This window comes from Glycine soja, chromosome 11, assembly GCF_004193775.1.
Source record: "Glycine soja cultivar W05 chromosome 11, ASM419377v2, whole genome shotgun sequence".
NCBI classification, from domain to species: Eukaryota; Viridiplantae; Streptophyta; class Magnoliopsida; order Fabales; family Fabaceae; genus Glycine; species Glycine soja.
This window is the reverse complement of record NC_041012.1, coordinates 10,034,419-10,106,507: the sequence shown is the minus strand read 5'-3', so window position 1 is coordinate 10,106,507 and position 72,089 is coordinate 10,034,419. Positions and strand designations below refer to the sequence as shown.

Genomic DNA, 72,089 nt, shown 5'->3' with positions numbered 1-72,089 from the left:
TTCAATACGACATCAAAGATTTGTGAGATATATCCAAGATTTATAGGCATTACAATAATAGATTCATCAATCCAGGAAGATTTACTCGTGATTACCACTAATTGTTAAGAAAAATATGCATCGCAAATAGATTGAGAAGCTGATATATAAATGATAATAGGCAGTACGTAATGGATAAGTAATTAGTTATTATTTAGTTTTCAGTATGTATATTGGTTAATCCAATTCATTGTATTTGTGTCACAAATATAATTAACTCATAAAAAGATTCATTTAGAAAATGAGATCTAGAAAATCATGTAACCAGAGAATATGTGAAAATTAAGAAAACCTGTAATATATAAAAGAAAAATAATTGAAGCTATATGGTCTTGTGTATAGGCATGGAATAGGCCGGCGGGGACGGTATTATTGTCCCGATTCTGGATCTCGACTCCCGACTCCTCACATGTCCTCATATTCATATCTAATACTTATGGGTTAAAATTTATTATTTTATTCCTGTACTCGTCAGGTATCGGGTATTCTTGGTCTCGTCCGGTACCTGATTCAAATTAAAAATATATATTTTTAAAGAAAATATTAAAAATTTGATTTTAGAAAAAATAAATTGATTGTTAAATATTTATTTTTAACTATTTATATGTCAATAAATTTATTATAGCGCATGTGTCTACAAAAATCGTTAAGAAAATAATATTAAATTATATAAAAATTTTAAAATAAGGTTAACAAGTAATAAAAATTTTAGGCTTTTGATTAAATTATGCAAAAATTCTAAAAAAATTAAGTGGCGTGACGGGTTCAGGTTCCGGGTCGTGACAGATATAGTAATCCCATACCCGTAACCGATTTTTGGTTATCGGGAAAAATTCGAACCCGAACTCATACTCAATCAACTCGGATATTATCCGTCGAAGTCAAAACGAATTCAGACATGTATCCACGAGTTTTTTACCATTTCTACTTGTGTACCTTTTGTTTTCACGGTATATATTTGACTGATTTCAAAATCACGTTAATAAAAACTAATTAACATAATTTTAAGCAATATTCAAGAGTTTAATGTCTATATTCTGAGAGATTTTATACGATTATTTAATTATAAATTACTATTTAAATTATTTTAAGATAATTATTTTAAAAATTAATAAATATTTTATATTGTCAGCATATTTTTTTTTCAATATTTAATATTTAACTATATATGTTGATATGCTGAGAAGTTTATTTTAGATTAATAATTAATTTGAGTTGAACTGAATTTTATTTTGTCATCAGTATATTTTCACATTGAATATTAAAATCACATCAATTGAATAAAATATTGTTTATAATATTCTAGAAAAAAACTTTTAAATGAAACGCAAAACTAAACGTGCTAAATATTAAATAAGGTTTTCATTATTTTAATAAAAATATTTAAACATAAATCTCATCACTCCAAAATTAATGTTATATAAAACAAATTTCATTCTAGATCAATTTTACGAATATATGTTCACCTAAATATACTTAGAGTACGTTTGAATAGAGGATTTTGACTCAGGAAATTAATTTATCAGAGAACTTAAATTTCTGTTATCTAAAATTCATTGTTTGGATATTTTTTTTGGAAGAATTTAAATTTTTATAAATTTTAAAACAGAATTTTAAAAAACTAAAAATGTGAAATTTCAATTTTTTTTAAAAGGTAAGAAATTGAAATTCTCTTCTTGACAGAAGAATTTTCCAAAATGTTTCGTGTATTTCCTTTATAACCTTCATCCTCTCTTCCACCTAAAGGTTTCCAAAATTTCATTCTCGAACTCGTATCTCTTCCCTCACGCCGATGATTCTCTTCTTCAAGAAACACCATGTAAGCTCGCGGAGAATCGATCGGGTGTGAGCATAGAGGGACACGTACCCGCCAGTCAAGGGAGCAGTCGTCGCTACCTATCACATGGCGGAGGTGCTCGCCGACGCGAAGGGCCTAGGCCATGTCTTGTTCCATTGACTGAATATTGCGACTCCCCATGCAACATTAGTATTTTTCTCTTTGGAAGCACGCCAATCATATATTCTTTTCTCTTTGTAATCATTCTCTTTCACCCTCACAGTTTTAATTTTTTTTATTCAAACACAAAATTTTGAAAATAAAAGAATTTAAATTGAAGTATTTGAAATTCTTAAAATTTAAAGTTTCTCAAAATTTTAAATTCTTCCATCCAAACACACTCTCCCACAAAAAATGTTGTCCAGTTTCCCAAAAAGCTAAGAAATGGGAAAACTGGAAATTGGGGCTTCAATAAAGCTCTACTGAGAGCTTTTGGCTTTTCCAAATTAAGGCTGGAAAAAATATACATTCAAAAACCTTTAAATTGTAAAGGGCTCCAAAGAGACCCTTACTCATGTTGCGTTCTGTATGTTAATGTGTAATCAATGCTTCAGGGCATCCGTGTCCATGTAGCCAGTAATGCAAAGATCCAAAAATGATCCCACAATCTTAAATATATTATTGCAAATTAAAATTGATTTTGGACATACTCCTATCGACGGACCCAGTGACGGGTAGCTTTGCCACAAGATTAAGGACAGGGGACAATTACGGTTTAAGTCGTTTTGAAGGGAGTACCATGGCAATAAGTAGGCCGGGCCACACTACAGAAACACATGCGTGTGAGTTGCTGGCATCAAACACTGTGCTATTTTATGGTCCAAGCATTAATTCAATAACCCCAACATTAATGCACCATCCATGCATCTTCACTGTATGTCTGTACCTGTTTAATTTAATTTTTTAATTTTTTATTTTAGGGTGCCTTCGTGTTTATTTTGTCTTTTCTAAATGATATTTATCTGCAAATTTTAATTTAATTAAAATGTGTATGGACACTAAGGATCGGTGCACCATTTTTGCTTATTGATTCTTATTATTATTGATAAGTTTTCTCAATAACTAATTTTTATTAAAAAAAATTGATGAATCATATTTAATAAAATCTCACTTTCAATTACATTTTTTCATTCATAAAATTAATTTAAACTTGAGACCTTATTAACGGAATATAAATCTAATTTCACTCAAACACCAATATAATGTTGATTTGTGTTTTCTCTTTTTTAATCTTAATTAAAATATAAACAAAAATTAATCAATTGTACACCATTATTTGTTCATTGTAGTTGATTGATTATACAATTGTTAAACCTCACTCTTTGTCAAAATAATACTCTAGTTACTCCTTTATGATTCATATGACTAGTATATCTATTACGTATTCAACAACAATGATATTAGTATACACAATTGATTAATATTTTATATATTTAAATATGAAAATGAGTCAAGTCAAGTCTAATTAAATTTGGCTCAATCATATTCGATAAGAATTTATTTAACTCACAAACAATTCACTTCAATTCATTAGCTTGATTCAATACAATATTTTGACTGTGTTATATATTTTATTTATAAATTTATTTTATACAAAAAAACAATTTAAAAAACTAATAATATGATGAATTTGATTATATATACATAACTAGTTCATAGGCCAAATTATACATAAATCAAATTCAATTCATTTATTTAATGAACTTAAATGTTTGTTTCACTTGATTTATAAATCAAGTTCAATAAATTAATTATCAAATTGAGAATCTTGAACTAATTTTGAGTTGTTCATTCTCAAACCTTAGATATACTAATGGTGTATTGAATTTATAATGGATTTGACCAATTTTTTGAAATCCCTTTGTTTCTCTTTTTATTTTTTATTTTGTAGGATAACCTTAAACCAATCCAACTTGACCCGAATCTAATAAAGTCTAATCAATTCATGTCAAAACTAAGAAAAAAGAACTCAAATTGATCTAAAAGAACTCAAATTGATCTAATTGGATATGTTCTACCTAAATTGGATTTTATTTAACCCACCTAATAATTTGACCCACCCTGCCCCGACTTACATTTACCCCTAATAATTTAAAATTAAGAGAGAAAAACTATATTTTTGGATTCAACCTTTACATTGGAATAAAGTAAGCGCTAATTAAACATTTTGTTAACTTAATTTAATTTTTATTTTTTTCTTTTCTCTTTTCTCTTTTTTATATATTTTTTACTTTATTTGGAAAACAATCAAATGTTGATAATTAATTATTTTTCAAGTTAGTGTTTTTTTAAAGCCACAATTTGAATTGGAAAATTTGCTAACGAAATGCTTTTCAATTCATGTGTCAAAGGAGGCATAATGATTCTGTCCTCCACTTGTCTACGATATTAAATTCTCTTTTATTAGCCATAGCTTAATTCTAATTTACTATCTTTTATGTTGGCATAAAGCCCATACTTTTGACAAAAGCCATCACTAATTCACAACCCACCTAATAAATAATCAGCATGGCGATGGCAAATCCAGATTATTTTGTGGCTTTTCATACTAAAAGGATTACCAAATTGAAATTGTCACCGTGGAAGTGGCATACCAATTGGAACGTAAATTCCAACTATCGAATATGTGAAACTCCATTGATATAGTGATGTCTTTTGTTGCCACTCAGTTTGACGTTTAATTTGCGTGGTTTGATTATAGTATTTAACATTATTTACAAAAAAAAAATGAGTTGTGTTGGGAGTGTTCAAATATTATTTTTAATACAACAATTTGAAATTCCTTTATATATAAGATTCTCCTTGTTAAAGGGGATAACTAATGATTAATATCAACAATATAAAATAGATTAAAAGATATGTAAAAGAAGAAGTAATCGAAAGATATATTAGTTAATTCAATATTTATAATGAAAAGGATTATCTGTGATTAGTAAGGGATGTGATCCAAAAGAAGAATGAACCCAAAATAAATGAATTCAAATAGTGAGATCGAGAGTTAGCCAAATATTGAAGAGAGATTGAATGAGAAGGAACGGATTAAAAAATATTCAACCCTAAAATATTTTATTTTCAATTTTATCGTAATAGCTGAGTAGCTAATTAGCATTCCAAGATATATACATTTCGTACTAGGTTAATCGATCAAAATTACTCAAATCGAAAACAAAGTATATATTAAGTGTATGTGAATTATTATATGATAGTAAGATATAAAAACGGCGACTATAACGACAAAATTAAACAATGAATTCCTAGCCGTTTTGCTGCATTAACAATTACTATAAGAAGCGGAAGCTGATATATAGATCCTGCTACCTAGTGTATTTTATAACTAACTATATATATTACACGGAGGCCGGAGCAAAAGCCTTAAACGATTGCAGCAAATTAAAAAGTATGTGTCTGTATTTCATCAAACTGATTGATTGAATTAGTAGATTATTACAAAAAACAGGACAAATTTATTTGTTACTTTAATAAATGCAATACACATGGAGATTCGAATAATTGAAATTTATAATTTCTTAAGCCAATTAAATAGGAGGTGTTTTATTATAAAGAAACAAGCTCAAAGAAGTAGTAGTGAAATGATATTGGATGCACGTCCACGTTCCACTTAGATTAGGGGAGCCCCATGTGATAATCGCAACACCAATCTGTTTTGTCATTTTGTTTGGCTCTATGCGTCCTTTTCTTTTTGTCTTGCACGTGTGTCCTTCATTCAATTGATTTCTACAAATGAAGCTGCATCCTCTATTCCTGCTTTATCTAACTTCTCATTCTTCATATACTTATACTTGTTTTTTTGAGAGAAAAAAGAGGACGAACAAAGGTAGCAAGTCACCAACCACATGCCACAAATCGCTCACCCCGAATATATTGCATCCTCCATTCTTGCTTTATCTAACTCCCCATTCTCCACATACTTATACTTATTTTGTTTTTTTAAGGAAAAAAGAGAGCAAGCAAAGTTAATAAAAGGATTGAGGTCATCTCAACTAAGTCCACACCACCCCAATCAGATGCCACAAGCTGCTCGCCCCTAAATATATTAAGAGAAAAATTAACAAAAAGACATACTTATACTTGTCAATTTTTGTTCAAGTTCTTGGTTGGTTTATTCATTTATTTGTCATTACCACTAACAATAAAAACTCTTATTCACAAATTTTTAAAAAATTTAAATGATAAAAAATGCATCTTTTGTTATTTATTTGATTTTATTCTCTTTATCGTTAAGGTCTTATTAAAATTAAACAATATGATTGGACAATTCAAGAGTCCAAACTATAGTATTTACACCTATGCAATGTATACGCTATAAATATATTTTTCATTTATAATTTATTTATATTTATCTACATTCTTATATAGTGAGGATCGATATGATCAGTTCAGTCAGGGTTTTGATTTTACCAACGCTACGCTTTTGTTTTTATATTTTTTAGTAGTTAGATTATTTAATAGTTATTATTAGTTTTCTAACCCGTCGCAATCAACTTTATAATTGGCTCAACTTTCATTTAGAAATTAGTAGATTATAATTGAAATCAAGTCCTTCTTGGAAACGATCATCCTATTTTGTATCTTTGTTACTGGTTGTATTAAATCAATTCCATTGTGATTCATTTCAATTTAATTCACACACACATACTTGGTTTGAATAACCATCAAGTTATCACCACTATATTATATATTGGTTTTTATTTTTTTTACTTGACTTTCATGAACTTGTTAAAAACACATATGTCAAAAATAGAAGGTTTATAACAACTAAAGAGACAACAAATGTGACGAAAGGGAGAGAGAGAAAAAAGTTGCGCTGAACAGAACCGTTTTACAAAAGAGACTAGAAGTAAAGGTTAAATCCCACCAAATAAAGAAGTAAAAGGTTAAAAATAGAATATATTTTTGTTCAGAATAAAGTTAAACTCAAGTAAAGGTTAAATCCCACCAAATAAAGAAGTAAAAGGTTAAAAATAGAATATATTTTTGTTCAGAATAAAGTTAAACTCAATGTCGAACATGAAATAATATTAATTTTGGTGAGATAATGTAATGTAATGCAGTAAGAGTGTAACCAAACGCAGATAAAACACGGGAATTAAAAATAAAAATAAAAAACCCAAACGCAAAAACAGCTATCGATCTATAAAACGCCACAGCCCAATTCCTAACCTCCAAAAACCATATCCTCGCAAATGGATTCAGCAACAACAGCTCCTCCCCCATCGCAGGAGCTGGACTTGGACAACCTCAAACTCCTCAAAGTCCTAGGAAAAGGCGCCATGGGAACTGTCTTCCTCGTACAAGACACAACCAACACCCCCTTCGCCCTCAAAGTGGTGGACAAAACGTGCGTCCACGCGAAGCTCGACGCGGAACGGCGCGCGCGTTGGGAAATCCAAGTCCTCTCAACGCTCTCCCACCCTTTCCTCCCTTCCCTCATGGGAACGTTGGAGTCCCCACAGTTCCTGGCGTGGGCCCTACCCTACTGCCCCGGCGGCGACCTCAACTTCCTCCGCTACCGCCAAACCGACCGCTCCTTCTCCCCCGCCGTCATCCGCTTCTACGTCGCCGAAATTCTCTGCGCTCTCGACCACCTCCATTCCATGGGCATCGCCTACCGCGACCTAAAACCCGAAAATGTCCTCGTCCAAAACACCGGCCACGTCACCCTCACCGATTTCGACCTCTCCCGAAAGCTCAATCCCAAACCTAAACCTAATCCTAACCCTGTCATCGTTCCTTCAATCCCCTTGCCAAATTCCAACGTTCCCCAACCTCGCCGCAAGCACCGCCGGAATTTATCCCGGTGGATCTCCTTCTTCCCGCCGGACGGGACTAACAACAACAACAAAAACGGTCTCAAGAAGGCCAAGTCCGCGCAAGTCAGCCCGGTGAGTCGGAGAAAACCGAGTTTCTCCAGCGGCGAACGATCCAACTCGTTCGTCGGCACTGAAGAATACGTCTCGCCAGAGGTCGTCCGAGGCGACGGACATGAGTTCGCCGTCGATTGGTGGGCGCTTGGAATACTAATCTACGAAATGCTCTACGGTAAGACGCCGTTCAAGGGAAGGAATCGTAAGGAAACGTTTCGGAACGTTATCATGAAGCCGCCGGAGTTCGTCGGAAAACGAACGGCGTTAACCAACCTTATTGAAAGGTTGTTGGAGAAGGATCCGACGAAGCGTTTGGGTTACACGCGCGGTGCCGCGGAGATCAAGGAGCACGAGTTTTTCCGAGGGGTTCAGTGGGAGCTTTTGACGGAGGTGGTGCGGCCGCCGTTCATACCGTCGGGGGACGACGGCGCCGGAGAGATGACGGAGAGGTTCTCCGATCGAAATTGTGGCGTCAATATTAGGGATTACTTTCAGAATCTTAAATCGTCGCCGTCGGGCAGGTTTGAGAAGAATGTTTCGCTAAGGGAATTCTAACGCACGTGCATGTGATTATTGCGCGTGCGAGAGTTAGTTAGTTTTTTCTTTTTTCTTAGTAATATTGTAATTTTGTGCATATAGAATAGTGAAAAACTACGATCGAATTGTAAGTGTTAGAAAACAATTGATTATAACAGCTTTCAGCTTTTTAAGTTACCTCAATAGTAAAAGGGTACGAAAATAATGGCAGGTAAAATAAGAACTTTTTTTTTCAAAAGGAAAAGGTGATTATGCACTTATAATTTTTTATTTAAAATTAGAGGAAGACGTGTTAGTAATATCTGTTTATAATTATTTTTTTGTTTCTTAATTGGGCTCTCTAAAGATGCCGGTTTATGAACTATAGGCTAACTCGTTTCTTTATTGCACGTACATAATGAATGCTGTGACTGTTGGGTTTGTAGCATAATCAATGAATCAATCTTGTTCAAAAATTGACATCATTATCCTGATTTTGGACGGCAAGAAAGTGGTCAAAAATTAAAGAGTTTAACTGTAATCTTCAAGATGCATTGAGTGCGAATTTTTCGAAATCATGTCTGTTAACAAGTTTGAACAAGTTTGCCCGTGTAAAGTTTATGTTAGCTTTATTAAATTACTTATAATGTTTGCAATTTTTTTTTTCGTTTTGATATATATCAGGTTGGATTGAGGAGTCATTTGATGCCTAGCTAATTGGCTTATCAGTACATTGTTACAACTTTCAACTATAAAAGCACTAAACGGCATCTCTCTTCCCGTAAGAAAGAATTTGCATCATGACAATAATTAACACAGTTAATTAGGTGAGTAGCCCAGTAATTTCTAAATAGTTTAAGTATTACATGTGGGATTCTCTTTAGATAAATTTTTGAATTTGAATGTTGTGAATAAAAAAAAACTTCCATTCAAAGAGTTTTATCATTCGGTAAACGTTCATAACTAATTAATAAATAGAATTGTCTTTTATATAAACAAATGCTCGTGGTTCTAGATTATTATTTTTTTTAAAAAAAAACCTTCTTACAGGATAATGTGATGATAATTAAAAGTGTACAATTTTTCCTTATCAGCAGTTTATGTTGGAATCGTTGCAATTTTAACAGAAAAGAAGATGATGAAATGCTTTTATTATTTTATAAATAATATACATTTACATATGTAAAGATATAATAATGATGTAGGCAAAGGTTGTGATTCTCTCTTTTAAGGTAAATTAGAAGGGAAAGCGCAATCATGATTGTGGGGCAAATTGTTCCGAAACTACGCAGTATGGTAACAGATATTTGCTCCAAAATCATTTTATTGTAAGCTTTAATCTTTATTCTTATATTATTAATTATAGTAATTAGTGTTGTTGCAGTTGATTCAGATGAATATCTAAAACTTTGACACTTAGAATAGTCGTCTCACTATTACAAAAACTGTATTTTATATCGATTATATTGATTATTCTATATCGGTTATGGATTGATATGGTAGAAGATGTCGTTAAAAGGGGCAGATGTTCTATAACGGTCGCCGCAACGGATGTAAATTGTCCGTTGTTCTACTGCGGTGACAATTTTGTTGTGGGAAAAGCATATATAGTGTCGGTATTCCAATGAGACACAGCATAGATAACTTAATAATATTAGGTAATTGATTGGTTTAGTAGCTCGCCAACTTAGAGAACTTAGCCATGTTGTAAATAGAATGTTTAATAAAATTTAACGGCAAAGAAAATGAGGTCTACCATGTATTGTACGCAAATGCACTCCCATAAACAATAGTTTTAATTAGCTTGTATAAAAAAAGGAACACTGTTTTAACTTCTTAAAAAAAACAAACAAAGAATAGAGTTGCTTGAATCGTGTTCTAGATTATGTGGATAATCTGATCCTTACAGATTGTGTGTGACTCAAAGCAAGAATGGGTTCCCTGACTAGCAGTAACACATGAACGTGTATTGTCGGAATTGATTGTTTGTGTCTTTGTGAAGTTGATTGTAGAAGACGAATGATATGAGGACCCACGGCTATTGCAATCAAACGTGTCCTTTTTGCATTGTATGGCTATCTGGCACGTGCTCATACTCCAGGTACTAAAATGATTAAAGTTTTAACCTTTTAAAAAAAAATTCTAAATTACTAATATTTTTATTTTTGAATGAGATATTTAAATATTTATAATTTATTTTAATTTTTTCCTATGATAAATATCGTTATTCTAAAAGATTTAATAATATATTTATTGAAAGTAAAAAAGTTATTTTAGTTAAATTATTTTCTAATAAGTATTAATTCTCTTAGAATATTTATTTTTTTAATCTGAAAAAAATCTAAAAATATCAGTTATTTTGAGAGGAAGAAAGTATCATTATTCATAGGTCTTGCAAATAGCACTTTCATATTTATTGACTATAGGTTATGGTCCTTCCCAACACTGGGTCTGCATTTGGATAGCACAAGTAACAATTTGTAAGTAAGGGCCATGACTTATAAGAGATTTTTGGCCCCTTATGGCTTTGGATTGGATTTCCCTCACCAAACAACAAAAGCTAGCTAGGTGAATATCTGTTTTGTTTGCATCTCCTATCACTAAAATAAATAAAATATTTGTACCCAAAAAGTGAAATAAAATATTCTCATGCATTGTGTTTGTCTCTGACATGACTCATAATTTGTCTCTTTACCTCTCATCTTGTCGTGATTCGTAGACTAGGAAACTGTACATATAAATACAACTCCTAGCTTGTATTGTAGCAAGGAGAAATGCATAATCAAATTGCTAATCTGCCGAAAGTTATAGATATGATTTTTTTTTTAGAGTTATAGATATGATTAAAACTAGGAAAAATCTAGTTCAAGATTTTGCAAGAACTGAAGAAAGATTATATTAAATGGAGATAAATAATTTGAATTTTGTTATGATTATTCAAACATAGTAATTCATTCAATATTTGATCAACTTCATTTACATCACTCAAAAAAAAAATATTTAATTTAATTTAAACTTATTTACAATAACGAGTTAAAGCAATTTCTATATATTTTGGCATAAAAAGTTATGAAAAAGTTGTCAAAGTATGTTTCCACGCGTGTGCATGTGAGAAGAAAAAAGACATGGACAATAATTTTTTAAACTTTAATTTTATTTAAAGATTATAATTAATTAATTTTTGTTAAAAAATTGTTCTCTTTTTCTTTCTTATTTTTAGTTTATTTTATAACATAAAATATTTCCTAAATATTAGGAAATAATAAAATGAAAAGGGAGAGTTTAAGTTTATATTTTTAAATAAATTAAGCTTAATTTTTAAATTTAATGAATTAAGTTAAGTAAAAAAATTAAAGTTAAACTTCAAGTATTTATATGAACTCGATTTATCTACATACTGCTTTTAATATTTGATATGAAAGTGATAGGAAATGTTTTGTTTTTTAATTGAAAAATATTAGTGATTAATTATTAAATTTTCATCAATAGAGGGATTCAAACTCACATCTTTTTTCTCTTTCCTTTTTCCTTCATCACCAAATTAACCTTATAATCCCCAAAGTAATCAACAATGAGTCGAAACTTAAAAAAAAAAAAAGTTGAAAAAGTAATTAGGAAAAGTTCCTTTCTCTCGTCTATAGGAATTAAGAAGATAGCTAATAAGTCGCAATTGATCAGATTAACAATTCTTCTTCTCCTTGCAGTAAAACCATTAATCCTTCAGCCATCATGGCTAAGATATCTAATGCGTTAGTGGGATGGTCGTCATAGATCTGGCTCTCGTAAGTTGATAGCCATGCCCATGTACCATTTTTTTGTGTGTGAATATGTACCATGTTTTGTAAGGGAGCTTCAAAACCTATTATTTTTTCTCAATAAGTTACAGGGAAAAAATAATCAAAATGTTAGGGTCCATGTATTAACGAAACATAACTAGTCTAGACTGAATGATACCCAATAACCAGTTAAAAATCTGTTGAAGAAGACCCATATGCAACCCACTAGACCAGAAACATAAAAATTCAAAGGTATGATTATTCCACTAGACCCATATGCAACCCACTAATCAAAGAGATTTTTTTTTCTTCCAGAGTTCAATCCAAAATGCAATTTGAACTTTATGAAATACAATGGGACACAACAAGAAACAATAGTAGAAATACAGAAAACAACATTTATAAAATAATTTGTATTATTATTCCATGCTCTCTTTTATCATTATATAATTCTCCTATTGTCCCTAATCATAAGACCATTTTCAAAAAGAAGAATACAATGAAGTCCAAAAATAAGAATCAGAATTGGGCCCAATATGTGTAACGTAAATGATAAGGAAATTATTTAATTGATTAGTTTGTCATAGCCAGAGTAATTCGCAAAACATTAACTTTAATTCGAATATATAGGAAGGATTTTACGAATAGAAGTAAGCTTCCTTGTTTTTTTTAGAAGTAAGCTTCGTTGTTAAAAGTTAGAAATTTAAGAAATGTTTCGATAAGATAAATTTCTCCAAAAGTATGTACAGGAGAAGAAAATAATAAATAAATAAATAAATAAAATATTTTCTAAAATTTAAAATTAATTTGTATAAATTAATTAGTAAAAACTCTCATATCAACTTCTTCAAAATTGATTATAAATTATACATAAATTAATTTTAGCTTTGAAGAAACGTATTTAATTTTTCCTCAAATTTTTCTTATAGCTTCTTCAAGATATACTAAATATGCATTTTTAATAGTATTTTTTTAAGAATGTGAGTTGGGTTGAAATTGAATCATGTGATAGGAGACCTATAGGCTATAGCCTCACACAAACAATCTTAGGGAATGTTTGGATAAGTTTATGGAAAATCTCAATTTATTTTTTTAAGATGAGCTTTTGCAATTTGGAACACTTTTAAAATTTAGTATTGAGGTTAATTTTTTTATTTAAATTATTAAGAAGCTAATACCAGAGAACTTTCAATATAAGAAAACTAATTAAAATCTAACAATATGGAGAGTGGATCCTCTTATGTGAGATTCTCACTCATATCTTGTCATGTTAAAATTTCAACCATCAAAACTTCATGTCTATTTTTTTATTATTGTTTAAATTTTCTATCTCTTACTTTTAATTAAAGACAATGATTTCACATGAGCATAATGTGACATGAAGAGATCCATTGTGGCAAGAAAAGCTCAAATTTTAATCCACTTAAAATTACATTTCGATTACTATCAACCAAAGTTCGCTCAAAATCAACAATCTCATCTCCAACACATTGTTGACGTTTTCAATAGAAATAATTCTGAATACATAAAACATCTATATTTCTTCACAGTTCACATCCATGGAACATTTGGACCTCATAGTCATACATGTAACATATCATTTTTCGTAAATAAATTAAAAGGTTTTTTTAATTAAAAAAATAGAATTTTAAAAAATGATGAAATTTTTATAATTTAATAAATAAGGAGAAATAACTGTATTAAAATAATAATTTGAAGAAAAAAATATTAAATTTATTCATTTGATAGGAAATAAAATAGAGTTTCTTTTTATAAAATAACATGTTAGGTCAATTTTCAGACTGATGATATCTCCTCTTCCTCTTAAATTCATTTTTTTCTCCTCCTAAAACCTTATTTTTTCCCCACATACACTCAAACTTGTCTTAGTAAAACAACGATCTCAGAATCATTAACTGTTGGATTGTCAAGATATTTCAGAACCAAGTTCCAACTCATTTCTAAGCATTATCATCGTTGGAAATTGCAAAAAAATGTCAGAGATAGGAGAAATGTCCTTTGCATTGTAATTTTCTCTTTTCCCGCAGAGACTCAAAACCTGTTCAGTAAAACTACGATTTCGGACTCGTTAACCGTTGGATCGTCGTGAAATTTAGACACCTGGTTAGCAGTTTAATTACGCACACCTTCACCGTTGGAATTTGCTAAATAATACTCATAGAGAGAGAAAAGTGAATTGCAAGAAGACAGTACACAATGAAGATTTTAATCTCTTCTCCTCTCTAACATTGGGAAACCCTATTAGAGCAAATCAGAGGAAAAGTTCGAGAAATCTCAAGAAATTGATAGTGATGTCGCTATCACTATCAGAATACATATGTGAGCCTGCTTAGAGGTAAAGGATGAGTTTATCACAATTCGGGTTAGAATGAACATGTGTAGGAATCATTAGAGGATCAAATTGTGGTTTATTTTGAGATGTTTATTGAATTATAATTTTCCTTTACAATTATAAATACGATATTGTTGTGTTGATGGACCAATTGATGTCCTAATGCGAATTGGTTGATAAACTTGAGTGCTCTTGGTGTTTTCATATTTTTGACCTATGATTTGATTCATTGATTTTAATATGATTGTGTGGAATTGTTTGGGGGGTTTTACTCCACATGTTGTGAGAAACATTTTGTATAAACTGTTACATTGAGATTATAAAATTGTGATTCAAATTGTGAGTAAGTGACAAATTGAATCTGTGATGAATGGTGAAATACATATATATTGAGATGTGTGTATTGAGTTGTGAACTATAAATTGTGCAACCATACAATTGTAAACCCTTTAAGGGCAACGAGTTTTTGCGTGACGAGTATTGTGATGGGATCCACTGTGAGACCCGACTAGTTTAATCACAAACACAACGAGATAAAATTATTTTAAAAACAATTGAGGAGTCGTGTGTTTTGTACAATTCATAGATAGAGTCTGTATGCTAAAATATTTTCTAGGTTGGACCTGAATCAGGAGGGAGAGGCCCTGACGGACTCTTCGGAGTGTAGGCCTTGGGGGTAAATACACTCAGTTTGAATGCTCCTTTAAGCTTGTGTCGATCCCACATGGTTGGAGTATTCTCGCAAAACAACGTAACTCCAATTGGTCTCCCTATGATTCTACCTAGTGAGAGTGACCTGATTTACTAGTGCGTGATTTGTCTTATCATGTACTCCTAGGCGCCCGACAAAATTTTTCACTGACATGGTATCACATTACATATAGGATTGAGTCTTAGTGTATCTATTGTATAACGCTTGTGTATTGATCGATATTGATTGATTTAGTGATATTGTGTTTTGATTCTTGAGTACATGAATGATGTGAAAATGAATGAGACATGTTGTGTTGTAATGTGATGTTACGCGACAAAGTGATGGAATGACGTGAACTATGTTTAAGTAAATTATATTTTGTTCATATGATATGTATATCTATATGTTGTCTTGTTTCTCTCTATTAGCTAGGAATGTAATAACACACTCTCTGTGTGTTATTTGTGTTTAGATTTTGTGATGATCTCGAATCTTGTGTTCGTGAGAACAGATGATTAGGTGGATGACTATGAAGAACCTCATGCTAGAGAACACAAGAACACATCGAATGTGACATTGGAGTATAGGTTTCTATATTAATTGTATGAAGTCTTGGACGACCTTGTTTTGAGCCGAGATGATTTATTATTTATTTGAGCAAGTTTTATTATGATGTTAGAAAAGTGAATGTGAATCTTTTACCTTTTTGAAAGATTTTTATTTAAATGTGTTTTAAAAACTTTTAATTAATTCTAATTTCTTATTCCTTTTATGAGTACATATATGTGAAAGGTAGAGGACGTCACAATACTGAGTACTGAATACCATTAAGAATATTCTAAGAATGTACCACGCCTTATTTTCACTCAACAACATTTTGAATCAGTTCATGAGTCTGATAACAGTTAGTTATGATTCGGAGTCTCTTTCATCAAATTCTGAAAGAGTGATGGAAAGACAAAGAAAGTCAAGAAGAAAATGATGTAATTTATGCCATTAAGCCAATGGGGCGTCGATCATGCCTCCACAAAGTAGTGGTTCAGAATATTTGTTTGCGCCACAATTTTATATACATTTTAATCAATTAACCCTCTTGTCACTTGAGAAAGATAAAAAAGTGGGGAGAGCAAATTAAGTGATGGAGTGTTTTGGTGGTTCTATTCCTGCTCTATATGCCCCCTCTGTTTGGATTTGTTTGATTCTGTCCATAAAATAATTTGTCTTATTATCCCTTGCTCGTTTTAAGAAGGATGTTTAAGCTGTCAAAAAAAAAATAAAGAAGGATGTTTATTTTGCTTCATATATGAAGTTTTTGGAAAAAAGCTTTATATATGAAGTTGATAATAAGCTAAATTTTATTGTTAGACTAAGTGCATCATGATTAGGAGATTGAAATTGTTAGACTATGCTTTGATCATGGACCATAAGGGACTGGGTTTGACTCCGGTACAAAAAAAAAAAGCTTTGATCATGGTAATAATTTGAATTTGATCGAATTAATTACTTTCAAATTTGTGATAGACGTTACCGCTCTGGCAATGTGAGTTCTGTTCCTCCTGTGGATTACAATGGGAATGTTTGGTCAGCGTGCAATCATCTATTGCTAGAGAGTGGCTGAAATTTGTTGACCAAGAGAGTGGTTCCAATTATTGTACTGTAATGTAATACTGAATTCACAGTTAAATTAATTGGACACTCCAATACGATCAACATGAGGGAATTCATGAAAATATCATCAGGACACGATTTTTTTTCTCCCAAGAAAATAGTATAACTCACAAGCTGATTTTTTTAAAATATATTTGTGAATGCTGAATGAAGTTGCGCACACTACATCCTTTTCTAGCATAGTTCATATCTACAACATAGGCATGATGTCTTGGACTCATTAAATACGAAGATGATGACAATGTAGATAATGACTTTTGTGGTGCAGCAGGAATTAGATAGCTTTTTAGTCTTTTATAATCTCCATACCTGGTTTCTGTAATAATCTCCTAATAAATGGATTGCGTATTTATCTTAGATGTTACTCTGTGTCTGTCTGTAATCTCCTTAATAAATGGATTGTATAATATCTCAAGTGTCTGTATATTTTTTAACTATATGATTAGGGAATAATACAAATTATACTTAATCATATTTTTTGTCCTATATATAAATTTGCGATCTTAGTATTAGTCCTTTTATAATTTGTTATTCAAATTCAATTTCTCAAACTCTTAATTGTTATAATAGAATCTTCTCATATTTTTTAACTGTTCTGCTCAGGCCATGAGCTAAAGCAATACAACACTTGTATGCAGACAAAAGGTTGAGTAATCAAGTAAGACTAGGACTCTCAAAGTAATTAGAACTAGGAAATGACAAAGTTTGTATTGGTTATGGACTGGTGTAGTGTCAGGAGAATTTGCTAAATGGTAGATAGTGTAAGGTTAATTAATTAATTAATTAATGATGTAGGGTATTTGCTCACAAACCATCAACACATTATGACTCAGTACTAACCCACTTGCATATCAATGTCAAGATATTAATTATGTGAAAGCAATACAAAGAGTCCTACCCGTGATTTATTTTTGTTCTCTAATTTCAATAGATATATGGGTTTGGGATAAGGCTTCTACGTAGTTGTACCCCATTGCTTCCATCAAACACCTGGCTGAAGCCAAGGCTCCTAAGCCTCTGATCTCATTTTTCTTAACAAGGAATCGTGTCCGTTTGAAATTGAAAAAGTGATTCTGGCTAAATGTGATACAATCCGCGAATGAGTTAAGCAATTTGTTTTGCTTATGACTTAGTAAATGAGCATTTTATTGCTAATTTGCATATGATGATTATAATTGAACCATATTTGGAGGTCTTTCTTAAAACTTGAATTTGATGGTTGTGAGGTTTGTTCTGCCAAAAGTGACCATAGTGATAGTTCATGCACGGATCATCATGGGCAAACTTTATTAATAATAATTGAAGTTCCAAAGCTTATAGTTGTACTGCTAGAGATTCAGACTGACTAGTGATTATTACTAAATCAATCACTATACTTATACTAAAACAATCGATCACTATATCATTATTTGCTGATTAAAAAAAATGATCACTATGTCAGTTTCTAAATTCAATTGATAAATCAGTCACTAATATCAGTTGCTAAACTGGTCACTAAAAATATTGGCTAAATCGGTCTAAAAACTAATTGTTGAATTGATAGCTGAAAAATCGAACACATATCGTATGTTAAATATTAGCAAACTATTTTAAATCAGTCTCTAATTTACTAATTGATTCAATAACCAACTTTCTTACTTTATCAATTGAATTTTCCATTTTTGAAGAGTGATAAAAGGACCAACCATTTAGTTCAAGATAAGAAATTGCACAATTAAACGTCTGTTTTTTGTAGTATGAAAGGAATGAAAGGAGGTTAATTTATGGAGGCAATTCCTTATTTGGCCTCACGCAAAAGGTATGTATGTCCTTGTTAGGGATGTGTAAAAAAATTGGTTTAAATTGAATTAAATTGTAACCGAATCTAAACCGAATTGTTTATACAAAAATCACTTCGATTAATTGAATTGGTTTTCATTTAAATATTTTTTTATTTGGAAAAAGTAGTTTAAAAACTAATTCAAGACAGGTTTGGTTCTTAGAATCAAATTAAAATTGATTATAGTTCAAAATAAGTTTTTAAAATTAGTTTAATTTTGAATCAGTTTTTAAATTAATTTAACTATTTAAATATAAAATTGAACCGATTAAAACACTTCGTAACCGGTTCAATTTGATTTTTTTATTGAATTAGTTTTTACACACCTTTAATCCTTGTACGTTAGGTCTGAGTCAAGCATTCCATCAGTTTTCCGGTGTCTTAGCAAGAAACCAAAGTCTTAAGTCATATTCCCTTAGTTTCATCATTTTCTTGGAAATTTATTTACGAACAAGAAAAGGTTGCTTTGCACCAAATACTCCATTTACTTACTATGAGTTGTAGCGTACATTATTTCGGAGTTCTTGCGTAGGAGTACGTATTAGTTAATAAGAAATACCTACCCCAGAAGTCCTAAGTAATGAACCATAATTGAAATTTAACCTCATTAGCTGTACGTAGCCCAATTTAGCCAAAATAGCTTCGACCCTATCTGACAAACAAACAAAAATAAATTTTATAACTTGAGCTCTCTAAATTATGATCTTACTAATAATTTAATACATATTTGATTTACAGTTAAAAATAATACAATACATATTCAAGTACAAATCTAATAAATAAAAGTAAAATAAATATAAAAACTAAAAAATTAATCCGTTGATAAAATTATTTTTACCTCAAAAGAAATTTTATAACAAATAACCAAACATACACTGAATTCTGAGTGGATGGAATACAAAAAACAAGTCCAACTTTTTGAAGGACTAAAAATTTATGTGGGAAAGGTCTTTTTCCTTTTTGCTTTTGTGTGGACCTCACTGAATTGGGCACTCTTGGGTTAATTTTCCAATTTATTCTCCACATGAGAAATGCTCCCCTAGCACAGGCCAGCTTGTGGTTGGTGATGTAACTCTAGAATCAAACGCGCATTAAGTACGTGTTCAGTTTCCGGTCGAGGAACTCCACTTGTACTGGGATCAATAGCTTAATGATAAATGTTTATATATTTGGTCTCACTTTAGAAATTTTATTTTAGTTCTTGAATTGATTTTAATGGTTGCTTGTTTGTGTTTTTTTTATGCACTTAATCGAACCAACGGAAGCAGATTATTGCTTCTGTCTTTTTGACGAATTTATTTTTTTTAAAAAAATTAAAATATTTTTCCGTTGGCATTTTTTTCATTTTTGTAGTTGTATTTTTTTTATAGTCCTTACAAAAAAAAAATATTTTTTATTTTTCATCTTAAAACGCTTTAAATACCACTTTAAATATTAAAAAATGTTTTGAACGGTAAAAGATATTATCTAAAATGTTTTAAAGACGAAAAATTAAAAAATACATTTTATAATGACTAATGAAAAAAATTACAATAATTTTTAAAAAAAAACACTAAATTTCATGAAAAAAAAATTAAACCTAAAAAACTATTAAGATATGCATTCTTGAAGGAAACCAGATGCGCACTCCTCATACACTAAGTTGAAATAAGTTTAGATGATGAAAATGTAATAATAAATTTTATATAACGAACTTACTTTCAAAATAAAAATATCTACATTTAAATCCTATTATTTCCGACTTAAATTATATTAAAATTATTTTTTAATCAAGAATTAAAACTAATTTTGTAAAATTAATTTACAATATTTTAATAATGTGACAGAGACAAACACTCATGTGTAAGATTGAATTTATTATATTCTTTATTTTAGTTTCAAGAGAGATTTTGACAACATGATAACAACAACAATTATATTAATGATGACATGATAACAATAACAATTATATTAATGATGATAGAGACAATAATAATTATGATAATAATGAGTTAATAATTATTCTAAAGAAAAGTGATAATTCAATTTTATTATTAATAGTTAAAATTAAAACATGAAATCATAAAATACCAAAGTTATGTTTATTTTTACGATTAAATACTATTTTTTAGTGTTTGTGATTTAGTATTTTTTATTTATTTTCATTCTAACAAAATTAAATAAAAAACAAGAATATACACATCCTAAAACACAATGATATATATGTTAGCAAATACTTTTAAATAATTATTATATTTGATGTTTAACATAAGGAGCTCCAACCTTGCATTTAATAACAGTTTTTACTACTAAAATTTAGACCTTACAAATAAAAATTATATAAGATTTTATCATTAAAAAAATATATTCCTCCATGAATATTTGGTTGGAATTTAATCACAGAAAAAATATTTATTTATATATTTTAATAAAAAATTATTTTATGACATTTATTCATGAAAAATATTTAATGAGTTATTATAAAATAATTATTCAAAAAATTTAAATAACATTTTTTACCGTACTAAATTTAGATCTTGCAAATAAAAATTATATAAGATTTTATCATTGATAAAATATATCCCTCAATATTTGGTTGAAATTTAATCTTGGAAAAATATGTATTTATTTATTTACTTTAATAAAGTTTTATTTGTTAGGTCACTTATTCACAAAAAATATTTAATGAATTATTATAGAAAACTATTTAATAACATTTTTTTACCATACTAAAATTTAAACCTTACAAATGAAAATTATACAAATTTTATCATTGAAAAAAACATATCCCTACATTAATATTTGGTTGAAATTTAGTCATGGAAAAAATATTTATTTATTTATTTTTAATAAAATTTCATTTCTTATGAAATTTATTCAGGAAAAGGTAATTAATAAATTAATATAAAATAATTATACAAAAATATTTAATAATTTTTTTTCATACCAAATTTACACCTAACAAATGAAAACTATACAAGATTTTCTCACTTATGAAAATATAATCCTCAATAAATATTTGATTGAAATTTAATCACAAAATGAATAATTATTTATGTATTTTAATAAAGTTTCATTTCTTATGAAATTTATTCATGAAAAAATATTTAATGAACAACTTTTTTTTGTAACTAATTTAATTTAAAATAGAATTAAACATAATAAATCTAAAAATGAAATTTATGTAGGTAAATGACTTAATAAAATTTTGGAAATAATTCAAGTTAGAAAGGAAAGATATCATGATGCAAATATACTTGGAATTAAAATTTGAAAATAATTTAATATGAAATTAATCAAATTATAAGTATCAATTTAAATCATTAACATTACCTGAGACAACATCTTAATAATAACAATTTTTTGGAATATATATAACAATTTTTAGTCTATTTTTCAACCTCACAAAATTGAATCATTTTTTTATCCAAACGTAGGTTTGAGTAAAACTGAACCTAAGATGATAATTTTTTATACGAATTATACATATAACTGATGTAAATGTGATGTTTTTGTTTAAATCAGTGTGCATGTAACCAATATAAAAAATCTTACATGTAGGTTCGTGTGTTCGAACCTTTTTTGGATAAAAAATTTTGTAAAAAAAAATATATACTAAAAATTTTAGAGGAATGAAACATGTTCATATTTACGGAAAAAAACATATTTTAGCTTAACTAAATTAATCAACCTTATTAGGAGATGTGAATTAGTTAAATTAAAATAATCTTATATTGAATTACAGAGTTAACATAAAGTTTGTTAACTTTTCCCTCTCAAAAAAAAGTTCCTGAGCTTTTTTTAAAAATTGTACTACTAACCAACAATTTTTTATTTATCACTTTTTATTGCTTTTACAATTTAAAATTATGGAAAACATGGTATCGGTTCCATCCATTTTAATGGTTTATCTCTTTCATAAACAGGGTCGACCGTTTCTGTCACTGTTTACTCATGGTACTGGCGGTTGTGTGATGGAATGGGAAAGCTAATAGGTTGAAGGAAGAAGGACCATACATACTATAAATTCAGATAAACTCATCGGTTTATTTTCACTGCATCTTTGGTCACGGGATGCAATGTAAAGTCTCCACATATAACAATAGTATAAAAAAAAGATAACTGCACTGCACACAAGGAACTACGAACAACACCAAATCGTGACTTATCAACTAACTCCGCCTTCAACCTTTTCAGGACAACAACACTCATTCCCATACTCCCATGTCCATTTTTGCAACTTCGATGCCCGTGTTGTCCATTGTTCATCCGTGAGTCACTCACTATTTATTATGTGCTGTGTTCTCTCTTTCTCTCTCTTTCTATGTTTGTCCCTAGTTGCTGGTTAAGACAAACATGTTTTTGTAGTACTAGTGTTCATTATTCATTCCAACCTTTCTCTCTCTCTCTCTCTTCCGCTTGAACTCCGGATAGTGTTTATGAATTGAGATAACTTTCACTGTTTCCAAATCCAAGCCTTACCTTTCACGAGATGAGTTTCAGCATGACTTTGTTGCACTGCACTCCAACCTGCTTTGTTTTGTAGTGCCTATATATATATTCTCACTCACACGTCTATGCTGTCTTAACTATTTCCCTTCTTTGTCTTCCTCTGCCTCTCTCTTTCTCTTTCTCTCTCTATTTATGTTCCCCCACTCTCTTACTTACTGAATTTATAGTCTTCACTCTTCAGTTTCTCTTCATTTAAGAAATCCAATGTAACTCCCCTCTTTATTTGTTTTCTTAATTCAATTTGTTCAACTTATTAATTGTTAACTTCTGGGCTATTTCCAAGTCCTACTATTGGTTTTAGACTTTTTAGCATGAATTGAGGTTCTCTGCTGGTAATTTTTTTATTCTTTTTGCTTGGTTTAATGTTCTTTAATTTTGTTGGTTTGACTTTGAATTTCTCAGGAGGAGGATGGAGGCTTTTGTATTTGTGTTTGTGGCCATTCTGTTGTGTGGTTGTGTTGCTGCTAAAGAGTGCACAAACATTCCAACACAATCTCATACATTCAGGTATGAGCTGTTGATGTCCAAGAATGCAACATGGAAGGCAGAGGTGATGGATCACTACCATTTGACACCAACGGATGAAACGGTTTGGGCGGATTTGCTGCCTCGGAAGTTCTTGTCGGAACAGAACCAACATGACTGGGGGGTGATGTATAGGAAGATTAAGAACATGGGTGTGTTCAAGTCTGGTGAAGGATTTCTCAAAGAAGTGCCTCTTCAGGATGTGAGGTTGCATAAGGATTCAATCCATGCTAGAGCACAGCAAACAAATTTGGAGTATCTGTTGATGTTGGATGTGGACAGCTTGATTTGGAGCTTCAGGAAGACAGCTGGTCTATCCACACCTGGGACTCCTTATGGAGGGTGGGAAGGTCCAGAAGTTGAACTCAGGGGTCATTTTGTTGGTTAGTTTATTTTTATTAATCATCTTACCTTTTTTTTTCTTTGCCATATCTAAATTGTGTCCCTAGTTAATGGTATTTGTTTATACTCACCTCTAAGTTGCTAATGAATTCTTATAAGGAGGAGGATCCAGATTCTCTATATTCTCTTTTCTATGCATTCAAACATTCAACAACTCAAAACCATTGGATAAGGATCTGATGACTCATGTTTTATCTTGGTAAATCAGACTTAAAACACAAATTCAATATTTGAGCCATCTGATTTTCATCCAACAGTTAAGAATGCACTGACTGTGTGAAGTGCGTGAAAAAACTGACTACTGAATCAAATTCCTAAAGAGGAAGGGCCTAAAATGCAATTAAAGAGTAATAAGTAATAACTTTGTAATTGGTTGTTTTCATTCAAACATTCAAAAGGGTATAATTCTAGTCTCTTTTTCTTGTAAAGCCTTTTCCACTTTTTTGCTTGTTATTTTTTTTATCACCATGACATTGGTGCAGAGTATCCACCAGTTTTACTGACAACTAATCTCTGTCGGGGAACCTGAATAGTTACCTTTAGTGGGTTTTTGCTTGCTATTTTAATACTCAGAGCTGAGAGAAGATTGAACTATTTGTTTGAATAAAAATTGCAATAGTATGCAGACAATATTTCATAGTTAATGTTTTGCTATCTTCAAATAGCAACACACATTTTATTGTAAAGGTTGCCTTTCTATATGTAATGTTTACTCTAAAGGTTGTATTTTCAAATACTGATTGTATTTACTTTGTTTGAGGTTTGTTTCTAACTTTAGAAATACCCATCAACACTGATATGTTGACACACAAATGCAATGTTTGGTGGTCTTGTATCTTACCAAGCACACTACCCCTGCCTGCAAATTTGAGCCCTTGCAATTCACTTTTCAAAGTTAATTTATGATTTTTTGTTTTTGACACCGTGAAGGGCATTACTTGAGTGCATCAGCTCTAATGTGGGCCAGCACACAGAATGATACCCTGAAGCAGAAAATGTCATCTCTTGTTGCTGGTCTGTCTGCCTGTCAGGAGAAAATTGGAACCGGGTATCTATCTGCATTTCCGTCTGAGTTTTTTGATCGATTTGAAACTGTCCAACCTGTTTGGGCCCCCTATTATACCATTCACAAGGTACAATCAAAAAGTGGATTTTGATTACGCAAGTGCTTTCGACCTTATGTTGTGGAATTTCAACTATTCAGCTTTGACAGATCTTGGCTGGCCTCTTGGATCAACATACTTTTGCTGGAAACCCTCAAGCTCTAAAAATGGTAACATGGATGGTTGATTACTTCTACAACAGAGTGCAGAATGTAATAACAAAGTACACTGTAAATAGGCATTATGAATCACTGAATGAGGAAACTGGAGGGATGAATGATGTCCTTTACAGATTATACAGCATAACGGTAAGTTAACTAGTTTGTGTAATTTCTTTTACTCTTATTGCTTTGTTTGCTTGTATGATGTTCTTGAATTGTAGACTTGTTTATTTAAGCATAATGGTTAACATAAATGGATTATAGTCCATAGTTTAGATATTTTACAAGAATTGGCTTACCTGTAATAGTTTTCATTATTATAGCACACTTCACTTTGGAATCAAAGTTGTTATGTTTTTCTATGCAGGGAGATTCTAAGCACCTAGTGTTGGCTCACCTTTTTGACAAGCCATGCTTTTTAGGGTTGCTTGCAATGCAGGTAATGATAACAGTATTCTATATGACATAATTGTGATTTAGTCCTCAAGTCCGCATAGTACTATACAGTCATGACCTCTGTAAAAGTGCATACAGTATATACCTCGAAAGTTTCCATGTAAAGTTTAATTCTTTTCCTTCTTTCAATTTTAATTTTTTTGAGGGCAAGCCCTAGTGAAACAGTAAGGTTGCTGCTTTGTAAATCCTCAAGTTTTTTTTATGAAAAACATATCATGTAATGAGGAAAATATATCAATTTTCCTCTTTTTATGCACTAAAAAACGAGTTTATTCTTCTCGAATGTTATTTATAATGTTGTGCTGACCTCCAAATGAAACAATCAGATATTTGAATGTTGAACTTAGGGTCTTTTATTCTATTGTAGAAATCTTATCTAATTTTAAGTCAAGGTCCAAGAGTTAATTTTAAAATTCTCTTTTCTCATGTAGGCTAATGACATAGCTAATTTTCATGCCAATACACATATCCCAGTTGTTGTTGGATCTCAAATGCGGTATGAAATCACAGGCGATCCACTGTATAAGGTAAGTTGCTTCCCTCACATTGTACATTACTGATGTATGTTTCATTAAGTTTGAATGGAATTGTATTTATTTTCTATTTATTGGACTAATATGCAGTATATCCGTCATTCAAGCTTCAAATTACATGTCTACTCATAATATTTGTTTTGTATATTTGTATTGGAAGTAATCATTAAGCCCAGCACAACTTAATATTTGTCATGCCTTTCAAATTTCTGAGATTTGTTCGTGTTTATTGGTGTTTTAGCAAATTGGGACATTCTTTATGGACCTCGTAAACTCTTCTCACAGCTATGCAACTGGAGGGACATCAGTCAGCGAGTTCTGGTATTAAGATTTTGCATTTTTAGTTTTAGTTTTTTCATTTGCATTTGAAATTATCTGTTGAATAATTGTTTGCTACAAGGGACATCAAATAGAAATGTTCTGTTCCTTTATTAGTTGATAACCAATTCTAAATTTCTTTCTTAACTCTTTTTCTTCAATTTTTGCATAGGAGTGATCCAAAGAGAATAGCAGACAACTTAAGAACGACAGAGAATGAAGAATCATGCACAACTTATAATATGTTGAAGGTACAACCAGTTATTCGTCATTTTATTAGCTCGTCATGTAATGCTTAGGAAGTTAAAAATGTGTATATGAAGTTTTTTCATAAATATTTTAACTGTCAGAAGAGAGAAAACTGATTATCACACAGTAATTCATCGCTGCATGTTCTTCATTTACATCTGTATGTGTTTGTGATTGTTTCCATTATCTTAGCACACAAAAATAAAATGATTTCAGGTTTCGCGCCACCTGTTTAGATGGACCAAAGAAGTCTCTTATGCAGACTATTACGAGCGCGCCTTAACCAATGGTGTGCTCAGCATTCAAAGAGGAACAGATCCTGGAGTGATGATTTATATGCTTCCACTAGGCTTTGCGGTTTCAAAGGCTAGAACTGGACATAGTTGGGGAACACAATTTGACTCTTTCTGGTGTTGCTATGGAACAGGTATACAATTGTTTTGTTATATACTTCCGAAACTGCATTCTTTTTCAACTACACCATACTTTTATCAATCATTTAGTCTCAATTTCTTTTTCTGTTTATTAGGAATTGAATCATTCTCAAAGCTGGGGGATTCTATCTATTTTGAGGAGGAAGGAAAAGATCCCACACTTTACATCATTCAGTACATACCAAGCTCATTTAATTGGAAATCAGGCAAAATTTTGCTCAATCAGACAGTTGTTCCAGTTGCTTCATCGGATCCTTACCTACGTGTGACATTTACGTTTTCTCCTGTTGAGGTAACTGTGACATTGTTATGGGCAATGGCATCTCATTTAGCTAAATATTCATCTTAGATACCTTTTAGAGTAAGCATCCTCATAATCTGGGCAAGAGTTGGTCTGTTTTTGTTCTAAACCCTTCTGCACTAATGGCTTGGATTTGTTTTTAACTTTGAATTGCGACAAATCAGCTAAAGGATAATGGATAGGGTACAATATTTTCTAATGAAGTGTGATGAATCTGCGTGACTTACAATGCCAAATTTTAAACCTTATTTGAGTAGAAACCAACAGGATATGAAATGTAAGATCCTCTGCATTTTTCTTCTACATCCTAAGTTTTCAAATCTTTACTTCTGCAGAATACTTTGTCTACATTGAACTTTCGACTACCAAGTTGGACTCTTCTGGATGGCGCCAAGGGGATATTAAATGGTCAAACTTTATCCCTGCCAAATCCAGGTGTCAATCTAACTTTACTTCATTTTTTATCATCCAAAAGGTCTGCCATTTATCTGGTTAGCCACCAAAAAATAAAGACACTCTTTTCAGCAAATAATATATATTTGTTTATTTTTTAACAAAAAACATTAACACTTTCAACATTGAAGTAATGCTTTATTTTGTGACCTCTAGGAAAGTATTTGTCAGTCACAAGGCAATGGAGTGGTAGTGACAAGCTGACCCTTCAGCTGCCCCTTACCGTAAGGACAGAGGCCATAAAAGGTAGCTTCACAAGATAATCCACAAGTATTGATTACTATTTACTAGTATTCTTCTGTCAGAGCATTTATTTCTAACAAAAAAATTGTTTGTTACTGATAGTTTTTTTTAACTAAATTCAGATGACAGGCCTGAATATGCATCTGTTCAAGCAATTCTTTATGGTCCTTATCTTCTTGCTGGTCATACAACCGGTGGTGATTGGGACCTTAAAGCTGGGGCTAACAATGCAGACTGGATTACTCCTATTCCTGCCAGTTACAATAGTCAACTAGTTTCTTTTTTCCGAGACTTTGAAGGATCAACTTTTGTCTTGACAAATTCAAACAAATCAGTTTCAATGCAAAAATTGCCTGAATATGGCACTGATTTGACTCTTCAGGCAACCTTTAGGATTGTCCTAAAAGATTCTTCCTCAAAATTTTCAACATTAGCAGATGCTAATGATAGATCAGTGATGTTAGAACCATTTGATTTTCCTGGAATGAATGTGATTCACCAAGGAGCAGGCAAACCTCTTCTCATTGCAGATTCTTCTCATGGCGGGCCATCTTCTGTTTTCCTTTTGGTACCAGGATTGGATGGACGAAATGAAACTGTATCTTTAGAATCCCAGAGCAACAAAGGCTGTTATGTGTACAGTGGTATGAGCCCTAGTTCAGGAGTCAAGCTCAGTTGCAAATCTGATTCTGATGCTACTTTTAACAAAGCAACAAGCTTTGTTGCTCTGCAAGGATTGAGCCAATACAATCCTATCAGTTTTGTGGCTAAAGGCACGAACAGGAATTTTCTTTTGCAGCCATTACTCTCATTCAGAGATGAGCATTACACAGTTTATTTCAATATTCAAGATTGATACATTTTTTTCCTTTTAAAATAAACAGTACAATATAATATGCTTCGTCTTATACTCTTATAAAGGTTCAAGTAATAGATATTCAAATGTAGAAAGAATAGTTGATGAATATCTTTCAAGTCTTCGGTGTTGTGTCATTAAATGATACTCAGTGATAACCAGAATTGAAAATTGGAAGTCAGCTGCAGTAAGGTGACCTTTCTATTCATTTATAGAAAAGAAAAGAACCGAGTGGGGAGAGAATTGATGATACAAGTCACTACTCAGTGTAGCTGTTTTCGTTAATTATATCAACATTTAGTAGCCATATTGATATGTAATAATAGTATGGCATGATCTGTGTTTTCTTTTTAAAACGAATATGAATGAGTTCTACTTCACACTTCCATTGATGGATCACTTCATTGAGATGGAAATCAAATAACAAAAATGGGGCAACTGGAGGAGCACAATCCTCCAAATGCCTCAAATTAATGTCCTGCCAAAAAAAAAAAAGGAGGGGAGAAAAATAACTTTACAATTATGTCAAACACAAAGTGCCATATCTTACAATATATATTGGAACCAACATATAGCAATTGGCTATTATCCCAAACATCCATAAACGCGCAAGCATTTGACTAAGCCTTACTCTGGTGTATATATATAGGCCAACTTCTAGAGAAGAATGCTGACACAAATTATGAGTGCAATCTGAAATTTGTACTCTCACATTATGATGCAATTACACTTTGATTCAAGCTTATTTGGAAGGGGCTTCATGTTGTCTACTTTGTTAGGAAGTCCAACATTGGGTGTCAAACTGATCAATATTTTCATCATTCTCAGCCTTGCTTCCTTCTGGGGTTTCATGCACCCTTGCCAGCAGTTCGGCTGCTGAGAGTCCTTGGTATCGGAATTGGTTTTCGCCAATATAGTCACCGTTGGCTCAGAACCTTCCAATGGTTCTGAGTGTTCATTTTCCATTGCTGTCGTTGTAGCCTGATGTGCAAGATCATGGATGATAGAGCTGCAAAAAAGTATAGTATCTGTTACCTCTTCAAGGGTCAGGCTTCTAGTATTCCCTCCATCTTCAAGAATTTGGAACAGAATGTTCCTGAAAGTCATCAATGGGGCTCTTTGATACCAGTGATGGATCAACATCCACCACACCAGCATCCTTCTGACAACAGTTTTCCCCTTCTATTTCTGATTCTTCAATTGTACAAGTGTTGATAGTTACCAAAGCATCAAAGTATGACTCTGGATCCTTAAATGATGTTTCAGTATTTGAGAAACTGCTTACATTATTTGGGTGGTCTTCAATACTATCAGTTTGAAATACAACTCTCATGATTTGGAAATGATGACACTGAATTGTTGTCGTGCTTAACACAAGTAGCCTGGCTTACTAATTCTGAGCTACAAGCATCAGTTGCTTTACCACAATCAGGGTATTCAAGATTATCTTCCTTGACAACAATCGAACCCATAGAGAAAGAATCAATCTCATCTGTCACTGCATTTTCTGAAGCTTGCATTTCTTCTGGGTCTTGGGGTATCTCCTCCAGGTTGCTGCATTCTGTAATCTGTATTGACAGAAGTTTCTTGGGTAGCAAAACCTAATCCGTGGTAAGAATGGTTTAGATTATAAGTATCATGTAAAATGATCCATTGAAGTTAATATAGTACTCAAACTTCATTTTTAGTCTTGTAAAATTTTTTGTTAGGTTCGATTTTATCAAAACTAGGTGTCTGATGTCTCAACTAAAAATTAGACATGTGTTTCTCTGACTTCTTTTTTTTCTCTTTCACCCCTCACCCCCCACCACTAGCGAGTTCTGCGGCCCCTTAACCACATAATGCATCAAGAATTCTAGACAAATAACATATGTTCCTGCTAGCAAGAAGTTCACACTCCACATATTGGAAAAACCGCATCGCCACCTCAAGCCTCACCCTTCCGGATTCCTCTCACCTCTCTACAAAACTAATAAAATAAAAGCTGGCAATTTGAGCTCAAAACACGACAAAAGGGGTTCCTTAAAAATTAAATCTTTCGGTTTCCACTTCCTCTTGTAAGTGCAGAAAAGAAAAAGGGGACAGTAGGTGGGGTGTGGGGGGTTTGGATCAGTTCGGTCTTATCATAGTTGGTTTTTTTACGAGTGTTTTCTGTTTAACTCTTTTTTTCCATGGTTTTTGCACTGCTTTTGCATTTTGGGTAGGAGGTGGTTTTTTTTTTCCTCCTTCAATTTGTTGTCATTTTTAACCACCAAAACAAATTGTGTTTTGATTTTTTTATGATTTGTGATGATTTTTAATCTTAAGAACTATATTTTAAAATTTAAACACAACTCTGGTCCAAAAAATCATATATTTTAATTTTGTAAGAATAAAAAATAAGACAAATTTTTTGTAAGAATTAAAAATGAATTTTAAATATTTTTACAGGAAAAAACATATTTTACCCTATTTGGATATATTTTATTTTATTAATATATTTTGGGGTATTTATATTTTTTGGATAAATATTTATTTTTATTCTTAAATTTGTTAAATGTTGAGAATTAGATCCTAAAAAATAATAAAAAATTTAATTTTATCTCCAAATATATAAAAAGTGTGAATTCATCTTATCTTAAGTTTTCTCCATTACCTGAAACAATCGTATTCATCGTCAGAAACTTCTTTTTTTAAATCAGCCCAAATATATTAAATAAAATGGGGATAAGAAATAGCCACTTGGATTATAGAATACAAGAAAATATATTAGTCCAATAAACACAAACCAATTATTAATGGTTACATTATATTTGAATCCTCACCCCAAATACCATCTAAACATGGTTAATTAACACATTTACCACCTCACCAACCAATTAGTTCTCTAAATTTTTTAGTTATTTTAGTCTTTAAATTTAACACATATTGTCATTTTAGTCCTTGTGAATACCTTTAATTTTTCAATTAAATTTCATGTTACATGAAATTATTAGTATAAATATTATCAGATTTTCTCACTTTTATTCTTTATCCAATTCTACCATTTAAATTATATTATAAATATGAAATTAATTTTTAAGTTATTATATTACAATAATAATTGTTAAATCCAAAACATTACAAACAACATTCTATAAGCTTTTAAACCAGATTTTTTACCCAAATCAAATTATTATCTTATATGTTATTTAATTATGTATATAATGTTAGATTAATTAATAATTAATTAATAATTAATTAATTTTATGGAATAATGTTAATGAAAAAGAGACCGTTAAAATAATTATCATCCCTCTAAACAAATGTCATTTATTTTCACTATACTAATAATTTATATATAGTATCAAACTTAATTAAAAATTTAAAGATATTTTTAGGAAACAAAATGACAATATATAATTAAGTTTATGAACGAAAATATCAATAAGTAATTAAGTTCACATACTAAAATAAAAAATAGCTAAATTTAGAAACTAAATCAAAAAATTAACTTTTTGACATGTGTATAGTCAAGTAGATAACAAGTGACAATTGTCCGTTTTAAAAGCATCATGTAAGCATAAAGTTAATGGAAAAAAAAAACTAATTATAAGATTAGTTTACCAGACTTTTACGGAACAAAATTTTCATTTATCATCTTTTAGAGACTTAACTTTCAACACCTAATAAATTCAACGACCAAATTTGATATTTATCCTTTTCTTTTGTTTAGTAGAAGGATATTTATATTATTTTTAATGTAAAATCTGTTTTCAATAAAAGAAACTAATTATCTTAAGATTATTTTATAAAAAACTTATTTGAATAAAAACTGATTTTGGTTATGCATGTAATCAACAAAGTTTAATGACATACATTAATGTATAAAGCAGTTTTATATAATGACAGTCCATCATTATTTGACTTATAGGGTGATTATCATAAAAGTTTAACAAGCTTTTAAAAGTTTTCTTAAATTTTAAGTTAAAGTTTTCTATTTATGTTTTTTAAAAGTTTAAAAATTAAATACAATTAATTAATATTGAGGAGATGAAAATCTTGCACTTAATATAAGATATAAAGTTTATAGTATAATCAAGTAATTATTTTTAAATGATTTCCAATAGTAGTCCTTATATTTTAATATTTTGATTTTGATTTTGATTTTGATTTATTAGCTTATAGTTATACTTTTCCATCTTTCTTTCCTACCACTATTCATGCCGAGAGCAAAAATAGCAGATGAATATCATGGCTGCACTCCAATCTCTTTTGTTTTCCAGAGTCTATATATATCCCCTCACTTGACTTTGTTGTGTTAACAATTCCCCTCGTTTCGCAAGTCCAAGGTAACTTCCTTTCTTTTTTTTCGATTGAATTTGTTCAACATGTTAATTATAAAGTTCTGGAGTCGGGTTCCAATTCTAGTTTGTTGTAGACTATTAGCTCTTGAACTGAGGTTGTCTGTTAGTTAATGTTTGACTCTGATGCTTTCTTGTACCTGCACTGCCTTGGTTTAAGGTTCTTTAATGTTGTTTTGATGATCCTGAATTTCTCAGGAGAATGGAAGCTTTTGTGTTTGTGTTTGTGGTCCTTGTGTTGTGTGGTTGTGCTGCTGGTAAGGAGTGCACAAACATTCCTACACAATCACACACGCTAAGGTACCAGCTATTGACATCCAAGAATGGAAGATTGGAGGAAAAGGCCATGTCTCACTTTCATTTGACGCCTACAGATGAATCTGAATGGGCAGATTTGCTGCCGAGGAAATTATTGACAGAACAACATCAACACGATTGGGCGGTTATGTATAAGAATATTAAGAACATGGGTGTGTTCAAGTCACCTGAAGGCTTTCTCAAAGAAGTTCCTCTTCAGGATGTGAGGTTGCATGAGGATTCCATCCATGGTATAGCACAACAGACAAATTTGGAGTATCTTTTGATGTTGGATGTGGACAGCTTGATTTGGAGCTTTAGGAAGACGGCTGGTCTATCCACACCTGGGACTCCTTATGGAGGGTGGGAAGCTCCAGACGTTGAGCTCCGGGGTCATTTTGTTGGTTAGTTTATTTCATTAATCATCTTAGCTCTTATGTTGTTTTTGGCTTGATTGCACTTTTGGTTTACTTATTATCAATCTATCGATATTTCACGAATTTGATCCCACTATTTTAATTGTGCAATTTTGGTCACCTTCCTAATGTGACACTCTGTCACATCAACATTTCCGCTAAATATTAGATGTCAAGTTAACCGATAGACCAAAATTGCTAGAAAACTTTTACACTGCACAAGTATCTTTTCCTTGTAATGGTTTTTCCATTTTTTTATACTTGTAGCTAAGAGAAGATTGAACTATTTGTTTGAATAAAAATTGTAGTGATATTTAGACAATATTTCGTAGTTGATGTTTTGCTATCTGGGCAACAAATGTTTTCAACATTTGTAAAGCTTGTCTTTCTATATGTAATGTTTTTTCTAAAGGATCCCTTGGACTCCATGTATTTACTTGGTTTGAGGATTGTTCATAACTTCTGAAATATCCCTCACACACTAATGATATGTTGACACCCTAATGCACGTTTGGTTCTCCCTGAGTTTTTGGTGATCTTGCATCTAACAAGCACACTACCCCTTCCTGCAACTTTTAGCCTCTGCAATTCACTTTTCAATGTTAATTTATGATTGTTTGTTTTTGACGCTGTGAAGGGCATTACTTGAGTGCATCAGCTCTAATGTGGGCCATCACACAGAATGATACCCTGAAACAGAAAATGTCATACCTCGTTGCTGGTCTGTCTGACTGTCAGAAGAAAATTGGAACTGGATATCTATCTGCCTTTCCATCTGAGTTGTTTGATCGATTTGAAGCTATTCAAGAAGTTTGGGCTCCATACTATACCATTCACAAGGTACAATCAAAAGTGGATTTTGATAATACAAGTGCTTTTGACCTTAATATTGTGGGATTTCAACTAATTAGTTATGACAGATCTTGGCCGGCCTCTTGGACCAACATACTTTTGCTGGAAACCCTCAAGCTCTAAAAATGGTAACATGGATGGTTGATTACTTCTACAACAGAGTCCAGACTGTAATAACAAAGTACACTTTAAATAGGCACTATGAATCACTGAATGAGGAAACTGGAGGAATGAATGACGTCCTTTATAAGTTATACATCATAACGGTAAGTAAACTGGTTTGTGTAATTTCTTTAACTCTATTGTTGCTCTGTTTGTTTGCATTATGTTCTTCAATTGTGGACTTTTGATTTAAGCTTAAGCTTTAACAGAAATGGATTACAATCCATAGTTGAGATATTATTTTATAAGCATTGGCTTACCTGTTATAGTTTTCATGATTATATCACAAAGGTACCCGTTAAATTCAATTTTGAAGTAAAGTTGTCTTGTTATTCTATGCAGGGAGATTCTAAGCATCTATTGTTGGCTCACCTTTTTGATAAGCCATGCTTTTTAGGGTTGCTTGCAGTGCAGGTAATGATAACTGTAATCTATATGACAAGATTGCTGTTTAGTCCTTATAGTATTATATAGTTGTGTCTGTAAGTTTCTAGACTAGAGGTTGCAGTTGTCTTTCAAATTATTTTTAACATTGTACTGTAGTTATAACTAATGTTAGTTTTCAGATCTGTAAGTACATTTGTAAAAGTGCATACAATATATAACAGAAAGTTTCCATGTAAAATTTAAATGTTGCCTTCTTTCAATTTTAATTTAGTGAAATGCTAAAGGTGTTGCCTTATGACTTGGAGGTCACGAGTTCAAATCCTATAAACAGCCTCTCAACTTGTGGGATTAAGTTAAGCCTGCCTAATATGTCTTATCCAAAAAAAAAAAACTGCCTAATCTATCTTCCCTAGACTCCCAGTAGGTGAGACTCGTCTATTGAGTCCCCTTTCTATTTCAAGTTTAATTTTTATAAGTAGCAGATCATGTAAATAGGAAAATATAGACAATAAATTTTCCTCTTTTCATGCACCAAGAAAAATAGTTTAGTCTGCTTGAATGTTATTAATGTTGTGCTGACCTCCAAATAAAACAATTAGATATTTAAATGTTGAACTTATGCCTTTTTAATCTAGTCAAAAAATTGTATCTAATTTTAAGTCAAGGCCAAAGAGTTAATATTAAAATTCTCTTTTCTCATGTAGGCTAATGACATAGCTGATTTTCATGCTAATACACATATCCCAGTTGTTGTTGGATCTCAAATGCGGTATGAAATCACAGGCGATCCACTTTATCAGGTGATTTGCTTCACTCACATTATATATTACTGATATATATTTCATTGAGTTTAAATGGAGTTTTATTTATTTGTTATTTATTGGCATAATAATATTATTTATTTAGTTTTGAATTTGTCATATGTAACTTAAGTTTACATATGTTTTGAACAATCTAGTATATTACTTATTTAGTTTTTGAATTTGTCTTATGTGATTTAAGTTTATGTATGTTTTCAACAATATAAGTAGTCAGTGGCATGCAGAATCAACCTATTCACTAGGTAATATAACTTGAAGACAATAGTCATTCAAACAACTCTATCTATATGTATGATTGTATGGGCATTCAGTCTTTCATAGTTTGGAGAGTATATTTACACTATGAATGATAGAAACAAAATACATAAATTGGTATTGTCCTCCATATCACATTTTTAATTTAGTAACTATATGGTTCATAAAAATTTTAATTTCTATTTGCAATGTTTTTGTCCTAATTGCTTTTACTTACGGTTTACATTTTAAATTTTTTCCTGTATTGCTGTATTGCATACTTTCGTATATGTGCAGTATATCTCTCATTCAAACTTCAAATTATGTGTCTATTCATAGCATTTGTTTGTTTGTTCCCCTTTATTGTGTATTTTTGGTATCATTGTATAGCCCAGTACAACATAACATTTGTCATGCCTTTCAACTTTCTGACATTTTTTCTTGTTTATTGGTGTTTTAGCAAATTGGGACATTCTTTATGGACCTCGTAAACTCTTCTCACAGTTATGCAACTGGAGGGACATCAGTCAGCGAGTTCTGGTATTAAGATGTCACATATTTAGTTTAAGTTTTTTCATATGCATTTGAAATCATCCATGGAATAATTGTTTGCTACAAGGGCATCAAGTAGAAATGTTCTGTTCTTGTATTAGTTGATAACCAATATAGTCTAGCTTAACTCCTTTTCTTCAATTTTTGCATAGGAGTGATCCAAAGAGAATGGCAGATACCTTAAAAACGACAGAGAATGAAGAATCATGCACAACTTATAATATGTTGAAGGTACAGCCAATCATTCATAATTTTATTAGTTCATCATGAATAATGCTTAAAAATGTGTATAAGAAATTTTTTCATAGTTATTTGAACTGTCAAAAGAGAGAACTTTTTTTCACATGGTAACTCATCACTACATGTTCACAATTTATGTTTGTATGCGTTTGTGAGTATTTCCATTGTCTTAGCACACAAAAATAAAATGATTTCAGGTTTCGCGCCACCTGTTTAAATGGACCAAAGAAGTCTCTTATGCAGACTATTACGAACGTGCCTTGACCAATGGTGTGCTCAGCATTCAAAGAGGAACCGATCCTGGAGTGATGATTTATATGCTTCCACTAGGTCTTGGGGTTTCCAAGGCTAAAACTTACCATAGTTGGGGAACACCATTTGACTCTTTCTGGTGCTGCTATGGAACGGGTGTGCATTTATTTTGTTTAGATACTTTCCAAACTGCAACAAACTGCACAATTTTCTTGGTCAACTCAACTATACTCTTATCGGTCATTTATTCTAAAAAAAATATTTGGTTTATAGGAATTGAATCGTTCTCAAAGCTGGGAGATTCTATCTATTTTGAAGAGGAAGGCAAAGATCCTACACTTTACATCATTCAGTACATATCAAGCTCGTTTAATTGGAAATCTGGCAAAGTTTTGCTCAATCAGACAGTTGATCCAGTTGCTTCATGGGATCCTTACCTACGAGTGGCATTTACGTTTTCTCCATTTGAGGTACCTGTGACATTGTTTTATTGTGGGATTTGGCATTGCATTTAGCAAAATATTCATCTTATATAACTTTTAGAGTAAGCATTCTCATAATCTGGGCAAGATTTAGTCTGTTTTTTGTTCTAAACCCTTCTGCGCTGATGATTATTTTTCAAAATATTAGGTCCTTTTCATAATTCTTTTAGTTTGTTGTTGAAATTAGTTTGGATTAATATATATCATGGTCATCTGAGATGTGAAAAAGAAACTGTAGTTTCTAGGAATAGTCTAGTAATAGTACTTTCACTCCTCACCTCCCTTATTTTGGTGATGAAAAGTTTGCTGCTATAACTAACATAGTGCTTCAATTGATGCTTGCTTTTGTTTGAATTTTAGTCGATATCACCATTTTGACCTCCTCCCTTTTATAAATTTGAATATTGCACAATGTATAGAGGTTTAGAACTACTTCATCAAGGTGGTTTTATTAGTTGAAGATGAGTTCATTATACGATAACTGATCTAGTCAAGCCTGTATGCTCACCAGCCTTCTGAATCTGATTTAGATGGTAAAGAGGGTAAGAATGTTGGTTGAACAAATAGGGGAAGAAGGTACAGACTGCCTGCAAAGGCACTCAAACGTCGATATGTGAACCAGCAGGTTAACATTATATGGAAAGAGAGTCTATTTGGTGGTGTGGTGGGTGTCTTATTCCTATATATAGGGCTTGGATGCAGGTGAGTTACAGTCCCGACATCCAAGCACAGCCATGATGTAATTCTAGCATTGAGTGAGTCCAGTGACCATTGAGTGTTCTGGCACCCCTCACATGGGAGGTGTGAACCAGAGGTTTAGATTCTCTGCTTTTAGGCAATAGAATGATGTTGGCTTCTAGTGGTGTATTGGACTTCAGATTGGAGCACCCAGCCTCAAACAGAAGTGGGTGGCTAAGACCATTCTAAGCTTGTCACATTGGGCCTATTTGCAGCAAAGCAGGAACAATAACAAAATTGAATATCTAAATTATGACAATTTAGTGACTTAGATTTATTTTAAATTTTTCAATTGCTAAGGATAGTGTACAATATCTTCTAATGAAACACAATGGATTAGTGCGACTTACAATGCCATTTTTTAAACTTCATTTGAGAAGAAACCAACAGGATATGAAATGAAAGATCCTTCACATTTTTCTCCTCCAATCTAAGTTTCTAAATCTTTACTTCTGCAGAATACTTTGACTACAAACTCTACATTGAACTTTCGACTCCCAACTTGGACTCATCTGGATGGTGCCAAGGGGATATTAAATGCTGAAACTTTATCTCTACCAAGTCCAGGTGTGAATCTCTCTTTACTTCCTTTTTTATTATAAAAAAGCAGAGATTCCACCATATATCTGATTTTACACCATACACACCAGTTGCTAGAATGCTTAATCACCAACATATAAGTTCTTTAGCAGCAAATACACACTAGTAAACTATATATATTGTGTATTTCTTAACAGAAAATGACAATCGGAACATTGAAATAATGTTTTATATTTTGGCCTGTAGGAAATTATTTATCAATCACAAGACAATGGAGTGGTAGTGACAAGCTGACCCTTCAGCTGCCCCTTACCGTAAGGACAGAGGCCATAAAAGGTAGCTACACAAAATAACCCAAGCTTGTTGATTACTATTATTTTTTTGTCAGCATATATTTATGTTCAAGCAATAAAGTATTGATAGTGGTTTTGAATGATATCCAGATGACAGGCCAGAATATGCCTCTGTTCAAGCAATTCTTTATGGTCCTTATCTTCTTGCGGGTCATACAACTGGTGTTGATTGGGATCTTAAAGCTGGGGCTAACAATTCAGACTGGATTACTCCTATTCCTGCCAGTTACAATAGTCAACTAGTTTCTTTTTCTCAAGACTTTGAAAATTCAACTTTTATTTTGGCAAATTCAAATCAATCACTTGCAATGCAAAAATTGCCTCTATCTGGCACTGATTTGGCTCTTCAGGCAACCTTTAGGCTTGTTGTCCTAAATGAATCTTCCTCAAAGTTTTCAACATTGGCAGATGCTAATGGTAAATCAGTGATGTTAGAACCATTTGATTTTCCTGGAATGAATGTGGTTAACCAAGGAGCAGACAAACCTCTTCTCATCATAGATTCATCCCATGGCGGGACATCTTCTGTTTTTCTTGTAGTTCCGGGACTGGATGGACGAAATGAAACCATATCTTTAGAATCCCAGAGCTACAATGGCTGTTATGTGTATAGTGGTATGAGCTCTATTGCAGGAGTGAAGCTCAGTTGCAAATCTGGTTCTGATGCTAGTTTTAACCAAGCAACAAGCTTTGTTGCTCAAAAAGGATTGAGCCAATACAATCCTATCAGTTTTGTGGCTAAAGGGGCAAACAGGAATTTTCTTTTGGAGCCACTATTCTCATTCAGAGATGAGCATTATACTGTTTATTTCAACATTCAAGGTTGATACAAGTTTTTCTTTTCCCTTTGAAATAAACAGTACAATAAGTTTTGTATATAAAGGTTCAAGCTTATTCAATTACAGAAAGATAATTGATGAATATCTTCCTGTGTTATTAAATGATGAGACAACACATTCTCTAATACACTCTTTTGATAAATGAATTATAGTCAGTGGTAATCAAAATTAGTCAATTGGAAGTTAGCTGCAGTAACTTGACGGAGAGGGAAGTGGTTATGATGTATCACACTACTCAACGTAGTTGTTTTCGTTAATTATACCAAATTTTAGTAACCATAATATTAATATGGTGTGAGCTCTGTTGATTACACGCGAGTCATTAAAATAAGTAGCATAAACAAAGTTATTTATAATCAAATTTAAGTTTTTTCATTAAAAAAAATAAATTAGGGGCAATTAATTAATGGAACCTCGACAAGTGTATGGGTTGTTACGGTTAAGCCTAAATATTATACTCAAAGTCAAACATGATTCAGAATAATTCTAATAAATGAAATAAAACATAAATTTAATTACTCATTTGATTTCTCTAGTTATATAAAAAAAAAAAAAGCATTACTTTTAGTCTCTAATTTAAAACATTTCATTTTGTTCTAGTTGCATTATATTACTTTTTTATCTTCATTGTCAAAAGCTACTTAATGCCACTTGAAATAAATATAGATTACATGAGTCATGTCATGTTCAAATGGCCTTAATGGATATTTGATAACGAGAACTAAAAAGATAAAAAAAATATTATAAATATAAAAACTATAGTCAGATATTTTAAACTACAAGGATTAAAAAGTAAAACTTTTTAAAATTATAGGGATTAAAGTAAAAGGTAATTATTTTATCCTCTAATAACATTAAAAAAAAATACACGTACACTTATTTCTCAATTCTTATAAAGAGGAAGAGGAAGTCACAATCTTACTTGCCAGGTCTACCATCTACGGTTTCTTTCTGTCACTGTTTCCTGATGCTACTCTGAGCAATAGCATGAATGGCCATACTATAAATTTAAAATAAATAAAAAATCAGTTTAGTTTTAGGCTGACCGTTCCTGCATTTTGGTCACGGGATGATGCAGTGTAAAATACAAAAACTCCACTAACACACGGAACAACACAACAGTACATTCAACAATTTGAGGACATTCATTCCCATACAGATAACCAGTTTTGCAACTTCCATGCACGTGTTTTCGTTTTTATTCACTTTTCATCCCCGAGTCATTGTTAATGCGTTGCCATTGGTGCCTTCTCTTTCTTTGTCCCTCATTGCAAGCTAAGACAACATGTTCTTTTAGTGGCAACTGGAAATATTGTGTCCAAATACAAACCTTACATTTCACAGGAGTTCAAGTCTGACTTTGTTGGATGCAGCTGCACTGCACTGCACCCCATCCTGCTTTCTTTTTTATATATATGTTCCCCCTCACATGTTTATGTTGTCTCAGCTAGTCCCCTTCGAGTTCTCAGTTTCTCTTCATATGTCTAGGAAGTGAAATCCGCAATCATTTTGCTGGTTAGTTTATTTCATTGATTAAGTGTTGCTGTTTGAGGCGGAGCTGGAAAAATAACAAAATTCAATATCTTTTTTTTTGTTTCCCACATTTTTAGAGACACGATCAGACATTAAATGTTGACACCTCTTCCAACGGGAATTCAAACCTTGATTGGTCAAGTTGTCAGAGACTTGGATATCAAAACTAGCTTAGTGACTTGGATTTATTTTACTTTTTTAATTGCTAAACGAATCAGCTAAAGGATAATTGACAAGGTACCATATAGGGAGCTGGAACAATAACAAAATTGAATATCTAAACTAGCTTATGACAATTTAGTGTCTTGGATTTTTTTAAAAAATTTAATTGCTAAACAGATCAGCTAAAGGGTGATGGGCAAGGACAGCAAGGTACAATAATTTCTAAGGTACTGTGATGAATTTGTGATTTACAATGCCATTTTTAACACCTTATTTGAGAAGAAACCAACTGGATATGAAATGTAAGATCCTTTGCTTTTTTTCTTCTACAATCTAAGTTTCGAAATCTTACTTCTGCAGTGTACTTTATCTCTGACAACTCTAAATGTGAATCTCTCTTTACATGCATAAACTAGTTGCTATAATGCTAGATCACCAAAAAATAAATAAGATTTTTTGCAGCAAATATTTGTGTTTTCTTTTTTTGTGAGAAAAAAGATTAACACTTGAAACATTGAAGTAATATTTTATTTTGTGGACCTCTAGGAAATATTTTTATCTATCACACGACAATGGAGTACTAGTGACAAGCTGACCCTTCAGCTGCCAATTAATGTAAGAACATTGGCCATGAAAGGTAGCTTCACAAGATAATCCATATATTGAGTACACGAGTATTCTTCTGCTAAAGCATATATTTCTAGCAAAAGAAATTTGGTTATATGTTTTTTACTAAATCCAGATGACAGGCCTGAATATGCATCTATTCAAGCAATTCTTTATGGTCCTTATCTTCTTGTTGGCCATACCATTGGTGGTGATTGAGACCTCAAAGCTCGGGCTAAACATGCAGATTGGATTACCAGTTACGATAGTCAACAAGTTTTTGTTTTCCAACAGTTTGAAAAATCAACTTTTGTTTTGGCAAATTTAAACCAAATCACTAGCAATGCTAAAATTTCCTAAATCTGGCACCGATTTGGCTCTTCAGGCAACCTTTAGGCTTGTGAGCTTGTCCTAAAAGAATCTTCCTCAAAATTTTCAACATTGGCAGAAGCTAATGCTAGATCAGTGATGTTAGAACCATTTGATCTGGAATGGATGTGATTCACCAAGAAGCAGACAGACCTCTTCTCATTGTAGATTCTTCCCATGGTGGGCCGTCTGTTTTTCTTGTGGAACCATATCTTTAGAATCTCAAAGCAAAAACAGCTGTTATGTGTATGGTGGCATGAGCTTTAATGCAGGAGTCCAGCTCAGTTGCAAATCTGATTCTAGTTTACTAGCTTATACATTTAACTTAAATAAACCCTTCCGAAAAATTTTGGACGAACCCTCATCTTAAATTTCTAGAGCCTTCATTCAAATTCTAAGAAATTTTAATACCAGATCTTCCTACTTTCTAGTGAAGGACTCAGAGCAATTAGCCAGAAGATTTTCATTTTATGCAACTGCAGTATCAACATCCGTTTCCATTTCATAATGCAAGACAAGTTCAGAGTCACTTTCCTCCTCACAAATCTCATCATCATCAGCTTCTGGCACATAGCCAGCCCACTTCATCTGTTCTGTGAGAAATTTCAGAACAAAATGGATGTCCTTCTTACGAGGGTGCCTTTTATCTTTCACCATGAAAACATGCACATGACTCTGAATTTTCATCCAGCTGCAACCAGGTTGCTTAATTACTCCCCTTTGCCTCATCTGTTTCCGGACTCTCACCACATCTTTCCATCTACCAAGCTCAGCATACATATTTGAAAGAAGAACATAAAGTCCAGAGTTCAAGGGATCAATCTCCGTGAGCTTTTCTGCCACATACTTCCCTAATTCAATGTTTCCATGAACCTTACAAGCAGCAAGTAAAGATCCCCAGACAACAGTATCCGGCTGCATTGGCATTGTTTGTATCAAATCGTTTGCTTCATCAAGGCAACTGGCCCGACCCAGTAAATCAGCCATGCATGTAAAATGGTCCTTCATTGGTGCTAAACCAAGCTTGGTCCTCATTGAGTGGAAGTAATGACGTCCTTTTTCAACAAGCCCCGCATGACTACATGCAGATAGAACTCCTATCATAGTAACATGATCTGGCTTTTCTCCTGATACCAGTATTTTCCTGAAAATTTCAAGGGCATCTGTGCCATAACCATTCTGTGCATACCCCACTATCATGGCATTCCATGAGACAACATCCCTTTCTACCATGTGCTCAAAAACCAGGCATCCTTCTTCAACCATTCCACATTTCATGTACATGTCAATGAGAGAATTCCCCACAAAAATATCAGATTCTTCTCCAGACTGGAACCAAAATCCATGCTTCAAAATGTGAGTGTGAGCCTGTCTACCTAGCTTCAGATCGGTGAGATTTGCACATGCATTAAGTAGATTCCCAAAGGTGTAATGGGTTGGCCAGATAGATTCCCTCTTTAGGAGGAGGAAAAGTCTAACTGCCTCTTCATTCTCTCCATTCTGTGTGTAACCTGCAATAAGCACATTCCAGCACACCACATTCTTCTCCATCATGTTTGAAAACATCAACCTCGCTGCTTTCACACTGGCTGCCCTGGCATATCCACAAATCACAGAGGTTCAGACACCACATTCCTGAGTGGCATCCTATCAAAAACCAATCGAGCTTCATTAAGTCTTCTGCATTTTGCACTCATATCAACCAATGCATTGCCTAACACAAGGTCATTCCGGAACTTATCCCATTTCATAACACAGGCACGAATTTGCAAACCTTCCCTAATTGCTGACAGGCTCGCACAAGCACTGACCACACTGGCCAGAGTAATCTCATCAGGCTCATCCACATTATCCATCATCATAACAAAAACCTCCAGAGTTTTCCCCGCAGGACCATTTTGCTCATAGCACGTAATCAAACTGTTCCAAGAAACTATATTCCTCACAACCATGCTATCAAAAGCCCTTTGAGCACAAGCTACCACCCCACACTTGGAGTACATATCAACAAGAGCAGAACCCATGCCTTATCTAACAAGTAACGAACTTCGATATCAAAGCATGGATTTGAACCCCCGTATTCAAATCTGACAACCCTGCACAAGCACTAAGAGCACTCCCAAACGAATACTATGCATGTCAACAAAGAACTTCAAAGCCTCCTCAAAGCGATCATGTTGCGCAAAACCCGACACCATGGCATTCCACGAGCATTGGTCGGGATCAGGCATTGACTTAAAAACGTTGAAAGCCTCGTCATGCTTACCAAGCTTTGTCAAAACGCTTAAAATCGCGTTGTAACTGAAAGTGTTCCTCTGCGGCATACGATCAAACACCTTGCGTGCGTCCTCAAAATAACCGCATTTCCTATAAGCATCAACGAGCCTGTTCTGAATAAAGATTTCATATGAAAACTGTGTCTTACTGATTCGAGCATGAATGCGACGCGCATCAATTTCAGACTTTGACCTAACGCAAGAGTCCAATAACTTGGCGAAGGGTGAAGAATCGAGGAAACAAAGGTCACCCACCACTTTTTGAACGAACCCATTTCTACCCATTCCATAACCTTACACTAACGCATGTAGATTGGATGAGGCTTGTAATGTTTTTTTGAACAATGTTTCTTGGACTGCTTCGATCACGGGTTTTTTTTGGGAGAAATGGGCTTTAATTGGTGGTTAAAATTTATGAAATCGCGAAATCCATTAAATTAAAAGCAATTTTGATATCTATTTAGATGTTACAATGGTTTTTTAAAATATTCGTACATATTTACCCTAAGAACAATGGTTTTTTTCTTCTTTATGGACCCTAAGAACAATGGTTAAGAAAATAATAAACCAAATAAAGTTATTAGAAAGCACACTAAATATGTATTATAATATTAGATGTTACACTTGTCAATAAATTTTTAACTATTGTTCTAATGATAATAGTTAACAAAATTGAATTAAGAGTGTGACTATAATTTAGTAAAAGCTTTTCAAGTGTAGTATAATATAGATATAGCTGGGAATAAATAAAGAGTTCAAAGCTTTTAAGTGTGTACAAGGATCTAAGTAGAAAATTGAATGACCATAAGATTGGTTGCACTACATATAACTTTAAGTGCATGCAAGTTCCTTTCAAAAAAAGTGTATACAAGTTAAATGTCAAGGCAATGTAATTTATCTTAAAATTTTGCTTGCACTTTATATAACTTGATTAACAAAATTAAAAGAGTACCTCATAATCTATAAGTAACTTTTCAATCAACGATGGATAAATCTTTGTTTTCATACTTTACCCATTTGTTGGTTCTACAATAACTAAAGTTTATTTATATTACATTTTTATAGCATTACTTTTTCTCTTTTTGTCTATATCACATCAATCATTTATATTATAATATGTATTATAATTTTTAAAGAGAGAAAAAAAGAGGGTTAAGTAGTATCAGATGTCAAACTAAATTACACAATATTTCTAGTAATTATTTACCACAATTTTTATTTACTCAATTGTTAAATAATATGATATTATCATGATCTCATGTACATAAAATTGTACATGATTTAAAAATTCGTACATATGTTTATTTATTTATATTTTAAATAACATATTATATATTAAAATAAAATGAAACAATAATATATATATATATATATATCAATTTTATCATTTTGAATTTTTTATACTCATGTTTAAAAAAACACACTTCAGAATCAAATATTGTCCCAAAATTAATGTTTAAAAAACATTTTTCATTGCTAATTAAGTTGAACTACACATTTTGTTAATTTGACGACAAACAAAGTTGAATGGCACGTTTATCTTGAGTTAACACTTAACCGATAGCCTAAAGAGTTAAGTTCAGAGTTTCTTGTGGGAGCTGTGCTTCTACTCTTAGTAAATATTTGTATTATAATTTAAAATTTATAAATATATAAAATTTATATTAATTCTATTTTATAAAATAAAATATTTATTATAAAATCTGTTACATAAAATTAGATTTTTTATTTTTTTTAAAATTTTATTTCAATGAGTCAATAATTTGTTACGTTCATTTTGATACTTGTAAATTGGTTTTCAACGATCATATTTGATTTTCAACAGTCATATTTTGTTGTTGCAGGTGAAGGTTTATGTCTATAAATATATTTTTTTTCTTCTCTCTAGAAAATACACAAGCAGAGAGTAATAGTCTGGTTTCTTTCTCCATAAAATTTTCTCTTCCTTTTCTTATAAAAAAAACTTTTTTTTGAGAGCCAGAGTATTGGTGTTCAGAAGGTTGGGACGTCTTTTCTCTAAGGATAGTGTTTGCGCTTCAACCCAGGCTAATTATTTCTTTCCCTAATTTATATTTTCTTTGTGCCTATTGTATGATATAGTACATTGTTGATTCATGTGGTGTCAATTAGAGTTATTTTATTACTGTTATTTTGTTATTTAATTCAAGACTTTGCATTTTTCTTCTTATTTATTTCTTTTATTTTATTTTATTTTAATTTTTTCTAATAGTCTTAGAGAGAAAAATTTTATACTTTCTTCTTGCATAATCTTTTCTGCAGTAGCATCCTATTTTATCAAAATGTATGTAATAGATAATTGAGTCCTTATGCTCCATAAAAAATGCTTTTTTATATTATTTCATTTCTTTAAATTTTAAATTAGTGCGAAATTATTGAAAAATATTTTCTTATAATTTGAAATTTAAAATTAAAATATATTTTCTTTACTAATGATAGTTTTAAAGATAAAACGCTTTTAGAATTAGTTTATGAGAAAAAACTAAAAGCATCCCACTAATTTCATTTCTATATGTTAGGAAACTGTGTTTTACTTGGTCAATTTCCTTTGTGAATGTTACAAATATTTAATATTAGGAAGTTTGTTTGATTTTTATTTTTTGTTTCTTAACATTATTGTTGTAAATATTTTGTTGTTAGACGTTAGTGACTAGTTGCCTCTATATATGTAGTTTCTTGCTAAAATAATAATAATAATAATAAACATGTGAAAATATAACACACAAAGCAATAAAATGAATACTTGGGTGAAACTTTATATTTTGTATGTCATTTTCTTGATATGGTATCTTATAATTTTTTTTTAAAAAAAAATCTTTATGAGCTATGGAGAAAAAGAGAACCAAATCTGAAGTATCTTAAAGTGTAGAAATGTCTAGTAATAAGAAAAGGAAAATTGACAAAAAAAAATGTTAATTGTATTTTTGTTGGATATTCTTTACATAATACTACTTATAGATTCTTAGTTGTTAATTCAGAAGTGTCTGAAATTTTTAATGACACTATTATGACATCTTTTGTTTGAAAATGTTTTTCCTTGAAAAATAAATTGTTAAATCTTTATATGGTTTGAAACAAGCTCCAAAGCAATGACACAAAAAGTTTGATCAAGTTATTCTTTCGTATGATTTTTAAATTAATGATAGTGATAAATGTGTGTATGTGAAACAATTTGATGATAATGGATGTGTCATTTTATGTTTGTATTTGGATGATATATTGATATTTGGTAGTAATATGCATTTCATAAATGATGTGAAGTTTTTCTTGTCTAAAAATTTTGATATGAAAGACTTTGGTCGTGTATATGTGATTTTGAGTATTAACCTTATAAAGAAAAATTATGGCATGATTTTTACTTAATCTTATTATGTTGAAAAGCTATTGAAGAAGTTTAATTATTTTGATGTGAAACATGTTTCTGCTCCTTATGACTCATCCATTAAGTTAAAGAAAAATTTGAGTAAACTAATTTTTTCATATAAATATTCTCAAATTAATGGTTTTTGTAGCATTTGACAAACTATTATTTCACATGAAAGCAAAAATTATTACTTTAGATATTGCTACTAGTGAGGCCGAATCTCTTAAAAATTTATTATGCGATTTGTCATTGTTGAATAAGCCTATATTGTGATAGTCAAGTTGTTATATCTAAAGTTACTAGCAAAAATTTTAATGAAAAAAGAAGAACTTAAGAGTGAGACATAAGTCTATCAAAAATTTGATTTCTCATGGTGTCATTTCTCTTGACTTTGTCAGGTCAGAAAACAATATTGCGAATTCCCTTACAAAAGGGTTGACGCGTCAACAAGTACTTGAGTCGTCAAGGGGAATGAGACTAAAGCCCATTATTTAGTTACAACAATGGACACTCGTCTCTGTGTGATTGTTGATTCTATGAATGGAGTTCGATGGGTAACAACGAAATTGTTTGTTGATTAAAGTACACCAAAATAAAATTTGTCGGAGTTGTTCCGTTTCTCATTCCTATGATGAGTTATATTATAAATTGTGATAATACTAAGGTTGAGGAATTTATATATGTGTATTTTTGGTATAAAAAAATACCTTTTAATGAATCCGATGACAATTATTGTAGGGATGGGTCACAAACCACTCTTTGAGGATTCACCTAGTGAGTGTGATGGTGGGGTCGTCACTGTGAGATATGGGTTAATCTCTAAGTGACACTCACGAAACAAGATACATGCGTAAGGTTGTGTAACGTGCTACCACTGATTAAAACCTAATTGAACGTCAATATTATAGGGGTTGTGTACTAAAGTCCGGTTAAAGAATATGTAGTTCAAGACAATTGAGTCACTACATTTTTCTCAGGTGGAAGTTCATAAACATTAGGTATAAGGCTCAAACCCGGAAGATTTCTTATACCAAAATACAATATTACATGTTCTTTCTTGTACGTTGCTATACAAATTATCTTTTAAAAAATATATTTTAAAATTTTAAATTATATGGGGAAATGTTAGTAAATATTTGTGTTATAATTTAAAATTTATAAATATATATATAACTTATATTAATTCTATTTTATAAAATAAAATATTTATTTTAGAATTTGTTACATAAAATTAGATTTTCTATCTTTTTAAGATTTTGTTTTAATAAGTCAAAAATTTGTTACATTTGTTTTGATACCTGTAAATTGATTTTCAACGGTCATATTTGGTTTGTTGTTGAATAAGGAGGTCTATGCCTATAAATATATCTTTTTTCTCCTCTCTAGAAAATCTCAAAAGATAGTGTTTGCACGCTTTAATCCACGCTGATTATTTCTTTCCCTAATTTATTTTTTCCTTATGCTTATTATATAGTGCATTGTTGATTCATGTGGTGTCAATTAGAATTATTTTGTTATTGTTATTTAATTCAAGGCTTTACATTTTTCTTCTTATTTATTTCTTTCATTTTATCTTATTTTAATTTTTTCTAACATCTACTTCACATCAGAAATTGGAGAGATGACATTCTCCAACACTAACTAAAGAGTTTATTTATCTTTACAAATTAATTATACAATTAATATACATCCTTCATGTATAAAAGAAATTTGCAAATAATAACTAGACTTAGAGTTTGACTAAGATCGAGTGTTAAAAAAATTTAGTAAATAATCTACACACTATAAAAGCTAGGGTTTTTCTTTTTATCAAAGTAAGAAATACGGTTAATTTATATATTTTTGTTAAGTCAAACCCGTGTCACATTTTGTGATGGTTTCGAAGGTTGGCCAATGATTTTAACATTAATTTTTTTAAAACACATATACAATAACTAATATTTCTCTTTATTTTTATTTTCTTATTATGTCATATCACTTTTTTCTTTTTTTCTCTCTAGGTGTATAATAGGGTTTGGGTGTCTTGAAAAGAAAAATGCAAGACTGAGAAATGTGTATAATAACATCATTCTTTAGTGCTCCTATTCAAAGTTCCTAAGTGAAGATTAAAATTCAAACTCGGGCAGTAGCAAAATAATAAAAAAATATTTGATTAACATTCAAAAATTTATTTAACACTTAGTGGAAGAAAAAAATATAAGTATGATTCATTATGTGATAAGAAAAAAATAAAAAATATAAGTGTGGTGTTTAAAATTAAATAATATTTGCGTATTATTACTTAAAATAACGCAACATAAGCAACTAAAGGAAATTAGCAAAACTCGCCTATGACTTGCTTACTTTTCTTTTTTTGGTGAGGGACTTGCTTCTAATGATACACCAGATGGGTCTTTTTCGATTCCTAGCCCATTAATAGCTGGCAATTAAGTGGACTATTTCTTTTAAAAAAATTATTTATAAATTATTAGGTGAAATCCGAACCAATAATGTCTTAGAGTTTTAGTGTGTTTTTTAATTACATTTTACCTCCTATAATTTGGATAGAACGCAATTTTAGTTTCTAACATATCGAGCGTTACTCTACCAAACTCTAATTTGAGCAGGGGATTCCTTCCAGTTATTCACCCCTCACTGCAAACTCTTGGATCACAAAAAGCCATGGAAACGCGAAGAAGCTTACACACGTGAGAAGATCCCTCAATCAAACATTGTAACTCGAATCCCTCATAAAATTCATCTCAAAACAAAAATGCTAGTTACTTGAGCTTTATAGATGGTGCCTAACCAAATAATAGATTTTGAAATTTTTCAGGGATCTAATACGTCCCCTAATTAATTGCATTCTTGCATGCAAACAAGTTGGGTTACTTGGGGACTTTGTATCGATCAATGGCGAACCTAAACCGTAGTGAGATAGAGCAAGCACATGCATGCAGCACATCCTCTCAAAGTCTCATTTAAAAAAACAAAAATATAAGTATTTTTTAAAAAAATAATTATAAGGAAAATGTTTTTATTTTATTCCTTATAATTCTATAAATTTGAACCCATTGATTCTAATTGTTATAATTTGTCCTCACTAACTTAGGTCCTAAGTTCAGTTTTAGGGTGCAGGATGGTCTGTTACCATTATTTTTCATGTGGACCCACATACTACTTTCAATATTTCTTTTATCAGTCTTTTAACATTTTTACGTAGAAATTAACAAATGCAATAAAATTTTCTTGATTCGAAAAAGGAGAGAGAGAGAGAGAGAGAGAGAGTACTCCTCAATTATTTCAAGACAGGATCAACGTACCTATCATTTTCCATAATTTCAATAATCTGCCAAAAAATTCTGAGGCTTTCAGCCCTTGATCATGGTTAGTGGTTACGGGTTATATATGTTAGAAGATTTTATGCAAAAAGTTCATACTAGATCAGCAGATCATGTATCATGTTGATTTCATTCTAGACCTACGGATATTCAATAAATTCATATCGTTATTTAAACTTTAAATTACTATTCCGGTTTTATCGGACCCTTCAGCTTAATTGAATGCAGCAATGCAGCAACAGCTATTACAGTCATCATGTTCTCACCGCTGCTTCACGTGTACTGTCTACCATCCCTTCGTTCTCCCAATTCATTTCGCCAACATGCATTCAAATTCAAAACCAAACATCCATAGTTGACAATTACTAAATGATTAATAACTCTACTATCCAAATCAAAATAATAATAATAGATCATTTTTTAAATTTTGTTGTTCCACTAGTAGTAATAATGAAAGAGGTATGGTGTCAGACATCCTGATTTCAATTTCGAAGCAAGAGCTAGCTAGCTTGGTCAACCTTCAAGCAAACGCGTTTCGTGCATGCACACAGGATAAGGTAATATATATATATATATATGTGTGTGTGTGTGTGTAAAATTTTGGAAATCACATGATATGACCCGCATGCATTACGGTCAGAGAAACGCAACTAAACCGGAAATGAAATCAGAAATTTGTGTTAATAAAGATTGAGGGCTGGTTGAATTCAAATTCATGCACATCTTAACATGACGTGCGTGTGCATGGATGACAGGAAATTAAACCTTCTACTAGTATTTTATTTTACAAATTAAACGAAATAAAGCAGACAAAAATATGAATTAATATGACGAGAAAAACACATTGGTGATTAGAAAAGAGTGAATGAGATCAATCACACTATCAGTCTCAGTTGTTGATATAATCATATAGATCGAATAGCATTAATTAGCAAGCTTTGAGTGGCTTTCCACAAAGGCAATCGTTGTAATCAAACGACGACGCATCGGCATCACTGTAGCTGCTGGGAATTGGGCCGCAGAGGTGGTTGTGGCTAAAGTCCACAAACCCAACGTAGGAAGAGGAAGACATGGATTTGGGTATTGGGCCCTTGAGGTTATTATACGATAAGTCCAGTAACGTGAAATAAGAGCTACCTCCAAACGAGTCAGGTATATTTCCCTCCAAATAATTGTGGCTCAAGTTCAACTCACTGATACCCGAGCCCAAAAGGCTCGCCGGTATACTTCCCGAAAGCCTGTTAGAGTCCAACTTCAACGTCGATAGTACCTTCATTCGGCCCAAAGCTTCAGGGATGGACCCAGATAAACGGTTATTAGAGAGGTCCAGATCCACCAGACGATATATATGACAGAATGAACGCGGGATGGGCCCACTAATATGGTTCCCGCTTAAAAGGACGCGGCTCAGCATTTGAAGCCGGCCCAGGCTTCGTGGGATGGGCCCGAAGATCCGGTTGTTACGGAGGTCAAGATGCATCAAACCGGTCACGTTGGTTAGCGACGGCGGGATTATGCCGGCGATGACGTTATCGGCGGCGCTGAGAAGAGTCAGATGGCGAAGTCTTCCGATGTTGGAGGGGAGAGTGCCGGCGATGCGGTTTCCGGTGAGGTCGATGATGCGGAGGAAGAAGAGGGAGGTGATGCAGCGCGGGATCTCGCCGGAGATTCCCTGCCAATCGGTGATGATGATGCTGGAGAGGTGAGTGAGCTTGCAAATCTCCGGCGAGATGGAACCGGACATGTAGCCAGGACGGAAGGGCTTCTCGAAGGTGGTGTAGACGGGACCGGCGCGGAGGCTGATCTCGGCGACGCGGTGGGTGTTGCGGTCGCAGGAGATGCCGTACCAGTTGTGGCAGCAGTCGGTGCCGGTCCACGTGTTGAATATGCCGTCGTTGGACTCCCGGAGAGCGGATTTGAAGGCCAACAGCGCCGCCAGGTCCGACTGTGGACACGAACTAACCGCGGAGGAAAATGCGAGCAGTAACAGCGCCGTCAACGGCGCCGTGAACCAAACTCTACCCATTGTATTGTAGTATGAAGGTTTTGAGAAGAGGGAAAAAGAAAATTTAGAGATGCGCGATTTGTGCATGCATATGCATGAGCATGAGAGTTAGGGACCGTGGGAATTTATAACTCAACTTGTTAAGTGTTTATTGAAATTTTATGACCATTTTGCCCCTTTCGTATCAACCTTTTATTGTATTTTTTTAATTATTAAAAAATATATATTCGTAGAATGCACATTGGCTAATTAATTTAATAATTGAATAGGGAAATCCTGCACCTGCACTATTTGGCTTAGTCAACTTATTTCTTTGCCTTTCAGAAAATGAAAAATTCAATAATTGAATGGAAATCTTGCACTATTTGGTGTAGTGATCAACTTAATTTGTTTGCTTGGAAAAATAAAATACCATGTTATGCAATGGCTGAGCATGGGAGACAGTCGGGATCTGTTTCATTTAATGTTTCGTATAAAATGTTCTTTAAGTTTTTATTAGTTTGTATGCTTTACGTAAGTAGTACCATGTTATAATTTATTATAAAAATATAAATTTAGATATATTTGAAAATTTATATTTTTCTGAAGTATTATTTACTTATTTTACGTCAGTTTAGTTTTTTTAAAATATATTTATTTATTCCTTTAAAAGAATTGAAAAATTAATTGTTTTAATGTCTTTCACATTTGTTGTATTTTTATTGAATGAAATAAGAAGATAAAGCAATTCGATAATTTTTTTTAGATATTATAATATTTAATAAATATTTTAATTTCTTTTTAAAAATTTAAACCATAATTATTTTAATACAGCGAAAAAAATATATTTTTTCTTAAACTTAAAGACTAATTAAGGAGTTAGGAACAACTGGGAAAGTTATATTCTTTTGCTTGAATTATATCCGGGAGTAACAATTATAGCACAGAGTGACTGCACATGTATTTTAATAATTCACTCTAACTGTCTGTGATTTACAAAGTTTCTCTGTGCTGTTGAGTGGAAATCTTTTGGAAGAGTAACGAGAGGTTGTTCTTTTCACATTAGAAATGAGCAGAAATGACTTTGGTACGAAACGAAAGCAAATCACGATTCACAAACATATTATATAATATTTTACAAATGATCAGTAATTTCTTGACATGAATCGACAAAAAATCGAAACATATTTAAAAGCTGGAGATAACCAAAAAATTAAGTTGATAAGATGGAATGAAATCAGTAAACATATAAAACAAATAGTGTAAAATGCACAAGATTGGCATTACAGTAGATAACAAAATTAGCAGTAACTTACAAAAGTACAATAGCAAAACAAATTGAAACAAAATAAAAGTAAACATGCATGAGCTGAGACACACAAGTATAGTCAAGTAATAATTTTGTTAGTGTACTCCATTACATGATTAGAATAGAACCTTGATCTTCGAATTCTATGTAGGATTTTGAATATTTACTATAGTTAGCTGCCCCTTTTCTGTTTACATATATAATAATTAACTAGTATTCATAATCATATATAGACAGAAAAAGAATCTGCCTAAAAGCTTATTCTATTACCACATGTTCTAGGTTGCACATTACCATTACATTCAAAATGCAATGTGCCACATTTACAATAAGTAAATATGCGTGAGCGGGTATCTTGCGATTTTGAATATCTTTTAAATAACTGTTGGTCATAATTTGTTGGCCCTTAAACTCTGCCACCAAAGCGCTATTGTTCCCTTTAAGCTTGTAGTTTAATTGGCAAAAAGTCATCTGTTGACAATTCTTTTCCTCTCATCCACTAATGATCTCTCAAGCTCAAAACATACAAGTGTTAGTGTCGACTCGCTCACTGCTTCAACATAACTCAAATGCTACATCTTTTCGCAAATCCTACTCCGATCCTTTTTAACTTATCTCACTTTTATCTTCTTATCTCTTTCAATATTCTTATATTAACAAAATTGTACAAATTTGTTATTATTCCAATCACACCTAGGATTTAAAAGACTTACTCCAAAAAGTATTCAACTGAGATAAGTATAATTTTTCCTCACAGATTTATCCTTCGAATTCTTATTCACACGGTCTCCCCTCGGTTTGTAACGGTAACCTAAGCTACTTTTTTTAAAATTTGTAACTTAAGCCTTTAACATCCAATTAGTTAATTGTTATTATGAGTGTTTTGTAATAGTATTTTTTGGGTGATCATTATAGTTTTAGGAGGATTACACGTTGTGCACCTTCGATTGGTAACCAACTGAGGAGGACTACATGGGAGAAGTCATGCATGGGATGTTAAAGGCTTAAGTGCGTGATAGTTTATCACATCATCATAAATTGTCACACATGATTTTTTTCTTTTTACTCTTATAATAATTATTTTAAAAAATATACCTAAAAATTCTCCAATAAATACATATGAATTTTAATTATAGTATAATTTCTATTTCCAAAATATACTTTTATTATCAATTTTAACTATAGATAATAAATATTCAAGATATACAGTACACAAACTGAAATACGAATTGTATAAACACACATGGTTAATCAATGAGCAAGATTGACGTGAGTTTAATTAGATTGCATATTAATAACAATTTTTAATAATTAATTATTCCAAATCCAAATGCAAAACTGAAATTCAAGAAATGCATTTGAACCAAAACTCTCTAACTTGTCTAAATTTTGGCATCTACATGCAAGTGTACATATGTAATCGAATATTTTATTTCTCTTGTTTTGTATTATTGAGGAAGAATCCGACCAGCAATTAATTTCCCATAAAAACTTTTTCTCCATGTTCTTCTATATTCTTCCTTTGGAAAAAAGGAACTCTTAATTTATCACTTTAAAAAGATGACAAACATTAAACAAGTTTTCGATCCCTAAAAGATAGGCGACACGCATACCTTTTCCCCCTATGTTTTAACAAATTAAAATAATTTTAAAAGCAGATTAAGATTTACACGAGAGCTTCTCAAGTTTGAACTTAGCTTAATTAGATGGACTAAACAATCAAGGATCATGCCATTTCTTAATTAATGGTTAAAATGGAATAATACCTGACCTTCTAGGAATGGCACATAAAATTTAATTAGTAAACAAATGCAGATCCTACTATTTAAGCCAATCTTTTGGTCAACATATTTAATTACCGAAAGACGTAGGAAACTTCAAAAATGCTTGCTAGCTAGCTTTGCGTTTTTAGGGATGGATCCGTGTTTAAAGGAAAATTAGTTTGTCTCCATGTTCCTGATAACAGTATTCGCTCCTTCTGTTTGCAGTTTGGAGTCATCAGAATTCAGAAGGGACTCAGCGTACAACTTACACAAGTGTGAACGTAAAAATAAATCTAAAACTTAATTATATGTTTAGTCCATCTCTTACATATAATGTAGTATTTTTTAATACTTATTTGTATGATTAAAAAATTATTTGTGGCCACAACGTCTAGAAGTTTTAGCTCACAACGTCATTATACTTGGTAGTAATTAATGGAAGTGCAAGAAATTTTAGCCGTTGTAAAAGTACAGAAGCATTGAACCCAAGCCCAATATCAAAGGGACAATTAAGGGGTCTCTGTTCCACATAAATTGTTAAGCCCAATATCTCCGTTGTAAAAGTACTACTCTGTTATACGAAGAACTATCAATATTCTTTTTAAAATAAGGGATTTAATTATACCTTTTAAAAAATAATTGAACCTAAAATAAAGAGAATGTTAATAACTATTCTCATAATACTAATTAAGAAAATTAAAAAATGAACAAAAAAATTATTATAGTAAAAAAAGTATTAAAAAGACAGAAATATATAATACTGTATTATTAAGATATTTTAAAAAAATTAATAAATTATTTTTGAATATTTTTATAAAACTCATCAGCAAGGCCGATAAATTTAAGATTAAATTGTAATTTCAAATTAATCCTTAATGGGCTCGAGTCAACAATGAAGGCCAGCCACAAGAGCAATAAAACCGTTTTGTTCCTATTAGAGAGAAAGTTATTAAGAACAAGAAAGTTACTATTGTTCCCTATAAACATCATTTTTGGTCCCCCGTAAAATTTTAAAATCCGTGAAAAAGACCATTTTATTTGGCTGTTCAAACACTTCATCCTTTTTTCTTTTTCCCTTCCTCATACCTGTGCTCTCCTTCTCCTCATTCCGTGTTAAATCTACAATCGGAACACAATTTTGTGGTGATATTTGTTGATATATATATATATATAACAAAATCACATTTTTGTTTTATATTTTTAAAATAAAAAATAAATATACAATAGAAACACAATTTTATTATAATCTTTGTTAAGACAGAAAAAATAAATATGCAATGGAATTATATTTTCATTAAATATTTTTTTGTTTTAAAAAAACACAATGAAATTATATTTTTGTTGTGTTTTTTCACAATTTTTTTATTAATTATAAATGCAAGTTACCTTTATTAAAGTAATCAAATTAATTGTGATATAATTTATCATTTTTAATAGTAGCCAATACCTTTTTAATTAATTGGATACAAATTACCATTTATAAAGATAATCACTTATTATAAGAATTACTTTTATTGGTCGTAATCAAATCAATTCATAATATTATTTTGATTAGAGTAATTTATGTCATCATTAATTAAAATTTAAATAAAAAGATAAAAAAATATAACAATGAATTTCATTACTATTAACAAAGGTAATGTGTCATAATTAAATATAAGTTGTATCAAAATTAATTGAAGTAAGAAAGGTAACTTAATTTTTTGTGAAAAAATACTTAAATCGAAACACATTTCCGTTATATAAAAAATGAGCTTGAAAAAATTATACAATAAAAATGTGTTTCTATTTTGAATTTTGTGCTCGAAAACACGTTTTTGTTGTGTAATTTTATCGCACCATCTTCTTATAAAATGGTTATATTTAAAGAAAAAATTATATATTACAAAATCACGATTATGTTATAATAGAAGATACAAAAATTGTATAACAAAGAAATCATGATTCTATTGTATATTTTATTCAATGAAATTCGTGGGAAAGATAATTTTGGAATAAAAATAAAAATTAACTCCTTAATAGAAACCAAGAGTAATTTGCATGGAAGGAATAGAAATTCCCTAACGACAACATAGATGGAAATTCAACAATCTCCGAAGCATTACATTACAGTATACAGTTTACACACACTCGACGCTACAAATTGCACCATCTTGCAAAGGGAAGGATTGTAGGGCATTCCATGCTATACAGACTCCCTTGCTGATGCTTTAATCATCCATCTACTAGAGGTTGGGAATTAAAAGATTGTGAAGATGTGGCTAAAGAAGAAAATTGATTAACATAATAACTTAATAATTTAAGCTTAACTTGTGTGATTAAATTAATCTCTTGTACAAACAGTTTGAGCAAGTTTCGTTTCCTTATAAAATAAGATAAAAATACAAAATTACTCAATTAACAAATATCATATTCGGTTGACCAATTATTGATAACAAATGTCATACTTGGTTGCCTTATTTTTTCTTCCTGTGGCAGCTTTCATATTTCATATGATTGTGCTGGGCTTGATAGAGATTCCATTGTTTTGGGAACATTCACAGAATCGGATTAATTCAAATGTCAATGTAGATGTCTCACACTCAGTGCAACGAAAATGGGACCAGACGATTCAGTGTCATAATAAAGGTAGTAGTTAGCTAGGTTTGGCTTCATAAATGTAAATGCTGTGGGGTCGAGACAGATAGATGCAGAAATCTGACAGCAGAACGTGACCGCGAAATCAATTCTTAATTACTAGTAGTATTTTTCTCGGTGCATCAATTAATTAATTCTTTTTTACCGGAATTTAATTAATTCTTATATACTAATATTAGCTGTATTGAATAATAATAATAATAATAATAATAATTTGTATTGCATAAAATATAATGTTTTTATTTAAATTATTAATTAATACTCTATTTGTTTTCTTATTTGTCATTTTCAAGAACTTTTTTAATTTCTAATTATCTATCCTTTTAAAAAGGATTAGTTATCCCCTTTTAATTATATCGTTATTTGTACATTTGTCAAAACCCACAAGAAAAACTGTATCATTAATATTATAATAAAAAATAAGAAACATATATTTAAAATATATAAATACAAATACTAATTATATTTGTATTTGCATCTTGTTTTAGTATAGGTTTCTTTTATCATTTAAAATATATAAATATATAAATACTCTTTATATATATATATATATATATATATATATATATAAAGAGTTGTTTAACATTGAAAAAATATTTTATTTATCAGAATTAATTAAAATTATAAAATTTAATTTATTGTAAAATCTACTTTAAAATCGTACTGATTTTATTAATAAAATAAAAATTTAGGATTAAATATGTTTATTATTTGTGTAAGTTTGTATTTTTTAAGTTTGGTTCCTATAAAATATTTTGTATTCTTTTAGTTCTAATAAATTTATATTTTTTAAATTTTAATTCTTATAAATACGAACTTATGAGAATTATAAATAAAAAAATTAAAATTTTAAAGGAATTAAAATATTAAAAACACAAACTTGTAAGAATTAAAAATTAAAAAAAAACTTATAAGAATCAAAATTTGAAAAAACATTAAACTAAAATTAAAAATAATAAATAATAAATTTATAGAAACCAAAAACAAAAATAAAAATTACTGGGAAAAAATATTAAAGTTGTTGATTCTTACGTAGGGTGTACGTGAAACGGAGGGGGAAACGACGAACAATAGAAAATGAAGCAAGGTAGGGGGTACTCTACGGATCAGGATCTCCCGTTCTCCATCAATCAATCAATAAAGGGCCTAATCATTATAAAAAATATATATGATTTTGTATATTATTTTTAGTTTTATTTAATTTTTTTATATGGAGTATTATATTAACACTTTTTGATTTGTTTTTAAATTATATCTGATATTTTTTTCATTCTAAAAATATTTTTTAATTATTTAATTCATATTATAGTTGGATTTTTTTAACAGAAAAAAAAAATATATTAGTCACATGACTTTTAATAAAAATTTATGTTTAAAATATTCGTATATTTTTTCTCACACTTACACTCCTTGTATTTTTTTCAAATTGTATTTGATATCCCTCTTTTTTGCCCCCTACAAAAATACTTTTAAATGTTTAGTTCACAATTCACATTACATCCAAACACATTCTTCCTAAACACCGTTTAATAATTTAACAGAAGCTAAACACATGTTGGTCACATGATTTTTAATGAAAATTTATGTCTAAAAGATATGACATAATTTTCAACCTAAAAATATTTTAACATTCTTCCTTCTTTTTTCTGTAATTAGATGTGAACTTATCTTATTGATATGCATGTGTTAACACCATTCTCTCTTCTTCTTTTTTTGAATTCAATTTCTTTTTTGTGCGTTTTGGGTTCTTCCATTACTGTGTTTTTGTTAGACGTGTTCGTAGCAATGTCTATTGATTGATATAGTCATTTGTTTCAAATTTTAGTGTTTTGATCCTACATTCGTGTTTTTAACTTATTTTTTTGAAATATTTATTTTTTATGACTAGGTATTTGATATAATGTCTCAATCAAGAGGTGCATATTCTTTAAGTGTTAGCAATAATAAAATAAAAGTCAACTATTAAAGGAAAAATTATTATTGTCTTAAGAAATGTTCATTCACAAGGTCAATTGTTAATTTGTTAGAGTATTTAATAAAGATGTTATAACAATTTCGTCTCTTCACATATTCCAATTAACGTTAACAAAAGGGGTAAAAGTGATGTAAAAACAGGAAGGGTATCAGGTGAAATTTGAAAAAAACATAAGGGAGCGAGTGTAATAAAGATGTTAGGACAATTTCGTTTGCTCACATATTTCAATTGATATTGTAAACGTAATATAAAAAAAGGGAAGAGTATCATGTGTAATTTGAAAAAAACACAGGAATGCGAGTGTAATTTACTCTTTTATATATTCTTTTATTTAATATTTTTTATATTTTTTGTATATTATTCTATTTAATATATTTTATATAAATGAAACACTAATAAATTGAAGTTGTGATTATATCTACAACTTTAAAGTGAAACTCGTTGGAATGCATTACAATTAGGGAAAAAAATCTTTAATATTAGGAAAAAATATAGAAAATATTAAATAAAATATAAAAAAGTAAAAAAATATATTAAATAATACAATATAAAAAATATAGAAAATATAAATAAAAACAATATAAAAAATATAAGAAATGTCAAATAAAATAATATATAAAAATATTAAATAAAACTAAGAATGAAATATTAATTTAAATAAAATTATTTAAGATTTCATTAAAAAAATATAAAGGTCGTAAAATGATTTAAGACTTTGAATTTAAAAATCATAATATATCTTACAAGTTATTCCTTTCTGAGTATTTATTTAAAATTTGCCCAATTGATAATTTAGAAAAAAAGTAGCCCTAAATGATCGTTTCACCCATTATAATTTAGGAAAAAAGTATCCCTAAATGATCGGTTCACTCATTATAATACGTGTTTTTTTTTTTTGGCATATAAATAAATGAATGTTCAAAATATAAATAATTAAGCTTACCTCCAAGATATACTACTCGATCCCATCATGTACAAAAGTCATTTTGTTGAGTGATAATCACACATTACAAGTAATCTCTAATTCAATAAATTAATGAACATTTGTACTTTTTCACCAAATACCAAAAAAGAAATACAACTATGTTCAAAAAGAAGAAAAAAAGGTTATTACTTATTTTTGGACTATAAATGCTACAAATTTAAAAAAGGAAGTTTAATTTTTCATATAAAAAAATGCTAGCTAAATTATAATTTGGATCCTTTTAATTTCTCAAATTCATAATTTTGATTCTCCTAGATTTTAATTCTAACATTTGATCCGCTAATCTTATAAATTAATGATTTTGATCCTTTCGATACATTATTAATTAATAATTATAATTAATTGAATTATTAATTTAATTATAAATAATCAAAACCATTAATTATTAAAAAATAAAAAATAAAATTATAAATCATAATTTTCTACAATATTGTATTTCTTCTCTTCTCCGCAAACACATATTCTACATCTAGTGTCTCATGTGACTCCAAAGACAAAACACCACATTAGGATTAATAGTTTCTCATTAAAAAAAATAATGATTAATAATTTTTATTTGATTTATAATTATTTTAATATCTCTAATAATTACAATTATTAGTTAATAACCAATTTTGAGAGCAAAATCACAAATTTATAAAATTAAAGAGAATAAATGTTACAATAAAAAATTAAAAGGGTCAAAATCATAAAATTAAAATATTAAGAGATCAAAATTACAATTAATTCAAAATCATATTTTAAGTTAATTAAACCCAAAGAATTGACACACTCATGTAAGGTATCAATGTATTCACATAAATACTAATGATCAAACGAAAGAATCACCTCAAAACTTCCTTCCTAGTCAATTAATTATACATTAATATAAAAAACATTCTCAATTATTATACATTATTATAAATATATATTTAAAAATAATTATTATAAAACTCGATAATTTTATCTTATATATGGTAATTTATTATTAATTAACATTATAATTTTTTTATAACATCAATATATTTAAATTAGATTCTAAACAAAATTATAATTTTGCTACGAAAATTCTTGAATTTTTCTGTTAAGGATTAATCTTTACGTCCCACTCAAAATGCCCCAGGTTCACTAAGAAAAATATAAGCAAATCTCGTTGAAATCACGCATAGTCAAACCCGGTGTAATTTTTAGGACATAATTCGATTCAGGCTCCGGATTATTTCAAACTAGTTTACTATCTAATATTTCCTTAAAAAGTATAAGTTTATTTGAATAATTTGTATTAATACTAAAACATTTATTTAATTGTTAATATTTTTTATAGCATTATATTATGTTTATAATGATATTGTACATTTTTAAATATATCTTAATTTAAGTTTTGCATTTCTTTTATTCTAAAATTTAATCATATATAATGTTAAAATTAACATATTATATTAAAAATTTGGATCATATATTTTTGTTCGAATTTGGGTTTAAAAAAATGGTCCAACCACAATTTTAGGTTAGATATGAACAAGATAGATTACCCCTATGTGAAATAAGTTTGATATTCTAAAATTGTAATACGATCAAGCAATACTACTTGGGCATCGACGAGTTGATCGGCTCACTCCCTACGCCAATCAAGTACTCAACTTACCCTCGTGAACGACAATCTCCAAAGATAATGGTCGCTTAATTATCAATTCCATAAATCACAGAATCACCGCAATCAATCATGTAGCTCCTACAAACATAATTAATATGAAAGACATTGTTTTCAGGGAGAAATCCAGAAGTGGATCAAAGGGGATTAAAAAAATTATAATAAACTAACAATTTAAATGTATTAAACTTTTTATTTAAGTGGTATGCACACATTTCTCATATCATAAAATTCATCAATAATATAATATGTATCATTTTTAAATAATCATTCTTTCTGTGTAATCAAATAATTTATTAAAAATGTATCTTTCATCTTATTTTTTTAGCCTATTTTTAATAATTTTTATAATTGAAAATCATCTCTTAATTATGACTGTTAAAAAAATACTTAAAAAATTCTAAATTAAACACCATATACATTTTGAATGTATGTAAAAAATATATGTTATAATTTCTGAACATTAAAAAAAATATCTACAAGACCATATATCAACAAGAAAAACAAATAATGAATTTTGAATGTAAAACAAATATAAAATAATGTCTAAACTAAAATTAGAGTTTCATTAATATGTTTATCTTAAATCTATTTTTTAGTTGGCAAATGTACCAATTTTATCAGAAGTAGTAAAGATTAAAATGAAAATTCAAGTGTCGAATCTACATGGACTTTAGTTATACTTAAGTGATGCAAACCCAATTATTAAACAATGAGAAAAAATAGAAGAAGAAAATATAAAGGATTAGAAATGTGAAATTTAGAGTAAGACAAAGAAAAAGATAAAACAACAATTTAATACAAAAAGATGAAATCATAATATTATCATATTGGGGTCTAATATACCAAAACTACTTATAATTTATTGTAGTGGATTTTCTCTTATTAATGAAATCCTTATTTTCACCTACAACTACTAAATTACCCTATTTTTGGTTTCCTGCATGAAGGACCTAGTTTATTTATCATTTTTCCTCAAATTTCTTTATAGAGATAAAATAACAAACCGCATTAAGATAAGAAATGTAAAAATTCTTGGACAAAATAAACGTCAATCTATTTCTAGCAACGAATTTATTCAGATACCCTTCTCAAGTTCTATAGAAAATAACCATTTTTCAATGTGTTACCTTCTAACATTATATGTGTCATCAGGCCATAATAACAGAAAAGTACAGAGAAAAATAATAGAAACAATAGGAAAAAATTACATTACAAGAGTTTGGTCTCTAGACTCCCAACAAAAGAGGTTTAGCCTCTCATAACCATGAGGGATTTTACACTTCAGAGACTAACAGAAGAAATGGTTGGATGACTAGTAGTAAGAAAAATGGGAATGACTAAGAAAAATGGTTTCCCCTAAGGGATAAACCCAGGCTTTTGATAGCTCGATTTAGTTCCTTCTGCTTCCTACTCCATGTATATGCCTAAGCTTACTTTTTACATTGACCTCGGGCTAAGCGCGCATCTGGACTTCCTTGTGGGCCTTCTCGCACTAAGTCTGAGTTGCACGCTAAGCGAAATTACGTGCTAAGTCTGAATTTGCCCGCTAAGCGAAAGTATGCACTGAGTCTGGATTGTGCGCTAAACAAGTTATTCACTCCTTCTTCAATGCTTTTTCTTTCAGATTTTTAATCAATTTCATCTAAAGTGCTTGAAATCTTCTTCTTTTGACTTCTGTTAATAAAAAATTACAAAGATGTTAATTTTTTCGTTGTTTCATTAAAATCAATAATAAAGTGAAAAAATTATTATTATTATTAGTCAAAATTAACTATCAAATTAACTCAGGTGGACACAAGAATTAGGAAAAAAAATTAATATTACCTTATTTATCTCCAAACAAAAACTACATATAGGCTCTCACAATGTTAAATATAGGACAAATTCAACCAAAATTTAAGAATGATAAAAGAAGAAAATTTGATAAGTACAATATGAAATCTGAAAAAAAAGTCTTAAACTTCGTAGTTTGCCTAAAGAAATTGCACCAAAGTAAAGTTAGAAGGTTCAGGTGTTAGCGTAAGTGAAGAAATTCACAAAGCAAGGGCGTGTGAAAAATAAAGGAGGGGTGACAATTGAAAAAGCAAGACTGCATGAAGTAATAGGTAGAGAATAGACATGGCAAGAAAATCCGTACCCGTGGGTACCCGTCCGAAACCGTCCCAACTTTGATGGGTAATACCCGACTTGACCGAGTATGGGTTTGGTTTCGGGTTTTTCCCGATAACCAAAAGTCGGATACGAGTACGGGTATGAGATTACTACATCCGCCCCAACCCCGAACCTAGACCCGTCTCGCCACTTAAAAATGTTAGAATTTTTGCATAATTTAATCAAAAGGCTTAGAATTTTTATTACTAGTTAATTTTATTTTAAATTTTTTACATAATTTAATATTTTTTTTAATGATTTTTGTAGACACATGCATTATAATAAATTTATTAATATATAAGTAGTTAAAAATAAATGTTTAACAATCAATTTATTTTTTTCTAAAATCAAATTTTTAATATTTTATTTACAAAAAAAAAATATTTTTTCAATTTGAATCAAGTATAGGATGAGGTTGGAAATACCCGATACCCAAAAGGGACCAGAATGTGATAATAAATTTTAACCCGTTGAATATCGAGTACAAATATGGAAACATGTTGAAGGAGTCAGGTCACGAAGTGGGAAGATAATATCCGTCCTCGCCCCCGCTCCATTACCATGTCTAGTAGAGGAAACGTGTACAAGCTCGCAATCCTTGCCCGGTAAGTTCGTCCCTGATTGTTGTATCATGCAACGGATTTTCTTCTTAATAAAAGTGACAAGCTCACAATAAAATCACCTAAGAGCATCTCTATCTCTAGTGTAAGTAAGATCTTAATTTAATTTTTTAACTCTATTTTAGTTTGTCTCTTATTTTTGCATAGAAATTAAAAACACTTACTAATTTTTGCTCAAATACTCAAACACAACCTGAGTTGTTAACTTATTTTTAGTAACATCATTTTATCTTTCTACTCACACAAAAACTCTTATTTTAACTTTATAATAATGGATAGGCAACCTTGATTGTATTGCTCATAAACAATTATAAGAATTTTATAAAACTCATTTACTCCCAAGATGTTTTCATTTCACTTTTAAGAATCAACTGTAGCAACTTTAAAATAGAGTTGCTCTAGCATAATATTGTCTATTTGTATCCTATAATCTATATAAATATTCCGTCAAGCAGCTACACATACTCCATGTTTCAATGCTGTTACTATATCGAATGACTTGGACACTAATATCTCTGCAAGTACACCCTAACTAAAAGGAGATTGGGGCTTCTTTCATGTTGATGCGTCAATACTCAATACTCAACTTATATACTCAGAGACCTAAATTCCAATTCCAATAGTTACTATGATAAAAACAATTTCCATAAAAAAATCCACCAACTGTTTTTTTTTTTCTTATAGCAAATCCACTAACTATTACATGTATACATCTAACAGAAGTATACATCTAATATACTGGCTGAAATAATATATCTCCATTATTTTTAGTCATTTCGCGGTAAAAAAAATGGTATATATTTACAACGGAAGTGTAAATTTGAATATATTTTGTTTCCCACAAAATACAACGCCATGTATGTAAATTAAAAAAGGAAAAAGAAAAATGCCTCACAGCGATGGATACAAGCCTAATTTTCTTTTGTTGCATTGATTAACAGTTACTTGAAAGGATGTCTTATCTGAATATTTTTTTTCCTAAACGGATAATGATCTATTCTTTATTAATTAAGATACAATAAATAATCGGTTGAATCTTTTTGTGTATGTATGTGATTAGGACTTAAAATAAAAAATTAATCACGACAGCCGATAACCCTACGGCATGAAACTCCTGATCAACAGGGAAAAAAAAAGTTCCTTTTTAAGATGACGATTAATCGCATAAACAAACAGTATTATAAATATAAAAAAATCTACAACCTTTATTATAATGTAACCATTATTAATTATATAAGATTCATCATATCTACTTTCATAAAAAAACTAATATTATCTTCCGATCAGAAACTATCATATATAATAAAAATAATTTACATGAGTAATGAATAATTATTAAATTCATTCTTTTGATTAAGATATTCACGCATCATATATAATAAATTTATTAACGAGTAACATAAATATCTTAAAAATTAATTATATGTATATTACGTAGTCATTAAACTTTTTCTTTTGATTAAGATTAATTCAGATTCAAGTTATTATATATATGAAGGAAAAAAAACTTCATTGAAAACATAAAATTCATTACATTCTAAATATTGCAAATTTAAACAAACTATCTCTCAATATATACCGATTAACATGATAGAATTTATTTTTAGTAAAGTTATATTAATTAATTATTGCAATTTAAATAAAGTTACTTGTGATTGTGGATCTCAACTTCGAGTGAGACCCACTTTTATATTATTAAATACCCAAACCCACCTGCCATGCTTTTCCTTTAAATAGTCATGTAATAAAACTTGAGAATATAGTTTTAATTTTTTTTAAAGAAGTTTAAAAATCATTTAATAAACCACACTATCAATTATGACTAGTTTCTCTATAATAAATGTTATATTTAAATTTTCTTGAACAAAATATATGGTTAAGAAATAAAATAATGCCAATATCTTATATTGTTCGATATATGATTATCTAGGTTTTAACTATTTTTTTAAATGTCTTCAGAAGAAAAGAAAAAACTATTTTTTAAATGTGTTCATTGGTAATTTGGTATAATTGATATAACTCACCTGTTTACAAATTAAAACTAATAAAAACACGATTTGGTTTAGGTATATTCTTAATTTTACAGTACGTAGTTTCTTTAGAAATTTTTTAAAATTATGCTTGTTAAATTGTTTCATATGTTGTTTCTTTTTTATACTGATTAAATTTTTTTAGAAACCACACATATACATTTTTTGCCAAAAACAAAATCCTGTTCGAATAATGTAACATCCATTAGACGGTTCAAGTTTTCCTTTAAACAACTTTCTATATACAAAGTAACGTAATTTGAGATTTATAGTTTTTGAAACTGAATAATATATAATATATAATTTATAGTAATGATAGCAAATGTGATATTCAGTAAAAAAAAAATGTGATGTATATGGAATAAAATCCTCTTTTTCGGTACATCTTAAAAAACCCTCTGAATGTCAATGTTTAAACAATATTTCGCGATATTTTTTAATGGAAAAAAATAAGAGGATAATTTAAATTAAGAATAAAACATAGATATAATAAAAAAAAATAATAACACGCCTCATTAAATATTAAGATATTTATTATAAAAATACTAACACGCGTCTTTAAATATTAAGATATTTATTATAAAAATATATACCCACTAAAAATAAAATTTAAATATTCCATATACTAAATATTACATCTTTTATTAATATTTTTAATTTTCCATTTTAATATCTTAACTGAAGGGTTAAATTAAAAATAAGAGAATGAATAAATAATTTAACCTTTCAAAATTATTTTTAGCCGCAAAACTAGGTGACAAGGCACGTGCTATCCCATAAAATTGTGCCGGAGTTGAGGTAAACCGCACAAAATATTATACTGTATGTTATCTATACTAATAATAAATGAAATATCTTCATTTGTTGTTTATATTTCATTGAATAATTTTATCTTTAAATTACTTTTTTAATTATTTTTTTGCTAATCTAGTGTAACTTCCCGCTATTTCTATATTTATATTCTATTTTTTGTTTATTTATTTATAAAGTTTAGAGAGACACGGACTTCCCCAGTTATAATATAGTAACACACAGGTAACTGCCTATTAAAATATAATATGCTTTTGTACTGTAAGTTAATCACAGCATGATGCCCCATATCTTTTTGCACATTGCAAAGCACTGTTGCTAAACTAAAAGACAAAATCTCTTTGAGTGAGACTGAAAGACTTTTGTAGGGCGATTGTTTAAACAAAGTGCCATTGTCTTGCCCACGTAAACTATTGTTTAATTTCCTCTCAACATCCATGTGCCACTGTCATCGGGTAAAAGGAAAACATAAAGGGGTTTCCTTTACTCTTTCTTTTCTTTTTAATATCGCTTATGTTTAATTATTAATCATGATGGGATAAAGGTAAAAGAAAATTATCAATGATAAAGATAATGATAATAACAAATAAATTTTTTATAATTTTAATTTAATTTTTTCTTAATCGTAGAATTATTATGAATAACATTAATAATTCAAATAAATCTATATATGTAATATTAGCTTGACATATTAATAGGAAGTTCTCAAGACGAAATATAATAGTCTCCTTTGACTTAATAATATCATAGTAATTAAAAAATTATTTGTTATATTTTAATTTCAAACACCTAATATTTTAGAACACTAATTGAATGAATATTAAATATGATTAAATACTTGTAGAATCAATGATTAATCAAGAAGAAAATTATCAACTCTAGGTAATGAGTTTGAGTTCTATGATAGAATTAAGACTTTGGTCAAGACAATTGAATGAAAGAACAAAAAATTTTAGTCATTCATTGATTAAATGTGTTAGCTTATTAGAATTTGATAATATACAATACTCTAGAGTTAACCTTGAGCTATAAATGATGAAAGAAAATATTACATTATTTTTCTATTGATTCTTGAAGGTAAAATGTTAGTTCATGTTATTCGGACGTTAATGAGTGTTACTAAACACCTACCTTAATTAGTAAATCAATTATGGTTAATTTATTACTAGTTTAGTATTGAACCAATGGGATCACACACAAATGAGTGTTCTAATCTTTACAAAAAAATGATTTATTTGATAATTAAATTAGAGAATTTAATTTAATAAAATAAATATTTTAGTGGAATATTATTATATTTTTTTGCTAGCACTAAGAATATAATTAATATAAAAAATGGGAGTATTATTTTATAAATGTGAATGTTGTCCATAAAATAAGAATAATATTATATTGTTACATATCAGGATCAGATAATTTGATTAACTATCGTAATTAGTCATGTGATTAATTGTGAATTATTTTTATCTTATATCGGTAAGCTTTTTAAAATAAAAGATATGAGATAATTTTTATTTTTATAAAGATAAAGATTAATGAAATTATTTTAAATAAAATATTTCCTTTTTTCTTTGAAAAGAAATGCTTAAATCCATATCTTTTTAACATTAAAAATAGCCTAAACCAAAGTGTACTAGACACAAACTAAAAAAACCTAGTTTTTGAATTCTTTAGAGTTTCACTCATCAAAGAATTGATAATAGAGATTGGTCTCGAAGTGAATACAGGTAAAGACACAATTGAATAAAAAATTTATTATTTCAATAATGCACATTGGATATATACACAAACCCATTTTTCTCTATTTAGTATTGTTGTATATTTTTTAATGCAAAGTAAATTATAATTTTTCACTCCAAAGTGTTATAAATACTTCTACGTATCAATATCATGTGTCATCCAAATTATTTAAAGGTCGGATTATATAATATAACTATGATTAAAA

At 30.4% G+C, this 72,089-nt stretch overlaps 4 protein-coding genes and 1 pseudogene across 6 annotated transcripts; 3 read left to right on the top strand and 2 right to left on the bottom strand.

Annotated features, from left to right (window-relative positions):
* The first annotated feature begins 7,032 nt into the window (after positions 1–7,032).
* On the top strand, positions 7,033–8,481 carry LOC114374063 (serine/threonine-protein kinase UCN-like). The gene has a single exon (XM_028331657.1). The coding sequence runs from the start codon at positions 7,081–7,083 to the stop codon at positions 8,314–8,316; it is 1,236 nt and encodes a 411-aa protein (XP_028187458.1). The 5' UTR covers positions 7,033–7,080; the 3' UTR covers positions 8,317–8,481.
* A 14,144-nt stretch (positions 8,482–22,625) lies between these two features.
* LOC114376681 lies at positions 22,626–29,498 on the top strand. 3 transcript variants are annotated; one of them, XM_028334907.1, is made up of 13 exons: positions 22,626–22,837; positions 23,481–23,986; positions 24,936–25,138; positions 25,219–25,416; positions 25,637–25,708; positions 26,157–26,252; positions 26,500–26,579; positions 26,749–26,827; positions 27,042–27,252; positions 27,355–27,551; positions 27,896–27,995; positions 28,170–28,259; positions 28,379–29,498. In XM_028334907.1, exons 1-13 carry the CDS (start codon positions 22,791–22,793, stop codon positions 29,110–29,112), a joined length of 2,613 nt encoding a protein of 870 aa, XP_028190708.1. In that variant the 5' UTR covers positions 22,626–22,790; the 3' UTR covers positions 29,113–29,498. The 3 variants fall into 3 exon arrangements, with proteins under 3 accessions (XP_028190708.1, XP_028190709.1, XP_028190710.1); XM_028334908.1 differs by lacking the exon at positions 22,626–22,837 and adding an exon at positions 22,911–23,284; XM_028334909.1 differs by lacking the exon at positions 22,626–22,837 and adding an exon at positions 23,326–23,410.
* A 3,769-nt stretch (positions 29,499–33,267) lies between these two features.
* LOC114375921 lies at positions 33,268–40,741 on the top strand. The gene is made up of 13 exons (XM_028333789.1): positions 33,268–33,422; positions 33,633–34,135; positions 34,785–34,987; positions 35,068–35,265; positions 35,504–35,575; positions 36,253–36,348; positions 37,064–37,143; positions 37,308–37,386; positions 37,593–37,803; positions 37,921–38,117; positions 39,326–39,434; positions 39,654–39,743; positions 39,851–40,741. The coding sequence occupies exons 2-13, from the start codon at positions 33,637–33,639 to the stop codon at positions 40,585–40,587; spliced, it is 2,571 nt and encodes an 856-aa protein (XP_028189590.1). The 5' UTR covers positions 33,268–33,422; positions 33,633–33,636; the 3' UTR covers positions 40,588–40,741.
* Positions 40,742–42,746: 2,005 nt separating this feature from the next.
* LOC114375922 lies at positions 42,747–45,935 on the bottom strand (annotated as a pseudogene).
* Positions 45,936–52,921: 6,986 nt separating this feature from the next.
* LOC114375155 (DNA damage-repair/toleration protein DRT100-like) lies at positions 52,922–54,355 on the bottom strand. Its single transcript, XM_028332905.1, has one exon. It carries the CDS (start codon positions 54,337–54,339, stop codon positions 53,176–53,178), a length of 1,164 nt encoding a protein of 387 aa, XP_028188706.1. The 5' UTR covers positions 54,340–54,355; the 3' UTR covers positions 52,922–53,175.
* Positions 54,356–72,089: the final 17,734 nt, after the last annotated feature.

Bases quoted from the DNA above. Each gene is read 5' to 3' on its own strand.
- LOC114374063 (XM_028331657.1), top strand. From the start codon at position 7,081: ATGGATTCAGCAACAACAGCTCCTCCCCCATCGCAGGAGCTGGACTTG.
- LOC114375921 (XM_028333789.1), top strand. From the start codon at position 33,637: ATGGAAGCTTTTGTGTTTGTGTTTGTGGTCCTTGTGTTGTGTGGTTGT. The intron at 34,136-34,784 runs GTTAGTTTATTT...GACGCTGTGAAG, and splicing joins GCTCCGGGGTCATTTTGTTG to GGCATTACTTGAGTGCATCA. The intron at 39,435-39,653 runs GTGTGAATCTCT...TTTGGCCTGTAG, and splicing joins TTTATCTCTACCAAGTCCAG to GAAATTATTTATCAATCACA.
- LOC114375155 (XM_028332905.1), bottom strand. From the start codon at position 54,339: ATGCACAAATCGCGCATCTCTAAATTTTCTTTTTCCCTCTTCTCAAAA.
- LOC114376681 (XM_028334907.1), top strand. From the start codon at position 22,791: ATGTCCATTTTTGCAACTTCGATGCCCGTGTTGTCCATTGTTCATCC. The intron at 25,417-25,636 runs GTAAGTTAACTA...TTTTCTATGCAG, and splicing joins ACAGATTATACAGCATAACG to GGAGATTCTAAGCACCTAGT. The intron at 27,996-28,169 runs GTGTCAATCTAA...TGTGACCTCTAG, and splicing joins TTTATCCCTGCCAAATCCAG to GAAAGTATTTGTCAGTCACA.